Source organism: Hyaloscypha bicolor (assembly GCF_002865645.1).
Source record: "Hyaloscypha bicolor E unplaced genomic scaffold K444scaffold_47, whole genome shotgun sequence".
Lineage (NCBI taxonomy): Eukaryota > Fungi > Ascomycota > Leotiomycetes > Helotiales > Hyaloscyphaceae > Hyaloscypha > Hyaloscypha bicolor.
Genome location: NW_020194549.1, coordinates 331021 through 395647, shown reverse-complemented (window position 1 = coordinate 395647; position 64627 = coordinate 331021). Strand labels below are relative to the sequence as shown.

The 64627-nt window shown below is 45.5% G+C and overlaps 17 protein-coding genes across 17 annotated transcripts; 10 read left to right on the top strand and 7 right to left on the bottom strand.

Annotated features, from left to right (window-relative positions):
• The first annotated feature begins 7126 nt into the window (after nt 1-7126).
• On the top strand, nt 7127-8485 carry K444DRAFT_660852 (uncharacterized protein). Its single transcript, XM_024886511.1, has 2 exons — nt 7127-7504; nt 7590-8485. Exons 1-2 carry the CDS (start codon nt 7170-7172, stop codon nt 8191-8193), a joined length of 939 nt encoding a protein of 312 aa, XP_024740851.1. The 5' UTR covers nt 7127-7169; the 3' UTR covers nt 8194-8485.
• A 208-nt stretch (nt 8486-8693) lies between these two features.
• On the bottom strand, nt 8694-11014 carry K444DRAFT_555904 (HET-domain-containing protein). The gene is made up of 3 exons (XM_024876722.1): nt 10339-11014; nt 9376-10279; nt 8694-9288 (listed from the first exon to the last, which is right to left on the bottom strand). Exons 1-3 carry the CDS (start codon nt 10686-10688, stop codon nt 9115-9117), a joined length of 1428 nt encoding a protein of 475 aa, XP_024740850.1. The 5' UTR covers nt 10689-11014; the 3' UTR covers nt 8694-9114.
• A 3881-nt stretch (nt 11015-14895) lies between these two features.
• Nucleotides 14896-16992, bottom strand: K444DRAFT_521942 (uncharacterized protein; the record flags this gene model as incomplete). The annotated part of the gene is made up of 1 exon (XM_024874164.1): nt 14896-16992. One exon carries the CDS (start codon nt 16990-16992, stop codon nt 14896-14898), a length of 2097 nt encoding a protein of 698 aa, XP_024740849.1.
• Nucleotides 16993-19421: 2429 nt separating this feature from the next.
• On the bottom strand, nt 19422-20044 carry K444DRAFT_626424 (uncharacterized protein; the record flags this gene model as incomplete). Its single annotated transcript, XM_024882647.1, has 2 exons — nt 19422-19865; nt 19955-20044. 2 exons carry the CDS (start codon nt 20042-20044, stop codon nt 19422-19424), a joined length of 534 nt encoding a protein of 177 aa, XP_024740848.1.
• Nucleotides 20045-22786: 2742 nt separating this feature from the next.
• K444DRAFT_609532 (adenosine deaminase) lies at nt 22787-24526 on the top strand. Its single transcript, XM_024879594.1, has one exon. The coding sequence runs from the start codon at nt 23278-23280 to the stop codon at nt 24346-24348; it is 1071 nt and encodes a 356-aa protein (XP_024740847.1). The 5' UTR covers nt 22787-23277; the 3' UTR covers nt 24349-24526.
• A 1446-nt stretch (nt 24527-25972) lies between these two features.
• On the bottom strand, nt 25973-27160 carry K444DRAFT_316704 (uncharacterized protein). The gene has a single exon (XM_024871855.1). It carries the CDS (start codon nt 26853-26855, stop codon nt 26241-26243), a length of 615 nt encoding a protein of 204 aa, XP_024740846.1. The 5' UTR covers nt 26856-27160; the 3' UTR covers nt 25973-26240.
• Nucleotides 26890-28132, top strand: K444DRAFT_316755 (uncharacterized protein). Its single transcript, XM_024871856.1, has 2 exons — nt 26890-27535; nt 27612-28132. The coding sequence occupies exons 1-2, from the start codon at nt 26973-26975 to the stop codon at nt 28051-28053; spliced, it is 1005 nt and encodes a 334-aa protein (XP_024740845.1). The 5' UTR covers nt 26890-26972; the 3' UTR covers nt 28054-28132.
• A 1110-nt stretch (nt 28133-29242) lies between these two features.
• On the top strand, nt 29243-30642 carry K444DRAFT_609527 (mitochondrial carrier). Its single transcript, XM_024879593.1, has 3 exons — nt 29243-29433; nt 29539-29958; nt 30028-30642. The coding sequence occupies exons 1-3, from the start codon at nt 29267-29269 to the stop codon at nt 30410-30412; spliced, it is 972 nt and encodes a 323-aa protein (XP_024740844.1). The 5' UTR covers nt 29243-29266; the 3' UTR covers nt 30413-30642.
• Nucleotides 30643-31181: 539 nt separating this feature from the next.
• K444DRAFT_626420 (uncharacterized protein) lies at nt 31182-31922 on the top strand (the record flags this gene model as incomplete). The annotated part of the gene is made up of 3 exons (XM_024882646.1): nt 31182-31214; nt 31304-31720; nt 31785-31922. 3 exons carry the CDS (start codon nt 31182-31184, stop codon nt 31920-31922), a joined length of 588 nt encoding a protein of 195 aa, XP_024740843.1.
• An 894-nt stretch (nt 31923-32816) lies between these two features.
• Nucleotides 32817-34124, top strand: K444DRAFT_626419 (glutamate decarboxylase; the record flags this gene model as incomplete). Its single annotated transcript, XM_024882645.1, has 2 exons — nt 32817-33412; nt 33461-34124. The coding sequence occupies 2 exons, from the start codon at nt 32817-32819 to the stop codon at nt 34122-34124; spliced, it is 1260 nt and encodes a 419-aa protein (XP_024740842.1).
• A 1777-nt stretch (nt 34125-35901) lies between these two features.
• K444DRAFT_316621 (uncharacterized protein) lies at nt 35902-36514 on the bottom strand. The gene has a single exon (XM_024871854.1). The coding sequence runs from the start codon at nt 36284-36286 to the stop codon at nt 35951-35953; it is 336 nt and encodes a 111-aa protein (XP_024740841.1). The 5' UTR covers nt 36287-36514; the 3' UTR covers nt 35902-35950.
• Nucleotides 36515-38198: 1684 nt separating this feature from the next.
• K444DRAFT_316617 (uncharacterized protein) lies at nt 38199-38872 on the top strand. The gene is made up of 2 exons (XM_024871853.1): nt 38199-38232; nt 38277-38872. Exon 2 carries the CDS (start codon nt 38454-38456, stop codon nt 38808-38810), a length of 357 nt encoding a protein of 118 aa, XP_024740840.1. The 5' UTR covers nt 38199-38232; nt 38277-38453; the 3' UTR covers nt 38811-38872.
• Nucleotides 38873-42047: 3175 nt separating this feature from the next.
• On the top strand, nt 42048-42666 carry K444DRAFT_714829 (uncharacterized protein; the record flags this gene model as incomplete). The annotated part of the gene is made up of 1 exon (XM_024888338.1): nt 42048-42666. A coding segment is annotated over exon 1 (226 nt), but the record flags the coding sequence as incomplete, so codon positions are not given.
• A 3568-nt stretch (nt 42667-46234) lies between these two features.
• On the top strand, nt 46235-46576 carry K444DRAFT_714827 (uncharacterized protein; the record flags this gene model as incomplete). The annotated part of the gene is made up of 1 exon (XM_024888337.1): nt 46235-46576. A coding segment is annotated over one exon (342 nt), but the record flags the coding sequence as incomplete, so codon positions are not given.
• Nucleotides 46577-53497: 6921 nt separating this feature from the next.
• Nucleotides 53498-56229, bottom strand: K444DRAFT_316582 (uncharacterized protein). Its single transcript, XM_024871852.1, has 2 exons — nt 54158-56229; nt 53498-54102 (listed from the first exon to the last, which is right to left on the bottom strand). The coding sequence occupies exons 1-2, from the start codon at nt 55895-55897 to the stop codon at nt 53797-53799; spliced, it is 2046 nt and encodes a 681-aa protein (XP_024740837.1). The 5' UTR covers nt 55898-56229; the 3' UTR covers nt 53498-53796.
• Nucleotides 56230-57245: 1016 nt separating this feature from the next.
• K444DRAFT_626417 (uncharacterized protein) lies at nt 57246-58783 on the top strand (the record flags this gene model as incomplete). The annotated part of the gene is made up of 3 exons (XM_024882644.1): nt 57246-57293; nt 57348-57568; nt 57622-58783. The coding sequence occupies 3 exons, from the start codon at nt 57246-57248 to the stop codon at nt 58781-58783; spliced, it is 1431 nt and encodes a 476-aa protein (XP_024740836.1).
• Nucleotides 58784-59550: 767 nt separating this feature from the next.
• On the bottom strand, nt 59551-61368 carry K444DRAFT_522087 (general amidase-like protein; the record flags this gene model as incomplete). Its single annotated transcript, XM_024874178.1, has 3 exons — nt 59551-59705; nt 59759-60906; nt 61001-61368. The coding sequence occupies 3 exons, from the start codon at nt 61366-61368 to the stop codon at nt 59551-59553; spliced, it is 1671 nt and encodes a 556-aa protein (XP_024740835.1).
• Nucleotides 61369-64627: the final 3259 nt, after the last annotated feature.

The following is a 64627-nucleotide window of genomic DNA, read 5'->3' as shown; positions in this document are numbered from 1 at the left end:
GTAATGCTTTTAAAGTCTTACTAGTAGAAACAGATAAAAAAAAGAAATATTATTCTAATTTCTATTTTACTTCTATTAAGAGCTTCTTAGCTATTTCTATAGCTTTTATTCCTACTATCTCTATAACTAATACCTTTATAGATAATCTTATTTCCCTTTCCCTTATATACTAGATAATAGGTAAAAACTATATTTTAAAGCCTACTAAATAAATAGAGAATATTCAAACATTTATAATTAATAATATATTAAGATATAATACTTATTACTTTTATAGAATTATAATTAATACCGGAGCTTTTAGATTCTTAATTACTAGTTCTAACTAATTCCAAGCTTTATAATAGACTAATAATAGTATTAAACTTAATAAAACTATTAAAGATTAAGTTAATATCTAGTTTAGTATTAGATCTATATTCTCTATTAGATCTATAATAATAAAAATACTAATTAGGTAAGTATAATTATATATTATACTTATAAAAACTCTATTTCTATTTAGTTTAGCTAATATAGATAAACTAGAAATTTATTTTAATAATCTTACTAATTATTTTATTATTTCTAATAAATGTTTTATATTTATAATATAATGTTTTAAATACTTTTTCTTGCTTTAAAATACTATTCTATAAAGCTTTATTTCCGAATTCTTTATATATAACTTCTATTTTCTTATAAAAGTCGAATTATAATATCTATATTACTATTTTAGTTATCTATCTATTAGTAAGCTCTGAAATATACTAGAATAAGCAGGCTATAATATTAATATAGAAGCCCTTAAATATTTTATAAAGTACTATAAGTAATACTAGAAATTCGGATAATTACCGGAATAATTCAAGTTTAACCTAAAAGATAATATTAACTTTAACTATTTTATTATTATTAATATTTTCTATATTTCCGGTAAGTCTATATTTTATATTATTAATGAAGGTACTTGATATCAAGCTAGCTAATAGCTTTAAAATATTAGTATATTATATACTTGGGATACTCTAAAGTAGTATTGAATTAATATCTATTTAGGCCTTTTTAATTAAATCTTAGTAAATACTAGAAAGTAGTTTACTAGTAAGAAATTCACTTAGCTTGCAAATACTATAGAAACTAAGGTTAAAATTGTTCCTATAGAAGCTTATAATTCTATTAGAATTATAGAATACTATTATAACCCGATTTAATATATTTATCTTATTATTATAGCCGAAATTAATAGAATTAATAAGAATATTATATTCTAAATAGCTTTTAAGGCTATTAATAATTCTGCTAGATCTAATAGTATTATTTCAATTCTCTTAGTTTATAGTATTTTATCTCGAATAACCGAATATAATACTTTATTACTAACTATATTATAGTAATTAGTAGTACTTAAGAAAGTAATAGTAGAAATTCAGAAGCTTCAAGCTAGTAGCTATTAATAGAGAGAACTATATACTAGCTTTACTATATAGTAATACTACCTTCTATTTAACCTCTATAAAGCCCTTTTATATAGAAGATATTAAGGTTATTACTAATAACCCTAAACCTGAACCTGAATCTGTTTCGGAATCTTATAATAAAACTAAAAATAATATAGGTATAATTCCTCTTATTATTTCTGCTATTCTACTAAAGTATAATAGAGGATATTCTTATAAGAACCCGGATATTATAATATTTCTATAGAATAATAACCTATATAAGAACTTCTATTAAGTTAAAGTTACTAGCTTTTTAGAAAAGGATATATTTAAGGTTACTTTTAGATCTCAGATACTAAAGGAAATATATATTTTTAATTCCCGGTTTATTAATAAGATTAAGAATAAGAGTATAGAGAGAGAGTTTAAAAAGTCGAGACTAGTTATCTAAACTTATAATAATAGTAAGAAATATATAGTATTAATATAATTATTTAATATTTAATATATTAGCTAGAGAATTATTTTTAGTATTACTACTATAATAATAGATATTATAGAACTATATTTATATAATATCTTATAAGCTTATATTTAATTAATAATCTTATTTAATTATAATTTTTATATTAACCTATTTTATAAGCTTACTAGAGAGCTAAATCTGAATAATAATTCAGTTCTAAAGGTTATAAAACTACTATATAATATACCGGAAGCTAGAAACTACTAGTTTAAGACTTATTATTCTTATTATATTAATAAGCTTTCTATAGAACAGTTAACTTATAACTCTTGCCTTTTTTATAGTAAGTAACTCTTCAGAATTATTAGCCTTTAAACTAATAATATCCTGTTTATTAAAACTAATAATTTTATAAAAGCAGAGTAACTAAAGCTCTATAAGGCTAAGTTCTTAGCTAAAGAGTATAAATACCTTACTTCTGACTATAATCTCAAGTTTAATAGAGATATTATCTATACGGATACTACTAGAATTACTCTTATATAGGAATACTAGTATAAAAGCCTCCGAATTATTTCTATAAAGAATACTATTATTACAAGTAATAAAAACACTATTTACTAAGATCTTTCTATTAAAAACCAATATATTACCTAATATACTAGAGAAGTATATATTATATTAGTCTATTAACTAGAAGCTTTATATAACCTATTAATTACTATTTAAGCTATTAAACTTTCGGAAACTAATATAAAGGTATTTAATAAGTATATTTAATAGTAAATTGAGAATTCTGCTAGAGAACTAAGATTTATAAAGCTAGTAAAGAAGTTCTTATATTTAATCGTTTTTATAGATGCTTTATTTACAAATAATAGAGATCTCTTCTTCTAAATCGGATATATTCTAGTTCTAGTAAATAGAACTAGATATACTAATATTATTTATTAGTTTTCTACTAAATATAAGAGAGTTATTAGAAGTATTCTAGCTTTAGAACTTTATAATATAGCTTACGGGTTTAATATAGGTATTTCAGTTAAATCTATAATTAATAGAATACTAGAAATAGAACTATTACTAGTAGTCTATATGGATTCGAAGTTATTATACGAATATCTTATTAAATTGGGAACTACTCGAGAAAAGTATCTAATAATTAATATAATATATTTTTACTAAATATATAAATAATAAGAGATTATAGAAATTAAATAGATTAAGGGAAAATCGAACCTTACTAATTCTATAATGAAATCGAAGCTAACAAATACCCTTAAGTACTTAATTAATATAAATACTATATAATTGGATATAGAGAAATAGATTAAGTATAAATAAGACAGAAAATAAATATATAGAATAAGAGAATATTATAGAAAGGGAAGTTATATATAAAAGGCTATAGCCTTTAGTATATAACTAAAACCTCAGAAGTAATATAAATATATAAAATGTTTGAGAATCTGGTACTAGGCCGGATTAGGGAATTTGTATGTAATTAGAGAAAGATACTATTTTTTGTGTTTTTTAGAGAGTTTCTAGTATTAGTATAGCTATTTCTTTAGGAGTTATATATATAGATATAGGATATAGGATATAGGTAATGAAATATAGGTAATGAGATATAGGATATAAAATATAGTTATATAACCTTGTATTCTATTAGTAATTTGATTACTAGACTAGACCCCTTTAGGCTTAGTAGATTTAGGAATTATATATTAATACTATAATACTATAATCCTTATTTCTAAATAATAACTTTACTAATTATATATAAATAGCATTTTACGACTTATATAATAATACTATATATTACTAGTAAACTAATAAAAATATACTATTATTAGTTTTTAAATACGATTTCTTTTATATAATTTAGTAATTCGAATTTTAACTTACTAGCTATACTAGATATTTATAGAATAGACTATATTATTATATTATTATAGGAGATTTCGAGTCTAGTATCTTAAAGTATATATATATATATCTTATAAAAAAATAATAGAAATCTTCTAGTAAGCTATTAATTAATTTTTGAGTATTAATTTTATATTTTATAAACTAATTAAGTAGCTATACTTTCTTAGAACTTGATTTTTATTTCTAATATATAATTCTAGATATAATTAATATCTGCTAGTTATTATTTAATATTTACTTTTATAATTAATTATTTCTATTCTAGTATATAGTAAAACAGATCTATATAGATGCTTTATTTAGATAAGTCTTTTTTAATAATTAGATTAAGATATAATTTACTAGATAGTTATAATATAAATTAATATATAAAGTAAAAAATAAGGAAATATATTTTAGTATACTTTAATAATATTATAAGACTAAGAAAAGAATTATAGCTTATATAAAACTAATAAGAGGCTTAATAATTTCTTTTATAGCTAGTATAATATAACTTAAACTTATATTTTATTTATATTTAGTATTTATATTTCTTATAATAATAGCTAAAATATAATTTGAAATATCTTATTTATATTAATTTTTTTTTATATTTTTAAATAATAAAAAAATATAAATTAATAATTTTTTTATTTATATTAAGTTCTTTTTATTTTCTTAATTAATATAAGATTATTACTAATAAATTTAATATTTTATATTATATTATTTATTATAATATAAAAAGAAAAGAATTTAATTTACTAAAATAATATTAAAAAGTATTTTTAAAATTAATCTTATAGAACTTTATTTATTATAGAATTAATTTTATAATAAAGAAAAGTTAAATCTTAAATTTATTTAGTAAATAAGAAATTATATACTATAGTATTAATATTACAGAAATATAGTATTATAGTATAGAAGCTATAGGTATAGAGAATAAAACTATTTGTAAGGCTTAGTAAAAAACATACCTTAAATAAAAATAATAAATATATATTATATCCAAGAAGGCAAGTATATATATAGAATTACGAGATAGTATATAAGAAATAGGGTATTATATAGAAAAACTTACAGAATTAACGATTTTCTAATATAGGAGATTAGGAGGGATTAAATAGTTCTCTCTTTATATAAGCACCTATTCTAGGGTCTGCTCAGAGAGGGTACTTATATATTCTAATCAGAGTTGGCCTCCTGTTATTTCCCCTTTGGGTGTACACCCATATTTTAGGAATGCTACGCGAGCAAAACAGGGATGTTACAGGGATTGGCAGGGGCACACTCCTTTTGTATCTATTTGCCGTGAAAATCGCACTCGTGCGCAAAACGTGAGAGTGGTTTTACTTCCTCTGCAGGAACAAGAATGAGTTTAGAATAATGTCACGAAACCGGGCTCTGGGCTTAGAAAGCAGGTAGAGTGGCTCTTAATCCGAGGATTCTAAACTAAGGAGAGAAGCTCTGAGTACAGGAGCTTTGGTGTTCTAAATACTAGCCCCAGCCGCATGCGTCATCACGGTCACGTGACGCTGAATTTACCAGTGAAGTGTTGAACTAGCTAAAGCAATATAGCTATGGTCACGTGCTTGCAATGTAAACCAAGTAAAACGTACTGAATTGACTGCTGTTCTACAGTGGTAAGTAGCCTGTATATATAGCCCTGAACCCCCTAAGTCACATGCACTAAACCCCTAAACCAGAGAGCCTTATACTGAACCATTCAACCTCAGCTGAACTGATTTAGCCTCACAGGGCATATTATGCCCTGTATCAACCTTACAGGGCATAATCTACTCAGTAATAAGCCTATGGCTTAAGCCCCATTAGTACACAGCCCCTAAGGCTCTGTTCCAGGGCTTACTAAGCCTATTAGGGGCCTCAGGCCCCTAATTTCAACATGAAGCGGTAAAGCGTAACAGTAGTATTTTGGAGAGGTTGCCAATAAGGTAAAGTATATAATATTTCTACTATTTTTTACTATATATATATGCGATATGAAAATCAGAGAATTTCATTTATTAATTATAGTATAAACTCTATATAAACTGTAAAATATTTTTCTTCGATTTTCACCAAAATTCCGAAAATTGGTATTCTAAAAAAAATGACCGTATTGCTGATTTTTGACCGTATCGATGATACGCACTAAACCCGCAGGGACGCAGGGGCTTTAGTGCAAGTCTTGACGCACGATGAAGGCTTTCTTTTTCGGCTATTCTTTAGCTCCCGGTACGTGCACAAAAGGTGGGCAAGACGCACGTCCCTCTGTCCCTTGTAATCGCTTAGGAAGTATATCCTCAAGGATATACGTATGCTTCCTGCACTTAAGGTATACGTATGTATACGCTCCTGTGAGGCGCCGAACGCCGTGCCCCTAGCCTATTAAGGTCCTAATATTAGTAGAGAAATAAGCTTTAGAACTCCCAGAACTAGCGCTCTGTCTAGTTGCTAAAGGATTGTCAGTTTTGCTTGCGGTGCAAAGGGGACTTGATGGGCCATATATATTGGGGATTCTGCGCCGATGTTTGTTGTTCAGACCATGTTTCTGTTCATTCATGCTGGGAATGTGTTTCCGAGAGGTGGTGTGCTAAAGGATGTCATGTTGGATGAGAGTTACATTACTTTGAATCGGTGGGAGGGTAATAAAAGTCAGAATGGGTCGTGGATGATGACCTTGTGGAGGTGTGTTAGAAGCTGATGGTATGAACAGTATGGTTGGTGGGGCCTGAATTGCAGTTCGGAGATGGGGACATTTATTTTGAATGGTTCAAGAAGCTTTTGAACTTCACGGGCCACCCTTGATAACTGAAACCCCTCAATATCTGGAAATTGAAGTCGAACCAATCGCAAATCATGAACGTGATTCCCCACACTGTTCAAGATCGATCTTTCCAGCGACTACTCGGCGTCAAGGGACCCAATTATCTTAAATTGACTCCAAAGATCCTCTTTCTCGGGTTGACTTCATTGAGTCTGGCGTTCACATTCAAATTTTGGTAGAGCTTGATCTCCTGGCGCTTGCCCCAGCGGCTAGATTCTGAATTTAGGGCTTTGAGTGGCTGAGCTGGCCAACAGTTTCGGCAAAGAACCCTCTCTCAGGGCCGAAACTTCCCCCAAAGGGATTAGACTCCGGTGAGGATGCTGTGCCGCCGCAGTTCCGGGGTAGGGGTTTGATCGCCGCAACACCTCGCGTTACGATTGGGCGCCTCGTAACTCTATCTCCCCTCACAACGTGCTCGCATGTAAAATGTGTTTCAAGGATTCAAGCTGTGCCTCCCCTAACATTTCTTCTGCCTTCCAGCATCATCATCTTCTCCTCAATCTGTTTTTGTCAATTAGTAGTAAAGCTTGACTTCAAGATGGCAACACGTGCGGCAGAAACCAAAAGTGGATTAACTACGAGCTGGGTACCTTTAACGACAGCAGGACCAACGTTGTCACCAGAATGTGCATCAGCTATTTATTTGAATCCTCAGAACAATGCTTCAATAGGAGCGTTCGACCCATGGTATGGCCAAAATGTCAACACGGCGCTGAAGTGCCAACCGGATCAACAAACAACATGGTGGGATCAGTCTGATCTCGCAGCTTCTACACTCTGGAATCTAGGGCCCCTGGCATGTCCAAATGGGTATACGACTGCGGCAACACAGAGTATGAATCTTCTAAGTACAATCTTGGCATGCTGTCCAAAGTAAGTTTTAAATTCTACTCAGCGTCATTTGAATGGACTCGAAAGTTTCAAAGCAGAAGCGCCCCACGATTCTAACGAGTGTCAGGGGCTATGGTTACCAAAATGTCATTGCACCAGCACCTGCAGCAAACGAATGTTTCTCAACCCTGACAAATGGCCAAGTCATCACACCCATGAGCTCTTCAGAAGGGTCATGGGCACCAACAACGATGACTATAACTGGGACGGGATCCGTGATCCATGGTGTCCAAATCAACGGCTGGAACTTTGCAAGTTCGTCAACCAAATCAGGTAGTGTAACACAAACGTTTGGATCAGCTGTGAGCGGCACAACAAGTTCGCCCTCCTCCAGTGGCACCGGCGGATCGAATTCAGATGGGGGAAATAATGGGGGACTTAGCAGTGGTGCCAAAGCTGGGATTGGGATCGCGGTTGCCATAGGTGTTATTGGAATTTGCTGTTTCGTGGCTGCTTTTCTTTTCTACCGGAAAAGGAGAAACATTCCCAGCAAGAGACATGAGGATGCCAGCACTCTGTCGGATTATTATGCGCAATCTCCAACGGCTCAATATGGAGGGGTTCCGAAAGTTGAGACGTACAGAGACACCCAACATACAACGCAGCACTATATGGCACTCGCTGAAGTCTCGAGTGAGTCAAGACCCGCGCCTGCTGTGGAGATTGGATAAACGGCTTTCTGTGACCTGTGGTATATAGAAGATTGGTGGACAGAGCTAGAGCATAGGGGATTGTGGTTCAGCAAGCGAGCATTTGTTCTTTTGTGGGGGCAAGGTGCATTGGGTATTTTGCTTGATTAACTGAGCAGTCTTGGAATCGAATTGGCGTTTCCGTCTTATAACTCCCCTCTTCTTGACCAGTGCTTGACGGCACATACCGGAATACCTTTTCTCCGGATTAATCAAGCAGCGTTTCTGGAAGCAATTTCAAGGTTAAAGTATCTCATAGGGACAATGAAGGGTCTGCTTTTGCACTGCTGCGGCTCAGATTTCCTCCACTTTCCACTCATAAGCATCTTTCTTTCCTTTCCGTGTCTAACCAGTTCTGCGCACGAGCCCAATGGCCCTTTTGAAGTGCAAAAGAAAACTGCTCGGGTAGGCATTAGGTTGCTTGGACCTGCTGATTGCCTCAGCTGCAGAAAGTACCAGGCAATTTCCAACAGATTTAGGAAATGCCCAAAGCAATTCGCATTCTTGCTCTTCAACCCGGCACAGCTGACAAAAAATTTGTAGGCCCATCAACTTTACTCTATGAGAAATCTTTCCAATTGTGCATCGGATTTACTCTTTGGACAAGGTCGACATCGGTGCCCCATCGGTTTCAAATCTTCACACAAATGTCCGAGTGCTTCGCCACCCATTACGCCATAGGCATAGCACTCGCCAATAAGACTGTACCGATTTCCTTGCTTTCGAAGTATATGGAGTACGGGGGCGCCAACCAAGATGGCGACAATGTCCCTAGGTGCAGCGTTGACGAAGGTTATGCGGCCAACGTATACAAGAAGGAGGACAAGATTATTGAAATGAAGCTTGATTGTTGTGTTTTTCTATGGAAGCTCCAGCTTCCTTAAAACTCTGGAAATTACATCCCTACTTAAAAGTGGACCACAGAGCGTACGGCCCCTGATTTTCGACAAAGATTGCATCCGGTGAGCGTACTCGGCAGTAGATTCCCATATCTGGTGCGTAAGAGACGGCGTTTTTAAGAAGCTTACTCGTGTTTCTCCGTAATTTCGATGATCGTGTCTCCCACGTCCCAATTAGCTTGAAAGAGATTAAAGTCAGTTTTAGTGTCCATCACTCAGGTTTTTACTTGATGGCCCCAATTATCTAAAGATGGATTTAACTTACCAATTGCCACCATTGATTAAGGGTAGGGAGAATCTTGCCTTCCGATATTGGTGCCTGGACTGGACACAATTCTCCAAGTGACTCAACTACGTCCAGGTTGATTCCAAGACAGCTAAGCTGAAGGTGATCAGTGGAAATATGGAGTCCGCAAGCAACGCTGCCACCAGCGCCATAAGGTTCAAGGTACATATTCGATAATCCTAATGAGGTCAGGCCCGGATCTTGTTGCCAATCAGGAACCCATGAAAGAAGAGAACTCCGAGGACGGTCGTGAGTATTGATTGCTGCCACTGCTGAAAGGACTTTGAGGGATTTCACTCGTGACATAATGGATGAAGCCACATATTTGTAGACAATATCGATAGATTGAGTGTAATCTACCATCACACTCAGCTCATCCTCAGGTGAAAGAAGCCCAATCAGCCCGTAGACTTTGTCCCGAGGATCCGTAGCGCGACTTAACCTGGTATCGTGAAGTTGTTGTAGTAGAGAGGAGCGTTTGAGCGCTATAGGATCAATGGACAAAGTTGGAGGAGGTGCAAATGAGGATCGGAGGTTTTCGACGTTAGCAGCCCACCAAGCTGGAATACAGGCCCATGGAATACATATTGACCCGCAAATAGCAAGGGCATGTTCTGCCAACGCAACCTCTTGCAAAACCCAGATCCGGTTAAACCAAGGACGACTTTCTAGAAAACCGGTGAATATCTTCAGGCCAAGATGCTGAGAAGAGAACCGCTTCGCAAAACATTTCATCACTGTTGTAGTATCGCGGCCGTCGGACTCTCCCAGGTAAATCAATACCCGGTTAGCTCTTCTGTAGATAGTGTCCATCATGGCAACTTGGATCGATTTCTCTCTGTCATCCTTTTGGTTGATACATACAGCGTCGATCCATAACAACCTGCCATTTTTTGTTAGCTATTTGGTGGTTGTAAATAGTGTAGTGCTTGTTAGGAATACCGTATGTTATCATGAAGTCTGAAACGACGCAATAAGGCTGCGACATTAAGAGTGATATCAATTTCACGACCGGAACAAGTGACGGGAAGGCAATCTGTTTGGTCTCCCCATGTGTATGATACGGCCTCGTAGAAAGGTAGGCTTTCAAGTTCTGTCGAAAATGGCACAAGGTCGAAGGCGATAGGATCTTCCCATTGTCCCGGGAAAAGGTGAAGAAGTCGCGAGTCACGATGGGCAATGGGGTGGTATGTAGGTGATCTGACCACCGTCCGACGCAAGTTGTCCTGTTTTGCAGAGACATCCTGCGTGCGTCCTCTGAGAAAGGCCAATATGTCTTTGCGCGATGGCATTTAATATGTCCCAAAAAAGATGAGCACTTCAAAACCCCTAATGATAAGGAGTTGCTTTTGGGTACAGCAGGAATCCGTGAGCACGCCTCCGAGAGTAACCTAGATGTCCTTGTGATGCTTTGTGCCTACAGCAGTCGTGAATGCGCTGATTTCGGTTTAAAGTCGAACGAGGCCATGAGAGATGTTGAGTTTGATTGAAAAGGTGTTTGAATTGGCCGTTCGTATTGGTTGACGGACCTGAAATTGATCTCGGTCACGGAGCCGACAGAAATGGATATCTTGATATCGGCTTCTTCGAAGATTTACTAAAACCGGGCACGAATGGCTCTATACTATTAGGATCATGGAAAACGACTGATAGAAACAGCTTGATTGGAGGTTTAATTGATGGATGTTAACTGTGTTGTCTAGCTAAGGAGAGCTGAAAACTTTGAAACCTTAGTACAGACAGCTGACTAAGCACAGAATGACGTGTTATTAACACACACAGTCGTTTGTCAACGCTCAAGTATGCCTTGCTCATCTATCGTAGTCCCGGAGAGAAATCGAGCAGGTCTAGGAGGATCTACAATAATCCAACCGAATTCAAGTTCGTCGACTTTCAGCCTAAGTAAATATGCTCGGCAGCCAGCTGGTTAGAGATACACGTTTTAATAAGCATTATCTCAATAGTTCTCTATATCTCGTGATCACTAGGGTACCTTAGACTGCTATGACTACTGATCGCGTTTTTGTAGAACTAGTCAGCACACAGCCTCACTTGCTAACTGACTGCCAATAGCACTACAACTACCTCGATGCTTTTACAGAATTACAAACCTGCTTAATTAGGTCATCGGCCGATAACTTCCTGTTTAAGAGAGGACGAAAAGCTCATGAACGGGCAAGCCAAAGAATTAGACTAGGGCAATGCTTCCAATAGCAAACTTGCCGTCACATAGTAACTCGTTCGCGGCTTCGGTAGCTACACATCATCATCGAAATCCTTCTCATTCACTTCCCTGTCTGACTTTCTGAAAATTCGCCCGGCAGATCTGGGGTGAAGTGGGTTTATGAAGCTTTTAGTTCATATCAATGCCCCACGGCTTTTGTACAGTTCGACCCTTTGGAGGATATTAAGATAACCGAGACTAGAAAAGTACATAAACAATACAATGAGCGGCTGCGGGATGAGAACTCAGTGATCAAAGCTTGCTCTAAATCCGAACTGGGATACGCCGCGCTCGGTGGTTTAGAACTAAACTGGATTTGTGCCCACACCAGTAGTGCCCCCGCTTTGGAGCGAGTTCTTCGAATTATACTATCTCGCTATTTTAAATCTTACTCAATCACTATTAAGGGATAGCAGAAATAGTGAACAACAGGAGAAGTCTTTATGTAACTGCCAACTATTTACCCACAAGGTTCGTGTTTAAGAAGAGAGCCTTGATCTTGGAAATGTGCAAGCATCTCCGACTTCTGCTCAAGAGATAACTCCACATTCTCCCACAATCTATCCCGGCAAACAAGTCAAGTTCAAATAAGCCGAACGCAGGAGACAAATACCTACTTCAAAGCTTTCATACAGTGCGGAGCTAGTGCGGCGTCAATGTCGACTTATTTACCGCGGCTAATCCATGTGGGGAAGAAACGTAGTGGAAACCTAAGCAGTGAGCGTTACCTCTTTCCAACCTCATTTGAAACTCTACGATATAGATGAGGAAATAGCTTGTATTAAGAGGACCGGAACCCTTTTTTTCAAATGGTATTCAATTCGAATTTAATTGCAAGTTTTACAAAACCAAAACCATACAAAAGGGCAAGTTGTGTTGCGCTTCCCCTATCCTTCGAAGCGAGACGCTAAATTACGCGAAAAGGGGCTCGATCACTTCTTATACACCGTGGCTTGGACATGGCTACCATCACCCCATCGCCCAAATACTGCAGCTCTCGTAGCACGCTCCCATTACTTTGGGCATTCATTATTTTCATGCATTGATATCTGCTAGCTTCGCGGGAATACTTTCTTTGATCATTCTTCTTGAACTGCCAACCCATCCCCAAGCTTGGGAGAATACGTCTTCCTATTTTTTTGTCTTTCATCGTTGCCTTAAGTCCCATTAGTTGTGTTCTAAATCCTTCACGGGTCAAATTTTCCTGCCCTTCTCGACTCGAATCGCCGAAGACTCGAGTGGATTTCAATTTCCGTAAAGATTCAAGCCGTTGCCGATATTCCAGTCACAACCGCATGATGAGCAAGGACAAGAGGAAAGAAAAGCTCACCATGCTGCGATATTGGATGCTGTTCCTGATTCCTAGAACGTCTTTAGGGGTTTAAGTTTCTTTTTGAACTCTTTGAGCCTCTCTTTGGGCTTTGTTTCAGGGCAGATCCAGTGTAGATTGATGCTACGGCCCCGGGAGAGACGGCGCTGTAGAGCTCTAATGACACAGCAAAACCACGTGCCACCCCAGACCTCTAACCACTCGATCCTCACCAAAGGTGATAATCATAACTACATAAAATATCCAGAGCATTGGAAAGGAATATACTCCTTACCGTAAATCGGTTCAGGAGGCTGTTTGAGGGGCTGGTAGCGGTAGCCGAGCCACCAGAAACGCGCATTCTGAGGGTTTTGCAGGTGGAAGCCGAAGGGGATGAACTCCTTTACTGACTCTTTAAGCCAACTATCGGATTCTTGAAGCTTCAATGAGGGGACATGGGTGGATAACAGTTAGGATGTCGTCAAATCTGACTCAGAGGCACAGAATTCGATTCAAAGTAAAACTTTGCCACCAAAAGGTCTATATGTGTTTGGACGCAAATTCCTTTTTTGCAGCTTCCAAAGCTCCAATAGGAGCATATCAGGACCAAACGAAGTCAAAGCGTGGAGAAGGCATTAAAAACGGAGAAGCACAGTAGATCCGTGATGTAACTTATTCAGTGGAAGATTTGTGCATAGAACATTGGAACTTATGCAACGACAAACTCTAAATAGCTTCGAACATTTTCAAAATGTCTCGACTGTCCCAACCCAGATCAACGACAAGGAACAACAACACGAAATCGTGAGTCGAGTCTTCCCCACAGTATCACGCCTATTTAGCCAGTAGCTCTCTTCCATGCATGCAGCCACCCCATAACAAGCCATAACTATGACACCTGCACGCTCATAACACCGCTAGCACAAATCCTCACCAATGCCAATCTCGGTTTCGGATGAGCGCCTAGAACACCCCCCAGGATCGGACTCGGAAGAAGCAGGAAACCCGATCCCTTCTCACCCCACACCTACTTTGCATGCCGCCTAAACTCGTTTGCCCTGGCCTCTGGTTGCGAACCCCGATTTGATTCCCTCGTATGGTACAGGACAGACAACCAGCACCTCGGATGCAAGTCCGGGGGAGCGTAGCGAATAGATTGCGCAAGCCACTCGATTCAGAAACTGCAATACCACGCTTGCCCCTGTCAATTTGGCGCCCCAACCTCAACATTACCTCAACTTCTCATCAGACTTGACGTTCTTCGTCTGGAACTGCCTCAGCCCGCTTGTTAGAGTAGTGTGCAGAGGCTACCGCACCGCTCCGGAGTGACTTCCATTGCCAAGGCGGAGCTTATTTCTCAACATCAAGGTTTAGAATTCAGGGGAATGGGGCCTTGCCATGCTTTGCCTTGCCTTGCATGACAAGGAGTGTCCCGTTGCCCGGGCAGATGCCGAGAGATCTTGCATATCATTTTGCATTTAAATTTCCTAGACTGTACCATACCCTAACGAGATCCTCCTAACGTGGAAGAAGGGATGAACATGCCTGAAAAGCTTAATTGCTTTGTGGAAAGGGGAAAGACAAGGAATACAGTTGCACTAACACAACCAGCGATGAGTTAAATGACATTTGCCATTATTACAGTACAGCACCAGCCGATCTGGGCACCTGGTTCTGGTTCTGACTGTTGTGAGAACGATATACCACTGTATGTCTACTATCTAAGCGCCAACGCCAGGAATGGTTCGTATACGTGTCTGTTGTTCAACCATGCGAGTGTGGGCCCACTCAATCCAAGACCGGGGCCGAACCGTGATATCCTCCCCTTCCCCTTCTCACAAATGCTTGACTTTTCCCCAATACTACATTATACAAATGCGCATCCCGTTCCTGTTCAGCCGAAGATATACAACCCCCAAGTTTTGTGTAGCCAGGCACCCGGGCTAGAATGTATGGCTCTCCTCGCTCAAATGATATTCGTGATGCTCATCCGCTCGTTGCCTCTATTCCGATCTTGATTTTGGTTCCTCTCGAAACCCATGCCCCCTCCGCTTGAACCAGATCCGTAGCTAGCGTGCACAGGTTGTACGTAACCGCCTTGTTCCCGTGCCAGGACGCCAACCAAGTACTCCACTCGCTCCCAACCTCCCCAGTCTCGAGCCTCCACATCCGTAAGGACGTTCGTGCCCTCCTCCCTCCCACCGCCTAGTAGCGTCGGGCTTGCGCCTATCTTTGCGGCTCCGCTGCTCCCCACTATATTCATGCCTGTCTCGCTGCCTGTCCAAATCCAACTGTTTTCTGGACTGGCTTGTAGGTCCCCGGAGACGTATGCCATCAATTCCTCATCCATTTCCCGCTCCCTGCGATACCCTTTGCTTCCAACCAATCCTCCCGCCCGTCGTTTCTCAATCAATACTCCTAGAAAGAATGCCACATTTCGACCGCATGCCACATTGACGTCCCGAAGAGTAGCGATGCTCGCAGAAGCGCGGATGCAAGTGAGTGCAGCGTCGAAATGGCCACCGAATAGCAGGAATAGAGTGCATCTCCAGATGTGCGTACATGTCATAGCATTCGCGGTAGGACCAAATGGAGGTGTTGATGGATTCGAGGGAGTCGATGATGCCATTGCTCTTGCAACCAAATTCGCCGAGTCAAGTGCTGCTCGAATACACTGCTCCATTGCATTTCCCCTGACTTCCGGTGGACAAGACGTAGTGAGATTGTGACGGTGAAGTATGAGGCGAGCGTTCATGAGATGGCATACGGGAGCTAGTATGCGAGGATCTAGAGGCTCGTGTGCGGTAAGTTGGCAAGATGGAGGAAATGCTGCCATGCAAGAGCTGAAGTGTGTGTCGAAGGTCTGAAGGGTTGAAGGTGAGATCATGAGTGATTTCAATGTCTTGATGAGCTGGGAAACAGAGCGGACAACGTGTATAATAGGCAAGATAAAGTTGGTTAGCGGAGAAACGCCACTAGGGACCATCATCCCCGCATCGTGAATATAGTGGTCATCGATGGCCGCTGGGAGACTAACATCGCAATCAGCGTCTTCGATTAGTAGGGGCCGTCCAAGTTCAAGAGACATATGCCGGTCCCAAACGTAGATTCCCCACCATACTCTGCGCCGCATTTCTCCTTCAATCATGGGCCATGGTCCTGTCTCACAATGTAGACCAATATCTTGGGCTATTCGAACCGCGGAGGCAAGCCACGTCCACGCCGCTGATTTCAGGTTCATCTCCGTAAGAAAAACGCTGGTCAAGATTGCTGCTCTTGCGTGATCAATGACAAATTCATCATTCCACATGTCTATGAGCACCCGGGACGTTTCGATATATTCCTTGCCTTTATTTGGCCTGTGAATACTGGGTTCCGTACTGAACAGAACGCCAACTGCCAAGACAGAAAAGAAGAGGGAGCTCCATACTGGAGGAACACCATGTAGACTTCCCGCTTTGTAGACAGCTTCGTACTCCCCCTCGAACGTGGGCCAGTGCAGAATAGGTATTATCATATGCACTGAAGCGTAGTAGGAGCCAAGAAGATGGTCGGCCATGTGTTTCGGGGGAAGATCCGGACGAGGAGGATTGAAATGTGCTTGCGACCCTATTTGCCGGTACGGTGCAGGCGGTTTGAAGATACCCCGGCCGAAGTTTCGGATATTCGACCGTACCCGTGAGAGTTCCTGGGGAGGGGGCGGTCTCTGCCTCCTCTTGGGATGTGAACCAATTTCTGGTAGTTGTATCTGCATTTGCTGAGGCCCCTCACTATCGATATCCATCTGGCCCTCTCGACCATTTAGCATCGACCGTAGCTGTGAATTCTCCCGTTTGATCTGTGTAATCTGCTTCTCCAAATCCTGTACTTGCTTGATAGATGACATCCGCCGGTTGGTCTCTTTTGTAAATTGACACTTGACATTGCGGCTCGAGCATTCTGAGCAGCTGGTTGTTTCTGTTGCATCGCACTTGACTTTCCGCTCTCTGCAGGCATCGCAGCTCGGATCTTTCCTCCGTTGTCGGTAAGCCCTTTTCTGTGCCGACATATTGGCAGACGACATTTGCCCTCCCGAAGCGCCTGGAGTTCCGCTTGAGGATGTGGACGCCATTGACTCCATCCCCGGAGGTCCAGGAGACGTTGCCGCTGATCCGTAAGTGTTTTGAAATGACGTATGGCCTGGAAGACCGGATGGCATGTTGATATGCTGAGGATGTTGTGCATTCATTGGCCGTGGAGAGGCTCCCATAAGCCCTCCTTCATACGGCCCTGGACGCGGTGAGGTGGCGGACGAGACCGAAGAAGAATCATAAGATGTTGTCGAAGGTATTGGAGACCTCGAGTATGTATTATGTGTTGACCCAGCCATGGTAAAGTCCGGAAGTCGGTTGTTTTATCCAAAATGGAACTAACGGGGTGTATGTGGTCTGAGATAGAGAGAGAAGCGAGACAGGTAATAGCTGAAGAAGTTCAAAGCTCCAGCCTCATTGCAACAATTTTTACACGTGTGCTGGGAAGAGTTGGAGAATGCAATCGAAGTGATCCACGAACGTTCGATGCGGGTGTTTTGTTGGGAGCAGGTGAGGTGGTGTGTGATAACCCGGAAGGATCCAAGGATTGTGTTAGTCAGAAGTAGACTTTTTCTCCGTGAGCAATTCTATGGTATCTCTGATCTGGTAGATCCGTGACACGCCGCCGGGCTGCAGTTTGGTGCAACCTTAGGGCTGCTTAGTTCCGATGCAAGTGTGTTGCGTGGAGGGCTGGATCGCAGGTTCCCCACTCCACACCACTCCCAGAAGTCCGCAAAGGTACCAAATGTCGGCAGCTGGTCCGTACCGTATTGGAGTTGAATCTGTGACAGGGTATTGATCAGCTACGTACGTTCAGAGAGGCGGTCGTCGGCTGAGGGGCCTATACCGGGCGACACAGATAGTGATTGGTGCGGTAAAGATCTATTGGGAAAGAAAATTGCCGACAGAGAGGGCAAAGATGGGGCCAGATATGGGTAGAAATTTAAGTGAGGAAGGGCCTGAAGTGGTGTGGGCTGAAGTAGGAAGGGGGAGGGGGGCGGCCAGGAGCCCCAGCATTGGTCTTCCGCTCTAAGGCTGATTGGGAAATCTGGAGTAATCCAGTGCCAAGTAAGCCAGGCTTGCCAGCACTTGAACCAAAGGCAGAGGGCAGAGAAGCGCAAAATATTTATGAGCAGCCCTGACCAGCTTACCCTCCCTGCTTCCCGGATAACCTTGTTCTGAATACGCAAAAGGCCATGGCAAAGCCGGACCCTTGCGCTGGACTTCCACGACACCCACAACCATTAGCAAGGGATAGGAGGGCACGTCACAGCCAGTGAGGTAAGCCCTTGGGAGAGGGGGGAGGAAGTGGCACCCTCGCCCGATTTCGTTTCTCCGGACCTTCCTGGGAATTCCTTTTCGAACACCAGCGGCACACATGCCCTTTCGTGCCCTACTCTTGATTGCCGGGTCGGAAAGGAAGGAGGAATTCTGTCATACACCGGGACATGATGTGCATTGCGGACAAGCAGGCTGCTCGGTACTGACGAGCCGCCGCCAATGATTCTGGAAAGGAGGGATCGCTCACTCAGATAGATTAAAAACACATACCAGGGAGTTTGTTTGATGGGAGATACACACACTCCCACTGGCCGCTGTTGATCCAGCCTGCAGACTTTTCGGCAGGTGACGTACACTGGCGTCCTGCAGCGTTCACTGCATATGTAGGTCTGGATTGCTGTCTGCTTCCGGCACAGGCTGCCGAATAGCTCGGCCCGTTGAGAGGAACTTCAACGGCCCGGCTGAGGTGGGTTCGACTCGAGGATAGTCTCACAAGGACGACTTGTGAAAAGCCAGTGAGTTGCGAGATGGTGACCGTGGATTCTGGAGAAAGATACTTCGCCGTCCTCGAAGTGAAGTTTTCTGGTATTGTCTCGTCTGCACCTCAGAATATGCAGAGGCACGTGTAGAAGTGTGTGTGGAACTCGTCAGTTTCCTCCACAGCATGTGGGTATAGAACTATATTTGAACGATAATACAGCTGGCCAGCTAGGCTTGACCCAGAGCGGAAGTAATAGCTCCCACGAGGGGGTTTAAATGGCGTTGCCGCTTCTGATCCTGGCTTGCGGAGGAGGTCGCGCTGGTTAAGAGGTGGTACCTGCAACCCTTGCCCCAGCACGTCTTTGCAGTGGTCGCAGCTTGAAGCGATGTCACCAGGGGAGTTCAGAGGATGTCTCGAGGCCCATGTCCCGAACAAGATCAGCAGTGGCAGGCGGCCGAGGACGCATGACAATGTATGCAAGGCTGTGGTGGAGCACGCTCTTTGGCGGAACCCTGGCGCTGGGCTGCTGGCGGAGTGGCAGACCAGACCAGACAGAGTGTGCTATTATTGACCGGGACAAGGACCAGCTGGGATGAGTTTGAGCCTTTTGAGGGCTCGCTGTCTCATCCGATTCTACGCCATGCAGTCCATGAACTGCATTTAGTCTTTTCTGGGTGAAGGGTCGGTCCATGAGGGGCCGCAACAGCCACCAGCCCAATGAGGAAGTCGATGCACCTCCTCTGGCGTTTCATCTTGTTCGATTTGTGCGTCTTCTTTTTGCTTTTTGCCTCCAGCGACGATCCGGAAGGGCAGCGCCGCAGCGCTGGATCGCTGGGACGGTTGGGCTGGCCACTGGAGCAAGGGAGACGGTGGAGAGGGGCCACTACTGGCGAGTGCAGTAGACGTATTCAGAGACTCGGTGCGGAGTGATGTACAGTCCGTCCTGTGCCCTTTTACACTTTTGGGGACCTCGTCACTCGTCACTCGTCGCCGCAGACGGCATCTGGGCTTGTTTCGCAACCAGCCCTGAAGACGTGCTAGTAACTCCTGGCATGTTCCGACGGGATGAGCAGCGGCGGGCTGCACATGTGGGGTGGACGCGGGCTGTGGACGGAAAGTTTAGTTTATCATGCGTGGAGGATTCGTGCCGAATGGCCAAGGGAGAGCAGGAAAGATCCGACAAGGAAGCTAACCGCTTGAACCTTTGCTGGTGCTTGCCCCGGACGATTCGGGAATTCCCTAGCTACGTCCGGCCCAGCATCTCCCTTGGCCAGCGAAAGCATTTGGGCATGTGCGCGCTGGCACCGTTAGAGACGCGGAAAAGGGGTTTACTGTAGGAAGCCTGCAGTCGCATCCAGAACTCTCCCACTAGCAGCCCGCCCATCCGACTGCCGCGAGCCAGTAATAAGGTGCCCTTGGCGGTTTCTCAACGTCCTGAGGTGAAACCTAAAACAAAGTCATTGTACTGTACTACCAGCGTCATTGCAATAAGGTATACTGTGGTTCTGATAGGATAAGTAAGGAATACTGTATTTAATCTTAATTGATGAAGGGCCGAGATGAACCATCTCGTGCTGTCTTATTGCTCCCAATAATCATTAAGAGAAACAAGGAACCGAGGTGCCAGTGTCCAGCAGCAAACTTCGGCCTGAAGCCCGAACACCAACGCGCGGCACACCCTTCCTCAAGAGGTCTGGCGGGGCATTTTGGTCTGAAGTAAAAAAATCTGGGGACGACGCGAAGCCTGCTTACCATTCCAACGATAGCACGTCAGCTAGAAGGATTAAGTTTCCAGTCTAATTGCCGGTTCATTCTTACGACCTTTTAAAAGCATATCCGCCTCGATATGGAGACTCACAACCTGGACGTTCCCTTCAGTCTCGGATGAACCCCTACCGGCAAGCTCCCCCAGATGGCGGCAAATGGCGCATTTGTATCCTGGGAGGAAACGGCGATCTGACTGAAACCAAACAAAAAGAATCAGAGAAAACCGTCACGATAGTCCTGGTTCAGAGTCTATAATACTGTGTTGTGTTTTTATGTCATAATGAATCATTGCTGATTTTACCTTTAACCTTCTAGAAGCGACAACCGCATAAGTGGGCATTCGCAAAGTGAACCCCAGACCCGAACTCTGATGTCAAGGAATGTATCAAGATCGGCAAGCTTCCAGATCTTCAAAGACCTGTTCCATGCCATGTCAAGGTCCTACCGCGGATAAGCCATGCATGTGTTTTGATCGATCTAGTGACCCGAGAAAGTCGAGGACCCTCGCATGGTAAGATGCATCCGCATCAGATAAACTTTTGCTGGGCTCGCCACCTGGACTTGAAAGGGACACCTTAATCTGAACACCCCACCTGAGAACGCCACTCGAGTGAATGGGGCACGAGAAACATGGTCTCGTGCTGATCGTGGACTTGTTTTGTACAGTATGTGATGCATCGATATCGCTGATGGGATTTTTTTTTTGCTTTTGGCCTATGTCCCAAGTTCCTGGGATGGATCTCTTCAACAGGACCCTGGCAGCGTGAGACATGCCGCCTGAGCGGTTCCGCGTGGCGCAAAGTAACTTGATGGGCAGGGTTTGTCCTCTGCACAGAAGTTATTACCGAAGGACCCGCTGGCTCGCCAAAGGAATTTGCTGCTGATCTCTCAAAGGAAACGGCTACTATGGTACTCGGGGTAATATGTCCTGCCAAGACTTCTAGAGGGTTCTTCGACAACCAGGGAAAATGTCCAATAAGATTTCCAGATTTCGTGAATTATTACCTGCTTAAGTTAGGCGGCTCTGTGAAGACTTTGGACGTATTTCCCTGGAGTACGAGTAGAGGTGGGATGTCGTAGATAGGGCTCCTATGGATGGGCCTTTTGGTCCTAGGTGATCCGTTTCTAAGGATGTGATCGACCAGAGATATTTCGGCCAAGAAGAGACTTGCGAGTTTTGGTGTTTGCCCAAGGCCGGAGCTTCTGTCCCATGATGGGTTTCTTCCGCGATAGGTGTCGGCGATAACTCCAGCGATGACTGATGAACGCTTGTCAGTTTTTTTGATGTTTTGACCCTTGCACAGCCTCACCCTTGCTTCTCGCCCGCCATCAACGTCAGAGAAGTTCAGAAGCCGATCCAAGCTCTCAGACCGAGGCGTTATGGAAGTTTGAAGGAAAGCTTCCTGTTGGTACGGCTGACTGCCGAAGGGAGTATCCGAGCTTGAGTTTGGGTTCTTACCCTCGGCGTGACGAACGACAACTGCTCGTACAACTCTTCAAGGGATTTCCCTGCACTTGACAGGCCCTGACAGAAGTCACTCTTAGTACAGTACTGATATTTGCAAAGAATCTCCATGGGCGATCGCGGTCTCCACCTTGTCGATCAAGGTCGATTCAGAACGGCATTCCCGCATGGGAAATCTGAAACGATGTTACTGATCAGTCTGGCCTCGGCCTACGCAGCCGTCGAAGTGGAAAGAAAACACCTGAAAATCCACCTCAAACGGGTAGAGGAAACACTCTTCACGTTAAGTAAGATCAACACTATGATGCGGACAGCTGTGTGACAATAGCACATGACACTTATTGATAGGTCTTCAGTCCCTCCGTCCATAGCTCCATGGCTCGTTCACTATAATATCAAAAAACACCCTGTGCATAAAGCTTCGTAATACGAGGCGCCGAATCTCACTCCGAGATTCGCTTTCGCAAACAGTCGCAAACATCTCCTGCCCTAACCCCTCGCTGCCCTTGCCTTATTTAATAATAAATGCAGCATTGTGTAACGCTGAAACAAACAATCCGATCCGAACTCCTAGCGCATGTAGATCAGATTCGCAAACTTTTCCGAGTGCTCCATCGGAGAGGGCTCGAAGAGGAGATTGATGGTTCGAGAAGACGGCGCATGAAGTGGGCCTCACGTGGCAGCCGGGGAGGTACCGGTGGGTAAGACAAGATCAGGTACGCATCCGAATTGTGAGACATTGTGCTGCTGGCGAGGAGTGCCGACGACAACTGTTTGACAGCGAGAGCGAGGCAGAAGCGGCGTTCAATGCGAGTACGATACAAACCCGAAGAAATGGGGGTGAAGACGTAGAGTAAGTTAAAATCGGAAGGCGCCGTTTTCCAGGGGACCTGTTGGGCGGTGAAGCGTCATCAATTGAGCAGAGAATTCTGCCACGGCAAAACTCCACATTTTTGTATATTTTTGTAATGTCAATCGCCCGGCTGGGGACGGGTGAGGGGTTCATATTAGAGTGAATGGCTGAATCTTTTGGTAGGCTTTCGGTTTGGATTACTTCACGTTCATTATTCCTTTCTTCTCTTTCCTTGAAGTCGGAGACAAGCTTCCACCCGCCCATATAGAACTCTGTATCTTGAACGCTAAACAAGTGAGACAGCTCTCTGCAGCGTGCTTATCAATTAGTTGAAGATACAGCAACCATCTCTCCTCTCTGCTCCTACGAGTCCTTCCCAAAGTCCTCATCTCCAGAACTTCACCCATCGATACACACCCCACCACCTCACGATGTGCAAATCCCCCATCCACCAAGCTCTCCACGCCCTCCCAAAATGTGAGCACCACCTACACATCGAAGGCTCCCTCTCGCCCTCCCTCCTCTTCCGTCTCGCAGAACTCAACAAAGTGCCCCTCCCCAACCCAGACATTGACCCCTCCTTCGCCTCTGTCGCCGCGCTCGAAGAGCGGTATCTGCACTTCACATCCCTCAATGACTTCCTGCACTACTACTTCATCGGCATGTCGGTGCTGATCACTGCTGCCGACTTCGAGTCCCTAGCCTACGAGTACTTCACCCGCGCCCACGCCGACGGTGTTCTCCATGCAGAGATCTTCTTTGACCCACAAGCACACACGCACCGCGGCATTGCATACAAAACCGTTGTGGAAGGCTTGGCTGCTGCGCAAAATCGCGCGGAGAAAGAGTTTGGGCTGACGAGCAAGCTGATTCTGTGTTTCCTGAGACACATGTCGGAAGCCGACGCGGATGTTGCATACCAGGAAGCTGTGGCGCTGGGTCACTTCTCGAATGGCACAGTGGCTGGAATCGGGCTTGATAGCAGTGAAGTCGGCTTTGCGCCGGAGATATTCAGGGAAGTGTATGCTTCTGCCAAAGCCGCCGGCATCAGAAGGACAGCGCATGCGGGTGAGGAGGGAGATTCGACGTATATTTCGAGGGCACTGGATATTTGCCATACGGAGAGAATCGATCACGGGATTAGGTTGGTGGATGATGAGGCGTTGCTAAAGAGAGTTGCGAAAGATAAGACGCTTATCACTATGTGTCCGCTCAGCAACGTTAGACTGAGGTGTGTGAGTAAGGTTGCAGATTTGCCGGTTAGAAAGTTTTTGGATAAGGGAGTGAGGTTTAGTATTAATAGTGATGATCCAGCGTATTTTGGGGGTTATATATTGGATAATTATTGTGCGGTTCAGGAGGCGTTTGGGCTGAGTTTGGGAGAGTGGAAGGGTATTGCTGAGGGGGCGGTCGAGGGGAGTTGGTGTGATGAGGAGAGGAAGAAGGCCTTGTTTTCGAAGGTTAAGGAATGGGCGGAGAAGCACCAAGGTGTTGTCGCTTGAATCGTGATTCAGGAGTGATGTTGAGTGGGAGAACTTCAACGCTAGAGTATTCCCGAGGCGTTGCGGGAGTTTCGTAGATCGGATCGACTTCAACAATCATCACTCAAGATATCAAAGTAGATATGATGTGTGATTATACCCAATAGGTGCCGTTTTCAAATGATTTCAGATCCCTCAGATCCATTCCGTACATTCATCTGTGATTCCTTTCTATCATTGTTCCTTTATCTATCAAATCAAAAATCTTCTTCCATCTGTGGAACTGTTTCCCCTTCGTCAGCATTTCCAATTTTTCCACGGACGGAGCTTCACACGACGTCGACCAATAACCGCTACAACCCCTCTGCCCAACGGCGGCCCCAGCAGCTTGAACCTTCTACTCAGAGAAGACCATCGGCGCAGCGGCGAGATCGCCCGCTCTCTCCCACCGCCAGCAAAGCAGGAGCGCTCATACTCTCGCGCGAGAAAACGACATCCCGGAAATATCAACGGCCTTGGACATTGAAGGACTGGGAATTTGTCGAAACGATTCCAAAGGATATTTACGAGGAGGGGATGAAGGCGGCTATGTTTGAGTGAGTGTGGTTTTGTTCTCAGGGCATTTTCCACAGAGATTTTGGAGGGAGGGGAGTGGGGGTTGAGTAAGTGGGTAATACTGATGTTTTTAATGTCTAGGTTTCAAGACAAATTTAAGTGGACGCCAACTGAAGGACAGCTCAGGATGGGAGGGGAGTGAGGAGGGGTTTCTGATAAGCAGGCGACGGAACTTTTCGACCACGATGGCTGATATGTATGATGGATATCGCAGCTAATAAGCCTTTTCGAGTCCAGAATTAATAGAGGATCTGGAGCTTTTCCCATTGCATTTCAATGTTCTAGCACGTTCTCAAGACATTGAAGTCCAGTCCTTCCTCACGAGTCCTTGAAAATTCAAGCCCTGTTGCCCCTAAATGTCTCACAAGGGAGCAAATTTTGACATTATCCAGGTTGCCGCGCACTTTACAGTTGCTTTACGCTGGTTCTTTGCCCCTTTGTTGCAGCAGCGAAGACCCACACTCGCTTGCTCGCCAACAGCCGCCAGTCCAGACGACACCTCATGGGCTTCAGCTCCGGAGCAACTTTCATTAGACTTAAGCATGGATGGAAGAGGAGACAATTCCGGGTGTTGGAAAGAAGATATCTTCGGTCTCGATAGAGCTCAAATTGAATTCCCCAAGCTGACTTTAGCACAGGTGTTACAAGAAATGGCTCTCCATCAAGGAACAATTGTGCATGCAAGGAATCCAAAAGTGCACTCAACTTTTTATACAGTTCATTTATTCCAATTGCCATATTTTCTTGGGGTACTGGAATAACGTGGGAGGGATTTTCCCCGGGCTGATTGTCAATTTCTGTAGTAAGTGAGTTTAGCCCTCCTATCTTGGGACAACTCCCTCTTCAACCATGGAAACCCTTCTCGTGATCTTGATGTGACCTAACGAAATCATTTTGCACATTCTTTGAGACGTTTGTTGTTCCCATCTTCTCACTGACTTCAAATAATGAGATGACATCCCCTGGGTGCGGTCTCACGTCCTAAGGTCCAGCTAGTGCCTGCTCCCGCCTTTCACCTAATATTCAGATCAAAGCAGTCCCCCAATCAAGCCGCTATCTGGTATCGTGAAGTGAAGCAGTTCCGTTGCTTCTCTCTCGCTGCCATCGCTGCTTTAATAAAGGCATATTGGCGCTACTTCGCTACTTCCAAAGCCGATTGTAGTATTTTGTCCTTCAATCTTGGAAACAACTTCACGAACTTTCACGCTCCAGAACCAGTCCAACCTCCACACAGTGTTCATTAATTCGTGTTCATCTCTTCACATTCTTCATCTCGCGGTGCCTCACTGTGCGGTGCTTCACTTTGTCGCCTTCGCCTCACTAACACTCACTTCGCCATCATCTCCTCGAGCGGGTTCGATATCATGGCAGATCCGCCCCATCCTGATCAGGGGCTGTCTAGTAGTCCTCCCGGTCCGCCTGGTCGTCAAGGGCATGCTCAAACAAATCTTGGGGGTCCTTCGTACCATCAACGCGTCGCTTCCCAGACCCGCAGTCGCCAGCGGTCTCAATGGGTGGTTGCTCGGCCGGGCAATCAGCGCGGGTTCGCTCCAGCTCGTCCGCCAAACGCTGGTAGGGGGTCGCAGATACCTCAGCAGCAGCTTCCCCCGCAACTCCAGCACATGCAAGTTTCTCCGCAGCAGTTTGGTGGGCAGCAATTTCAGGGATTGCCGCAGCAGAACGGGTTCGGCACTCAGCCATCGAACTTTGCTCCGATTCCTCGAACCCAGCAAGCTCTTCACCTCGAACAAGCTCTGCTTGCAAGGCAGTCGCGCGCGTAGAACCTTTGTCAATCGAGTCCACTGGCTCAGTTTCAACAACCACAACAACTTCAATTCACACCTGGTCTCGACTTTCAGTTGAACCAACAACCGAACTTCGGACAACCAGTTCCATTCCCCTCCGGCCGGCATCCATTCGGTCCTCTCCAACAAGCACAACCTCCCTTCGCTCGTTCTCCCCAGCAGAGAGCGCCAGTTGGACTTGGTACACCCCAGCTGAACGCATATGCTCGCCAAGTTTACCAAGACATGAATACACAGTCGCCTACTGAATTCGTCCACAGCAGCAGCCTTTCTCGACCGAATCCGATCTTACAACACCCACAGCCTCGACGCAACTCCTTCTCAGCAACGGCAGGTCACCGACGCCAGTCTTCGATGGGCAGCAACCTTGGTGATTCGTTCACGAAGTACGATACAATGACACCTGCGAGTACCACTCAGCCCTCTTCTCCCCGGAACCCTTCAAGTCTGGGACAACCCACTTCGAACCCTGGCGGAACTGCTTCCAAGTTGAATCCACAGCTTGAAGAGCCGCCAGATGGCGATGAGAAGGCTATTACAGCGGAAACAATCCTCGAGACTAAGCTCTCGCCAGAGGGTGCCGGTCAGGTGGATGAAGACATAGTTCCGCATGAACAAGAGGAACCTGACGATGAACTTGCAGAGAAGATGCGAGCGGATAAATCCCATATCGATGCAGTGCTTGATGGTATATTTGCGGAGTTGAAAGTGCAGCTTAATGACGCAGTCACACTCCAAGGTGGCGAAGATTGGGGAGAAAAGGACTTGGACCGCGGTGTGCCATTCATGTACGTCTCCTGACACAGCCTCGTTTCTCCCGGAACAATCCTTTCGAGCGTTTACTGACTCAGTTTCTGTACAAAGGAAGGCTAGCATATTCAACGACCAAGCTCAGGTTGACGAGTGTGCATCCCTCGGTGGAGACCAAAAGGGACAACGTTTGGTGTTGCTCTCCCATGGCAATCGAATGTTAACGTCAACAAAATATGCAGCACAGGTCCTTCAAGACGACCATCAAAACGTCGATCGTTATAAAATGTATCCGGAAGTACCACCGCCGGACGCTGACAAAGTCTTCTTGATGTACCCCAACATGTTGGGCATGATGAACATGAGAGGTATCCACCGGGATACGGCCGCACTGGACCTCGTCCCGTCCCCCGGATGGTTTGATCAGTACTTTCCCAAGGGTATTGACGCTAAATTGGTAAGTGATACCCCACCGAGGCTTTCCCGAACAAGGATGGCTAATTCGATCAACAACCTAGTGGTACGATCAGATTACAACCCTCGAGCAGAACATTGACCTATGGCTTCCGCTGCCTCTGCTTTCCCTGATGAGTTGGTTCGGCGATACACCTTACGGCATTGCAATCGACTGTCCCAGCGAGGTCCAAGTGGCCACCCTCCCGGGTCGAGAATGCGAGTTTACCAAGGACGAAGCAGTGACGCTCATGAACAGTACTATGGATCGGTATCGCATGGGACTCGACAAGAAGCCACAACGAACTTGGGAGCTTTACCGAAGAATCTTCTTCGCCAAGCACAAGTGGGTTCCGACTGAGGAGCGGATGCAGGTGCTTGATCTGATGTTCCAGATTGACCTCGTCTACTGGATGCAAGGAATGGCCCCACAAGCATTGCATCCTTGGAGCAAGTACAAGCGCAACGAGCTCTGCGTCATGGATGGCCAGCCCCTGTGCCCTCTGAATGACGGACCTTGAGGCAAGACAAATGGGTGGAGCGGTATAATAGGGAGCAGCTGTTTGTATAGATGTCTGAGGTATGACAACACAACAACGATATCCGAGGACCCCAAAGAAAGTGGGGCTCAGGCTGCGGATGGAAAAATTTGCAGCAATACAGCATATAAAAAGTGCTTCTCCATGTCTCCTAGCTTTTCAAAACAATAAAACACAATACAAAATTCGAAAATAATCCAGATTTAATGGTGAAGTAGCATAAACGTAGATTTATAACAATTTAAATAGGAATTCGTGCACGCAGACTTCTGCGGGTGCCAGTTGGGTGGCTGGAGGTGAACTTCCATGGTGGTGAAGCTTGGAAAGAATTTAAGGGGGCTATTTGACAACTGGCCTATCTATAATATACCCTAGAATGCGAGCCCCTTTTATTATAGACAGTTTAGTAATCAGACAGCCCTCTCCAAGCCTCCCCCCTATTTATGAGAAGGAGTGAAGGCTGGAGGTCGGGAAACACAGCGAGGTCAGGACACGTGCAGCCTTTATACGCTAAGAGCTCTCGGCCCCATGTTTGCCGCTGGTGCGTAAATCCGTCAAGTCCGTCAGTGCCCGTTACCCAGCTAACGCCCGAAAAGTCCCGAGCCTCAAAAATTTTGAAAAGTCAAATAATTAACTCTCCAACCCAAGCTTCTCCCCCACAACATCAATCCATCCCATTGAACCTCACCCTCTCGCGAGAAGACCGAGCATCTTCCCCATCTCCACTCTCTACACCTAATACACCTCTCCCCTCACTCCTTCACATACATAATCCCGATGGCATCGGTTCCCTCCACCGGCTCGACGAAGGTCGATGCCGTCGTCCAAAAGGTTGCTGCCAACACCCCCGAGAAGCTCAGCGGCATGGCCCTCTACTCCAGATTCGCCTTGGCTGGCGCCATCTGCTGTTCAGTTACCCACGGCGCCCTCACACCCGTCGATGTGTAAGTCTCTCTGAGGCATTTTGCATGCGCGACACAGAAACCTGTCCCTCGAGGTGGAGCTTGGCGCGATAAGGAACATCTTCACTAACGAACACTTCCACACAGCGTCAAGACAAGAATCCAACTCGACCCCGCCACATACAACAGGGGCCTCTTCGGCGGCATCCGCCAAGTGATCGCAAAGGAGGGTGCGGGTGCTCTCTTGACCGGCTTCGGTCCCACCGCTGCAGGCTATTTCCTCCAAGGCGCGTTCAAGTTCGGAGGCTACGAGCTGTTCAAGCAGCAGTCTATCAACCTCCTTGGATATGAGACTGCCTCCAACAACCGCACGGGCGTCTACCTCGCCTCTGCCGCGTTGGCTGAGTTCTTCGCCGATATTGCGCTCTGCCCGCTGGAGGCTACACGTATCCGTCTCGTCTCCGAGCCGACATATGCTAATGGCCTGATCGGTGGCTTCAGCAAGATGCTGAAGAACGAGGGTGTGGGTGCTTTCTACGCTGGCTTTGGCCCCATCTTGTTCAAGCAGTAAGTTCTGTCCTAATCGAAAGGAGGGATGAGATGAAATGAATTGGATGTTTGCTAATTGGAGAACAGAGTCCCATACACAATGGCCAAGTTCGTCGTCTACGAGAAAGTCGCCGAGTTCGCGTGGCAGCAATTCGACAAGTCGACGTCCTCCGACGCCTTCCAAACCACCGTCAACCTGGGCTCCGGCCTGATCGCCGGTTTCGCCGCCGCCATCGTCTCGCAGCCCGCGGACACCATGCTCTCGAAGATCAACAAGACCAAGGGCCTCCCCGGAGAGGGAACCACATCAAGATTGATCAAGATTGCGAAGGAGCTGGGGCTGAAGGGCAGTTATGCGGGTATTGGCGCGAGATTGTTCATGGTTGGTACACTTACGGCTGGACAGTTTGCGATCTATGGGGATTTGAAGAAGGTGTTTGGTGCTACGGGCGGCGTCGAGATCTCGAAGTAGAGTGGGGGGCTTGAATAGAGGAGAGGATAGATTCCGCGGGCGTGGACTGCTGCTGGATAGAATTTCCGTTTCTGAGGTTCGCTGCATCGTTCGTGGGTTGGTTCATTGTCTGTTGCTTGTTTAGTTTTCTAGAGCATAGATAGACTTAGGGCGTGTCTGCTCCTCTTTATCGGGGAGGCGGGCGGTGTAAAATAGGACCTTTCTCTGCTACCGCTACTCGAATAGATGCCTGGGATAGACTTTATGTCCTTTCGAATTTGTGGGTTGTGAGATTAGTGCTCTTTCTTCACTAACAAATGAGACCTTGCAGACGAGGGAAGTGTTTGCACAAGCAAGACAGTAGTGTGATGCGCCGTCCTATACATCGGCGAAGATAAAGTATTTATTAACGTCTCGCAGACAAAGCAGAACATCATCAAGGCGTAGCTTTTAGTTTTATATGCGATGGGGTTGAGTGTTGTGTTGTGGTGTTTCCCCCCTCGAACTACCGAGTCTTGGGGGGAAAGTGTATGGTTGTGAATGAACACGGATAAGAGTGCTCCAGCGTGAAAAACAACGGGCTGCTTGCTGACGGTTATTTAGTGCTTCACAACAAGAATAGATAGGATGAAAAGTAGGGCTCTTCATCTAATGCTGGCAGTGGATGATGTGTGAATGTACAGGAGGCTGGTGGGACTATGGATTGTGCGACAAGACAAGTGGAGCACTTGCCCTTCAAACGTTGTGTACCTGGAGACTTCGAAGGTGATATTCCATTGTACAGGATTCAATGGATACAATAGGCATACAAAATCCAAATCCTGTAAGCACAGCTCTTGTGTGTCCCAAGCACGCGTGGTGCTACTTACCTTGTGCTTCACTACCCCACACAAGATCTCAATATACTTAAAGTTTAGCTCGCAATCTCTCGAGACGGCGCGAGATAATGCTCCATTTATGGTGTCCATCGGGCAGGCCAAGAACACTCTCCTCGCGCTCGGTGACCCCACACGATCTTATCAGATCTGGCACCCCTTCCTCCCGTCAAGCTTGCCAGAACACTCGTTCCCCCATGCACAAATCCTCAAAACAAACGCTTCCATAGCAGCCCCACCATCACACCGACATCATGCACGCACGAATCACGAAGCTGCAACCTGCAGCGTGTGCCTGGACCGCGGCCGTGCCGGGCCCAAGTTTACCCACACCGATCGTGGCATTCAGGAAAAGAAGAAAATAATGACAGATAGGGGCGTTCAGAAGGAAGTTATGAAAGGCTCGCAAGAGCGCGTTCGTGGGCAGCGAGAGACATGTGGCGAGATGTGTATGGTCGGTGGAGGGGAAGGGTTTGGCTGGAGGGATGCTGAAGTGAGATGATATACGGGGGTCGCAGGTTGCTGTTTGTTTGGGAATGCTGGGCAATCCTGGGGTAAGGCGCCGGGAGGAAGGGCAGGATGTGAGAGGGGCGGATGACGCAGCTGTTGATAGGAGGCGTGAAACGGAGCGAATGCAGAGAACAGCGAGTGAATGAAACTAATGAATCCTTTGACCGGGACATGCGGATGCTGTCCAATTGAACCAGCACACCGTGGAATAAATGCAGTAGTACGTAGTATTTTGCTTCGCTGGGATTCATTGGAGAGACAAGCTTTTGGTGCCAAGATTTGCGACAGCTGCATCCTGGTCTGAAGCTCTGACGAGGGGCGGAGCTTGTTGCCCACAGTAACCCCGCTGCACCCAAACGTAACGAGGTGACGGTGACGGTGACGGTGACGGTGACGGTGAATCTGGCCTTGCTTAAAACCCGCTACTTCCCCCTTTCTTCCTCCAGCTCTTCCGCTCTCACACTCACCCGTCCCTCCACTCCAAAACAAATCATCTTCCAACAGCTACATTGCAACTCCATCACAGCTTCACACACACCCGCAAGTCCCGAACAACACCGCAACCATGGTTCACCTTGCCTCCATCCCCAAAGACCATGAGATCAATCAGCCCCTTGTCAAGGGCATGGAGAAGCTCAACATGGGCGCCAGCTCCGACAGTGACACCTTCACCACCACCGTCTACGGCTCCCGCTTCGCTGCTGAGGATCTGCCAAAGCATGAGATGCCCGAGTGCGAGATGCCCAGGGAGGTTGCGTACCGCATGATCAAGGACGATTTGTCTCTCGACGGCAACCCCATGCTCAAGTAAGACTCCCCCCCCCACGACTTTTCGCCTTCTCAATGGTATCAAAACCAGGAGATTTTGAGATTTTGCCCTTCACGCGGCACAGAAATGGAAGGTGGCAGCTAACACAAGGTGATTTCAGCTTGGCAAGCTTCGTTACTACCTATATGGTAAGATTCCCCCTTTCCACCAATCAGCGGCAAAACAACATCTAACATATCTCTACGAACAGGAGAAGGAAGTCGAAGACCTGATGACCGAATCCTTCTCCAAGAACTTCATCGACTACGAAGAATACCCCCAATCCGCCGACATCCAGAACCGCTGCGTCTCCATGATCGGCAGACTCTTCAATGCCCCCGTCAACGAAGAAGGAGCGGCCGCAGTCGGTACCTCGACTGTCGGATCCTCGGAGGCAATCATGCTGGCTGTGCTGGCCATGAAGAAGCGCTGGCAGAATCAGCGTAAGGATGCTGGCAAGCCATTCGATAAGCCGAATATCGTTATGAGCTCCGCCGTCCAGGTCTGCTGGGAGAAGGCAGCGAGGTACTTCGAGGTTGAGGAGAAGTACGTGTTCTGCACACCGGAGAGATATATCATTGATCCCGTGGAGACCGTCGAGCTTGTTGACGAGAACACGATTGGTATCTGCGTTATTCTGGGCACCACCTATACTGGAGAGTATGAGGATGCCAAGGCAGTCAATGACCTGTTGATCAAGAAGAATATTGATACAGTTATCCATATCGATGCTGCATCTGGAGGATTCGTGGCTCCATTCGTGGTTCCTGACTTGGAGTGGGATTTCAGACTTGAGAAGGTGGTCTCAATCAACACCTCCGGCCACAAGTACGACCCCTTCTCTTTTCTTAACTTCCTTTGACTAACAAGAAACAGGTACGGCCTCGTCTACCCAGGTGTAGGCTGGATCGTCTGGCGCGCCCCCGAATACCTCCCCAAAGAACTTGTCTTCAACATCAACTACTTGGGCGCCGACCAAGCCTCCTTCACCCTCAACTTTTCCAAAGGCGCTTCCCAAGTCATCGGCCAATACTACCAATTGATCCGCCTCGGAAAGCACGGTTACCGCGCCATCATGACGAACCTGACCCGCACCGCGGACTACCTCTCCGACTCCCTCGAGCAGCTCGGCTTCATCATCATGTCCAAGAAGGCCGGCGAAGGTCTGCCCCTCGTAGCCTTCCGCTTCGACCCCAAGTCTGAGAAGCACTACGACGAGTTCGCGCTCGCTCATCAGCTCCGCGGCCGCTCATGGGTTGTGCCCGCCTACACGATGGCTCCTCACACCAAGGACCTCAAGATGCTGAGAGTTGTGGTGCGCGAGGATTTCAGCAAGTCAAGATGCGACCAGTTGCTGTGCGACATCAAATTGTGCGTGCAGGTCCTGGATGAAATGGACAAGGAGAGCATCAAGAAGAACCAGGAGTATATCCATGCGCACTCTACGCACTCTGGCAAGTCGAGACATAATCACCCGCATTATCGGAAGGAGGGCCATAGTCTGCAGGGCAAGACGGGCAAGACGCATGCTGTGTGCTAGATTTTCTCTTTTGCGAGACTTCTAACTACTCTTGGTTTCTGGCTCTTTGTTCTTGGTTCTTGGCGACTGGTGATGCAACGCTGTGGATGCATGGCATACGAATGGATACGAACTATGAATGTATGATGGATGAATGGACGGGTGGGTGGGAAAACGGAATTGGTATCGGAAATACGGGAGGATGGTGGAAAAGTGCGACTTGCATATCCGTTGATTTTTTTTTCCCCGCACACAACGCGTTGAGTTGTAGATAGGACAGGCTAGAAAAACGATCTGCGAGATTTTTTTTTTTCCACAGCAAACCTCCATTTCCCACAACTGTTCTTTTTCTGTGTTCTGTCTGTGATGGGAGTGTGCGTGTGGTGGGGGAAGAGGTGGGGTGGGAGAGTAAGTAAGTGTCTTGCTAGGGAAGGCGAGTACAAGGCGCCGCTGAATTTCTACCGCTTCTCTAAAGGGATTAAATTGCATGTACCAGAGACTTGGGGTACGATGTACTCAAGACCAGCGTCTGGAGTCCTCACTGTCATGAGTCGTCAGCTGTCAATATTCGGCATGAAGGGAAGGTGGGCGAGGAAGAGGGAAGCGAAGTGTTGTGTTATGGGAATGCTATGCCTTTAAGTGGTGGAGTCGTCTGGTCTTGTCTGTCGGGTGGTTGCGCTGAGAGACCGTGGTTTTTGAGGGAGAGGAGAGGAGAAGAGAAGAGTCTGTCTTCTTGGCGCACCGTCCTTTCTTTCTCTTTAGCTGCGGGCTTCGGAGGAGTGGAGGGTGGGTTATACTAGTCGAGGTACTGACTTGTCTCGTAGCTGTTGTGGAATGCCTGTCTGTCTGGCTGTCTGGTAGAAGGGGAAAGTGAGGAGAAGGCAAGCGGCTCACGGGGCTTGAGGTGGGGTATGTAAGAGTGCCTTGACCCCTATTGAAGAGAGCAAGGAACAGTGATTTGCATAAATGGTTGTCTAATTAAAAGAAGCTCTGAGGGAGCCTCTGGATCTAGCTAAATAAAGGGGGTGCTGAGTAAGCTAAGCTAAGCTCCCTAGTACCCGTACCCGTACGACAACCCCGTTGTTACATTTTGTTCTGTGAAAGGAGCAGATCGGGAAGAAGATCGAGGAGAAAGGGGAATACCTCTTTGGAGAGACTAGGAGCAAGTGAGGTTGGAATCTGGTCACCTCGAGCTTGTGTATGCTTTTACGGAATAGGATGTACTTGATATCCGGAGCACAATAATAAGGTGTTAAACCTCATTACTTTCTCTGTCGATTTCTATTTGTTGTCAATATTCAACTCGCTGTCATTATCTTGCGGCAAAGGGGGGGGACTATAAGTCGAGGTAGTGTTAGTGGCTGAGATATCGTCTCATTTTTCAAAGGTGGGGTGTGTTCATTTTTAGCATTGCAGTGGATTGTTTTAAGAGATTCTGGTACATTCTAGAGAGGAGTGTTTCTTCGTGGAAGAAGCCTTTTACCTAGTTGTTGGCTTTGAAGGAAGAGTTGTGGGTGGTGTTTTGTACCCAGAAAACGGCATAAAGTGACGAAAATACAAGGCATTTGAGCTGCAAGTCCACTACAGGGCCATTTTCTACTACAATTACCTGCTAAAACTCCCTATATCTTTTAGCCATTGCCCTCAAAGGACGCTATAAGCCACAGGCAAAAGTACCACACCTTTTCAAGGCGTATCCCATGTACTTATAAGAGAGGCATCGCTAAGGAGCCCTATAGCAGCTACCCTTGCAGCGTCCGAGAGCCGCAGTTGCTCTGCCAGCTGCGATACCCATCCACTTGGGGTCCTCACGGTTCATTCTGGAATCTCTAAACGCAGCCTCGACCTCAACTTCTCGCCCACCTCAAGGAGTCAAACGAGCTACACTTGAAAGATACCAAGTTAGTGAGAGTAAACCAGCGCACCTCGAGCTCCATAGTCTCGAATCTCTTCCCAACCGATCCTCCCCCAAACCAGCAAGAGAATAAACAAACAGACAACAAAAGATGTGCGAATGGGGAAACCCCACTACTATTGCCCATGCCCACCAACCTATCGCAGAACCTACGAATGCGAAGAGAACAAATCAAAGGTATCATGCAAGGATAAGGAGCCCGGTATGCCAAAGTACGACCCCACGTATAGATGGCATTTCGACTACGAATGCAGGAAGTGCGATCCATTCCACCCCGATAACCAACGTACAGTTTAATGAAAACCGGGAGGGATGAGGAATAGGAATTGAGAAATGGTGGGAAACGGTGTGGGATTTAGTTGCTCTGAGGTACTTGTGTTGATGAATCTAGTTGTGCTCTGGGATTCACAACAGGAGAAATGCAAAGATCATTAGAACAACGGACAAGCAGTTTTCTAATACGATGTTCAATCGATTTTGCAATGTACTTGAGACATCAGCAGGCTGGGCAATAAGCCAGTCAGTCAGTCATCAGCTAAGGATATTTCCTAGCTGATTGGCTTATGACGTCCCTGCTGGTTGATTAGCTATACTTAATACATAATCTCTTACGTGAAAAAGTCGAGTTAGTATAATATTATAAGAATAGGTCCTAATGTAATTCTATTTACTACTATAAGGTAACCTATCTTTCCTCTAGCCATATAAAGGTACTCCTTTATAATTAGGGCTTATGATTATTTATACTTAGCCCTTTTCACGTGAGGGCCCGTTGGGGGGGAGGCGGAATTTAAGGGGCTTAAGGAGGAAAGAGCCTAAAATTTAGGCATTTAGCCCCCAAGCCCCCTATATTCTTGCTTACAAGTTAATATCTATGAGCTTATTAGCGATTTATAAGCTAGGGAAATCCTAGCTGACTGGCTATAAGATTTGTAACTATTAACTGACTGGTTTATTGACCACCCTGGGCATCAGGTGCGAGTAGAAGATATTAACGTGATTGTTTTTGCAGCGGCAAAAGGAGGATTTCATTGGTCACGACTTACAGTATGCACATCACTCAGTTTTCTCTAGGATCAGAATCATACGTTGGCTAAGAAGACATGGCTCTCATTCAGGATGTGCATAAACCTCCGAGATGGCTTCCTCCTGAAGGCGGGCTCTTCCTTCCCACAAAACTTCAGTGACCTCGAGCTTACTCCAACTCATACCTGAGATCAATATTTCATCACCAAAAGTTTCACTCAGATTGGCGACCTATCTCTACCCGCGTCGCTACCTTCAAGCCAGACCGCGCAGCCAACCCCCCTCTCTGGAACCTTGTGCGAATGGGAAGTTTGGGTATATCGATGCACGCACAACATCCACCATAGGTTCGGTCCCTGCAGCAACTCTGGCTGCAAAGAGCCACGAGAAGTTGAATACAAACCATTGTATTTCATTCGACATAAAACGAAGTGTAAGCGATGTGCGCACGCCAGCCAACAATCCAAGCTAGACAGGATGACAGGATGACAGTAGGGATGTATAAAATTGTAGAATAATAATTATATAATAATGCCAATTGGCGTAATTATATAATGACGATCTCGCCATTATTATATTATACGAAATCAAGTATAATTTACGTATAAGTTAGGCATAAATTAAGCAAAGTTGGGCGTCTCCGTCCGTTTAGGGTAGGGGCACCCAGTACCCTTTCTCCCTTACGAGCAAGCCTTTCCATAATGGATTAGCGTATAATAATAATGTAATAACGCATTTTTCTCCATTACTTCTTTATATTGAGCTACGTTCGGACCACCCTTAACCGGTTGGCTCCCGGAACTCCTGGAAAAAAACTGGTCACGTGAGGAACACCAGAATCGCCCCCTTCTAGGGAATCGCGCATCAGAATGCGATTACGTCTAAATCCTTAGAGCTTAGCTTAGGATTATAGAGAGAATACTCGAGTACCTTTCTCTATATTTTAGTAGTTCTGAGATGCAAGGGGCTTTTATTATAATTTTTTAAAGCTCGGGGGAAAATCTAAAGCTAGCGGTTCCGTAGAAGGCGCTAAGAAAAGAAATCCTGACCTTATATTACTTTTCTCTCTTTCTTCTCTTTATTACTATGGATCCTCCCCGCTTTTGTACTTCCTATAGGCAAAACCGGCCTGCTTCTGACTTTATTACAGAGCGGGCTAAGCCATATAAAACTTGCTCTCACTATCAAGTTTATATCCTTCCCCTTTTCTGGCTTAATTAACTAGTTAATAGGCCCGAAATACTACTAATTATATCCAGCGGCGCCCTGCCTTGCAAGAACTCGATCCGAATGCCCTCCCTACCTCCCGGTAATAACGACGGTCAATTACGGACGTCTCTGCGGACGAGCCAGCCCTACGGCGCCAGTAACGGATCCGTTAACCGTCCGTCGCGGCCCCAGTTCATATTATGGAGGACCCTCCTGCCGACCTACCTACTATACGGCCTCCTGCCTTCCTCTCCCGCTTCCGGCCAGCTCCCGTACATACGACTAGTCCACTTACGGGTTACTATATAGCTTGCGGAGCCCTTTATTTTGGCTATACGGACGATCGCTTTGAGGCCTGTTATAAGAAGGGCGACGTAATACTTCCTCTAATCCGCAAGCCTCCTCTATATCTCTCTTACCTCTTTACGGGCAATAACCCGCTCTGTCGGGCCTTCCGGACGAATATCCGGGCATATAATTATGCTTTTGCCTTTACGTTAATTAGCTATAAGAAGAACACCCGGATTGACTTCTCCCGTGAGATCCAGTGCTTTTAGATCCATGGCGAGCTCTTCCACTTCCAAGGCCCGCTATAGCCTGCTTTATACGCCAAACCCTTCTTTGCATAGCTCTTCTTTTATAATCCGCTCTTTATAACTAATATACGGGCTACTAACTTCCCTTACTTAGATCATATAGTTCTTTTATAGCTTACGGATATGCTTACGGATTATAATCCGTTTATTACGGTCTATAAGATAGCCCGCAAGCGTCTTGCGAGCTAGTAAACCGATTTCCGGATCTTACTTAACCTGCAAATACGCTTAATTCTTGAGTCAGGCGCTAATCGTTATTGTGAGAATCTCCTAACGAGTAACGAGATTATAGCCCTTATCCCGGACGAGTATACGGATGCAAGCCGCCGTAATCTGGTACTTACGGTCCGCGAGGCAGGCCGCGAGCGTCCGCAAATACATATGGTTAATATTATATACGTAGCGTATATGCCGCTCTACTATGTCTTGCTCTTCCCGTACGGCGACCCGGGCTAGTACTACGGTTTGCAGTTATAGGACCGTAATGGGACCCGTTAGTAGATACGGCTAGAGTAGCGGGTCTTTTACTAGTACTACCTCCACGTTCGTCCGGCCTTCTCCCCGCTCTTTTACGCTAGCTGCCTCTTTTAGTAGTACGTCATTAATACGTATATTACCTGCGAGACTACCTTGCTCGACTGGCTCCGCTCACACTAGCAGAATATCCGTGCGGACATATATATAGGACTTGCGGATACTCTAATCCGCGAGAACGTCCGTACGGGCAATATTAGCCGTCGCTTTATCCTCCTGTCAAGCTTTACGGGCAGTAATCGCTTTATGCAGTAGCTCTTTCAAGACTTAATAGCTATTATATAATACTTTGGTAAGCCAAGCTTCTTTATTACCTTTACGGCTAACCCGCGCTAGCCTGAGATTATAGATTATCTCTTAAACGGGTAGCAAGCCATTAATCGTCCGGATCTCCTTTACTAGGTCTTTATATTAAAGGTAAGGAAGCTACTTACGGACCTAAAGAATTACCTTTTCGGACTATATACAGGCCATGTATATATAATTAAGTACTAGAAGCGTGGCCTCCTGTATATATACCTGCTCTTATTCCTTAGGAGGAAAGCCGTCTTCTTAACCCCCGATTTAGTTAACGAAGTTGTTTATACCGAGCTCCCAGACCCGTTATAGGATCCTATAGGCGAACTTATAACTATAGTAACTAGTTAGATATCTTACGGACCATATAGCCTTAAAGATAATCCGAAAGCCCCATATATGGTCCGTAAGACGCCTATAGCCCCGCTCGCATACCAGAAGAGGTTTCCTAAGGCATTTGCGGCTATAATAATTATCCGCGAGAATAAGTATCCCGAGTACCGGCGCCGGGATAACGGCCGTACGTTTACGGTCCGTAAACCAGGCTTTCCAGGCCAGGAAGTTATCCGTAATAACCGCTAGGTCATTCCATATAACCCGTACCTCCTCCAGAAGTTCCGCTCCTATATTAACGTCGAGATTTATACTTCCGTATAAGTAATCAAGTATATCTATAAGTATGTCTATAAAGGAACGGACCATATGACTATTATAGTCTCAGGAACGGACGATAAGATTACCTAATACCTTTAAGCTCGGTACATGGGCCCTACGGAGGCTTTCTGGCGCCTGTTTGAGTACCTAACGTACCAGGAGTTCCCCCCGGTCTAGCACTTGGCAATCTACTTCCCTGGGCAGTATACGGTCTGCTTTACGGACGACCTCTTGCCCGAGCAAATCGCGGACCGGGCCGCAAATGCCCGTTTAACCTTAATGGCTTTCTTTGAGTATAATGCGATATATAAGGACGGCCGCTAGTACCTCTACCACGAGTTCCCATAGCACTTTATATGGGTTACCAAGACCCGGATATAGAAGCGCCGCGAGCGAGGGTATAGTATTGGCCGTATTTACTACTATAGCCCAGTTTCGGGCAAGCGGTTCTACTTATGGCTCTTACTAACGGTCATATACGGTCCGCGGTCCTTTAACGAGCTCTACTTAGTTAAGGGCATCCGTTATCCTACATACTATACTGCCTGTATTACCTGCGGCTTGGCAGAGAATAATTAGGAGTAGTTCTAGTACTTTAACGAGGCTATTTTATTAATGGCCGGCCATGGTTTACGGATACTCTTTCTTATAGGCATCCGCCAGTAGCTAATTACGGATAAGCAAGTAATCTGGGACCAGTATAAGAAGCATTTCTGCGACGACTTGGCCCGCAAGCTAGCTCACGACCCGTTAATTAATTTCCCGCTGCCCTTGGTTAATCCTTACTATAATTACGGCCTCTTTTTACTTAGTCTCGGCCTTACGGATCTCTAGCGGACGCTTATGGATATTGCCCTGCCTGAGAATACCTTTGACTAGACCATAAGCCACCGTATGGCTAATCTACGGGTCAATCATATTTATAAGACGTCGCTGGCGACCGTAATGCAAGCCTAGCTAAACGTGAACTAGCGCTCTTGCTTCCAGATAATTATGGCGGTAATTACGGACGATTCGCAGACTGCCTACTTCTACTTATAAGGCCCGGGCGGGACCGGTAAGACGTTCCTTTATAAGACCCTCTATTACTATTATCGTGGCCAGGGTAAGGTAGTCCTGTGCGTGGCGTTAACGGGTATCGCGGCTCTCCTTCTCCCGGACAGACGCACGTCTCACTCCCAGTTCCGGATCCCGCTCGAGCTCGATAAGTCATCTATAAGTACGATTACTAAGACGAGCCGGCTCGGGGCTCTCTTGCGATCTATAGACCTAATTATCTGGGACGAGGTGCCCATATAGCACAAGTACTACTTTGAGGTAGTGCACTGGCTAATAGTCGATTTACGGTCGGTCGCGGACGACGTTCTCTTTGGAGGGGTGCCCGTAATTCTCGGGGGGAACTTTGCCCAGATCTTACTAGTAGTCCCACATAGTTCGCGGGCCGATACGGTACGGGCCTGCCTATAGCAGACGTGGATCTGGCTACGGCTCCGTTAGCTATCGTTACGGATTAATATGCGGGTCCATAATAACCTGTCCGAGCAGGATTTTGTGGACTGGATTAGTCATCTGCCGTACGACCCGTCCTTAAATAGGCAGATTATGCTCCCGCCTTTTGTTCCGTATACCTAGTTAGTTACGGACCTGATTAATTACGTCTACCCGCGAGAGCGACTCTTGCGGGCCCCGTACGACTACCGGGCTTTTAGCGGACGGGCAATCCTATTAACCCTGAATAATACGGTCCGCGAGCTTAACCAAATAATCCTGGATATGCTCCCTGGCCAGAAACGGACGTATTTCGCAGTAGATTTAGCTAATATAAACGAGGCAGATCCTGAGATCGCAGAATTACCACTAGAGGTCTTGCAAAGTATCTATTTACTAGGTCTACCCCTTTCCAAGCTATGACTTAAGATCGGTACACCCGTAATACTCTTGCGGAATCTCTATCTGCAGGAAGGGCTTTATAACGGATCGCGGATATCGATTTATAGCTTTGGGAGGTTCTCGATTCGCGTACGGTTACTAGGTAGCGACTTTGACGGCCAATTACGGACGATTTCACGGATCAAGCTCTAGTCAACGGATTAGTAACTGTCTTTTATGCTCTCCCGTAAGCAGTTTCCACTTGCTTTATCCTTTGTAATGACTATTAATAAGTTACAGGGCCAGTTATTTGAGGCAGTGGGGGTAGATTTACGGTCACCGGTCTTTTCTCACGGCCAGTTCTATGTGGCAGCTTTACGGGTGACCTCACAAGTAGGGCTTTGTATTCTTTTATCTCCTGATATAAACCGTACGAGTAATATAGTATACCCAGAAATATTACAAGGTCTTGCTTAGCTTTTGACTTACTTACGGGTGACTTTGCATACTTACGGGCTATTCTCCTTCTTATACCGTCCGTAAAGGCCTTTACCAAGTCACATACCCCCTTTAATTCCAACCCCACTCGGGACGAGTTTAGGGCCGCTTCGCTAAAATTATTAATTAGCGGCCCTACGCAAGCTCCGGGGCCAATTAATAATTTTGCCCTAAACTCGTCCTCCTCTCTTATATTAACGCTATTTTCCGGAGAAAACGGACGCTATCACGTGATAGGGTCTGTGCGGGAACACCAAAACTTCTAGCTCCTCCCACAAGCTTCACTGGCTCCGCAAGCTCTATAGGCTCACTTCCATAAGCTTTACAGGCTCCCTTTTATAGACTTTCCAATGGACACCCTTCCTTTAAATCGGCTACGCTGCTCTGGGTGCAAGTCCTTTCGCCTAATTACAAGCTTCCCTTTTCACGAGGACGGATATCGACTTTATACTTGCGAAATCTGCCTTGCACGAAAGCACGACTAATACCGTGAGGCTACGGGCAAGTTTATACAAGAAAGGTATGACTGGCGGGTCTTACGGGTGAAGAGAGCAAAGCTACGGGCACAAATGCGTAGGATATGGGATCCTATAGACTTGGAGGAGGCACGAACAAAAGCAAAAGTATAATGGCAGGCTTGGGACGAGGAAAGGAAGCTCCAAGCTCGATTACAAGAAGACGAATGGCAGTGGCATAAGGAGGAGAAGTAGTAGGAGAGAGAGCAAGAGAGGCAATGGGAGGAGAACGATCCGGTAAGAGCTTGCGAAGAGCTAAGGAATAGGGCTAATATATGGCAGTTTACGGACGAGTATAAGAGGGGGGAGCAAGAGTACGAGCACGAGTACAAGCAAGAGCTATGGGAAACGTGTTACTGGCTTACGGCTAGCCAATATTTGGAGATATAAAGGGAGGAGGGGCTTGCGGATAAAGAAGAAGGACTTACGGACAAAGAAGAGAGACCTGCGGACAAAGAAGAGAGACCTGCGGACGAAGAAGAGGGAGCTACGGATAAAGAAGAGGGACCTGCGAACGAAGAGGTATCTGTGAATTAATTTACGGACGAAGAAATGCCTGCGGGCCAGCTTGCGGACGAGCCTATAGCCCGTAAGTAGGAAAACCTGTCCGTAAATACTTATTAATCCTTCTTCTTAGAATACTGCTCCAGTTATAATCAAAAACGACCTTCTTCTGAATTTGGACGCTTCTTTATATGCTCTATATATCAAAAACGGAAAGAAAAGTCAAATCGTCGACGTGGGATTCAAAGAAAGGAGCAAGCAAGGATATCGAGACTTGAGAATAAGCCTACTAGAGATGAGCTTCAGAGGTATATATAAGCCCGTAGTAAGGAATCGGGCGAGCAAGAGCTTAGGGAGGCAAGGGCAAGGAAATACTACGGGCATCTTATAAAAGATAATAGAAAACAGTCTTTAGAAGTTAATAATTATTTAAATATAAGCCTTTAAAAATTACAGGTTTTTATATACTTATATAAGAGAGCTTGCAAGAAGGAGAGAGCTTTGCGAGTAGAAGTAAGGCTTGGAAGAGCCTATAAGTAGGAGAGAGCTCTATAAGTAGAAGCCTTGCAAGTAAGAGTAAAGTTTAGGAGGGCTTATAAGAGAAAAGGGGAAGCTTTGCAAGTAGAAGTAAGACTTAAAAGGGCTTGCGAGAGAGAAGGGAAAGCTCTACAAGTGAGAGTGAGGCTTGGAAGGGTCTATAGGAGGAAAGGGAAGGCTTTATATATAGGAGTAAGGCTTAAAAGGGTCCGTAAAAAAAAAGGGAGGGCTTTGCGGATAAGAGTAAGGCTTGAAAGGAAGTTACGGGTAAGAGTACGAGTAATAAGAGGCCTATAAGTAAAAAAGAAGAGCTTTATGGATAAAAATAAGGCTTAAAAAAGCCCGTAAAAGAGCCGGAAATACTTTATAGCTCCGGTAAATAGCCTATAAAGTAATACTATTTCTTTTATAATTAAAAAAAGCCTCTTATAAACTTTGGCCAGTTCTTTATATATAATATATACCGAGAACGAAATAAGAAAGTAAATTAGACCTAATATATAAGATAAAAGACTAAATATTTTAATAAAAGCTTTTAAATATTAATTAATATAAATATAAATAATATAAATATTTTTATTTATAAAATAAGCTTTAAATAACTTTAAATATAACTAGCCTTAATTTTATTTAAATTAAATTATTTAATATATTAATAAATAATATATAAATAAATTAAATAATAATTTTAACTTTTTATATAAGAAAATTAGTATTTTATTTTTTATAATTTTATATTTATATATTAATTAAAATTAAAATATAAATTAACTTTAAATATTAATTATTAAAATAAATAAAAAGATTATATAAATATAATTTAAATCTTATATAAAACTTAATAAACTTTTATTTTATTAATAATTTATATATATTTAAATTAATATTTTAGTTTTTATTAAAAGTACTTATATTATTAAAATTTAATAATTAAAAATATTATGATTTTTTTATATAATTTAAAACTTAAATTCTTTTAATAAATTATAAAATAATATTTTAAATTTAAATTTATTATAATTTAGATTTTATTAAATATTTTAATAATAATTAAAAAGAAATTATATATAAAATATAAATTAAAAGAATAGTTTTAACTTATTTATAAATAATTATATATATTTATAAGCTATTTTCTTTCTTATATAATTTATTAAAAGCTTTTAATAAGTTTATTACTAAGAAGTATTATTTAAAGCTACTCGGGACGAGTTTAGGGCAAAATTATTACTAGCCCCGGAGCTTGCGTAAGGCTGCTAGCAATAATTTTAGCGAAGCGGCCCTAAACTCGTCTATATAATACTATCGGACGGTCGGACCACCTAGTTAAAAAACTGGTCACGTGAGAAATACCAAAACTTGAGCCCAAGCCCCCTATATATTACTCGCTCCAGGAATACCAAAGCTCTCTGCCGCTTCCCATGCGTCCCTTGGCCTTTTATTTAGCCTATAATCATATAAACATGAATTCTTCCCTATTATACTTTTATACCGGTTATAGATAATACTTTCCACGTAGCGGATTTCCCCTAAATCTTAAGGGAGATCCGTATAAGACATGTTTGCAATACAAGGTCTTTTTATTCTCGCGTGCCCGGACTTACGTACTTGGTTACTGATCTTCTTTAGGCCAAACGGGCTGCGAGGCGCCTTCCTCTTATAGATATTAATCCGAATACCCCTTAATAGACCCGTACCGGACCTATACGGCCTCCTGCAAACGAGGATAACCCTCGGCCTCGAAAACGGATCCGTCGAACCTATAATAAGCTAGATACGGCCCGTAGCTAGCTAGTAGAGGCTGCTTTACTACTACTATCTCTTCCTCCTCCTCCTCCTTCTTCTCCCGTCTTACCTATTGGCTTTCGTTTACGGTTCCGGGATTGGCCCGCTTATGATCTTGGCCCGATAAATATTAAGTGCGAGGATTATAGTATAAGGCACTGGATATTGGAGGCAATTACGGGCACGAATCAGAAATTTGAGCTCTATTATAAGAAAGGAGACATAGTAGTGGATAAGTTACGGGCGCCTCCGTCCTTTTTACGGGCGCTTCTCGAAGGGGATAATTCGCGAGCCCATAGCTTTCGTCAAAATATAAGGGTATATAACTCTGTACTTGCTTTTACGTCCGTAAGCTATACCAAAGACATATGTACTAACCTCTCTTGCGGTCTTTACTGCTTTCAGATCTATAGGGAGCTATTTTATTACCAGGGACCCTTAGAGCCAGGCTCGCAGCAGGTTCCGGCCTTTGCCCAGTTATTTTTTTACGATTCAGACTATGTAACTAATCTCCGGTTATGGCACTGCCCGTAACTCGATTAAGCTATTCTCCGCGGCCTTTACGAGATACTTGCGGATTATGGTAATTCCTTTATACGGATCTATAAGATAGCCCGGGAGCAATTAGCTAGCCAAACGGGTTACTTTCGGATCCTTCTTAGCCCGTAAATACGCCTAATCCTCTAGTCTGGGGCAGACCGTTACCGCGAGAACCTTCCCATAGCTACGGAGCTAGCAGGAATCCTCCCAGACGAGTTTACGGACGAGAGTCAACGTAATATTCTCCTTGCGGTCCGCGAGCCTGGCTATTAAGGTCCGTAACTTTACTAGGTAGCTATTACTTACGTAGTATATATGCCACTTTACTACGTACTTCTCTTTTCATATGGCGAATACGGGTAGTACTATGGAATGACCTTGCGGGATGCCCGTTATACCCGTTAACGGATCCGTTTGGAGCAGTGGCCCTTTTACCGGTTCCGTTTATATGCCCGTAATCGCGAGGCATTATCTCTCTTTTATGCTTGCCGGCTCTTTTAGTAATATATTATGGATGCTTTTATTACCTATAAGACTATATCCCTTAATTGGCTCCGTTCGTACTAAGACAAGATCCGTATGGACATATATAATGGTTTAACGAATACTCTTATTCGTAAGGATATCTTAGCGGCTAATCTAGGTCGGCGGTTTGTTCTTTTATCCTCCTTTATAGGCAGAGATCGGTTTATATAATAGCTTTTTCAAGATTTAATAGCTATTATTCATTATTTTGGAAAGCTTACCTTTTTTATTATCTTTATAGCTAATCTATAATAGCCAGAGATTATCCAGGAGCTATGCGGCTTATAACCTATGGACCGGCCAGATCTAATTACTCGCGTATTTTGACTCAAGATTTAAGAGCTTCTTGCGGATCTCAAGAATAGCCTTTTCGGACCATATGCGGGCCACGTTTATATGATTAAGTACTAGAAGCAAGGGCTTTCGTATTTATACTTGCTCTTATTCTTATAAGTGTCCGCAAAGTTTAATACGCCTGAGCATATAAACGAGGTCATATATACTAAGCTACCGGATCCGTTATGGGACCCTACGGGCGAGCTTCTGGCCTTAGTTACGGGTAATATGTCTTACGGTCCATATAGGGAGAATTATATACGGGCCCTATATATGGTCCGTAGAGAAGCTCATAGCCCGTTAGCATGCTCTAAGAGGTTCCCAAAGGCTTTTGCGGACCGTACCGTAATCTACGAGAATAGCTATCCTGAGTACCGCCGCCGGAATAACGGGCAGATGTTTACGGTCCGCAAACCTGGCGCTTGGGACTAGCAAGTCATCCGTAATAACCGCTAGGTTATTCCGTATAACCCGTATCTTCTCTAGAAGTTCCGCTTATATATTAATATAGAAGTATATACCTTAGTTCAAGTAATTAAGTATATTTACAAGTACGTATATAAAGGAGCGGACCGTATAATAGTTATAATTATGGCTACGGATAACGAGATTACCCGGTATATATACGCCCGTTACGTGAGTCCGTATAAGGCTATTTGGCGGCTATTCGAATTTCCTATATACTAGGAATTCCCTCCTATTTAGTATCTTGCGGTTTATCTTGAGGGGGAGTAAATAGTCTACTTTCCGGATAATATCTCTCCTATAGCCCTAGCCGCAAAGACCGCAAATGCCCGTTTGACCTTAATAGCTTTCTTTGAATATAATACTACGTATGAGGACGGCCGGTAGTACTTATACTCGGAGTTTCCGGCCCACTTTACGTGGGTTCTAAAAACTCATATATAGAAGCGCCGCTAGCGGGGCAATAATAACCGGATTGGCCATATGTATTACTATAGCCCTATTTCGGGCAAGCGGTACTACTTACGGCTCTTACTTATAGTTATTCGCGGCCTGCGGTCCTTTGCGGATCTATATTTAATTAAGGGCATCCGTTACCTAACGTACCAGGCTACCTGTATTACCCGTGGCTTGGCAGAGAATAACTAGGAGTAGTACTAGTGTTTTAATAAGGCTATCCTATTTATACCTGCGGGTGGTTTACGGACATTATTCTTAACTAGCCTCCGCTAGTAACTAATTACGGACCCGTTAGTAATCTGGAACCGGTATAAGCACTACTTCTATAATAATCTCTGGCACTAGCTCACCCATAATAGTGGTTTCCTACTTCCGCTTCTTAACCCGCACTATAATTATGGCCTCTTCTTGCTCGCGTATGGGCTTACGGACCAGTAGTAGTCACTTGCGGACTACGGGCTCTCGTCTTTTGTCTGGGATTAGACTAGTAGGCACTATTTCTTATTCGTATTATATACTCTCGAGAACCAGGCATTACTTGCGGTTATAATACGAGCCTAGCTTAATCCTGATTAGTAATCGTGCTTTACGGAGATTATTACGGCTATTGAATTAGATCCGCAAATAGCCCACTTCTACTTGCAAGGGCCAGGAGGTATAGGTAAGACATTCTTATATAAGGCGCTTTACTATTACTTTTATAGGCAAGGGCGAATAGTTCTTTACGTGATATCTACGGGTATTACGGCTCTCTTACTACTAAACGGACATACGTCTCACTCCTAGTTCAAGATTCTAATTAAGCTTTACGAATCGTCCGTAAGTTCTATTACAAAGCAGAGTGCCCTTGGACAGATTCTCTAGTCTACGGATCTCATTATCTGGGACAAGGTACTAATATAGTATAAGTACTGCTTTGAGGTTATTCATTAGCTCTTGGTAGATTTATGGTCCGTAGCGGATAATATTCTCTTTAGAGGAATACCCGTAATTCTCGGTAGGAACTTTGCCCAGATCCTTCTAGTTATACCATACGGTTTACAGGCAGATATTATTACTACGTGCCTTTAATAATCATTTATTTGGCCACGGCTCAAGTAGCTCTACTTACGGACTAATATACGGGTCTGCGAGGGCGAGAATAGCCAGGAGTTTATCCACTAGATTAGTGAATTGCCTAATAACCCAGACCCGAATAGAATAGTAGTAATTCCGGACTATATGAACTAGCTAGTATTAATTACGGATCTGATTAGCCACGTTTACCCCCCAGATCTTCTCTCCCGGGCCACTACGGATCCGTTAACTTTCCGCGGGCGGTACCTCTTGACCATATTAAATACCATGATCTCGGAGCTTAATGCCCATATCCTTAGATATTTACCAGGCTAATTACGGACGTACTAATTAGTAGATTCCCTGGATACGGACGAGTCTTCGGGTAATAACTTATATGAGCTACCCGTAGAGCAGCTACAAAGTATTAATCTCCCTTCCTTGCTACTATCTCAGCTTACTCTCAAGATCGGGGCTCCGGTACTACTCTTACGGAACCTATATCCGCAAGAGGGTTTATATAATAGGACCCGGATAGTAGTTATAAGCTTATGGGCATATTATATTAAGGCCCGCTTGCTTGGAGGGGATTTTGACGGCTAGTTACGGGTGATTCTACAGATCAAGCTATCCGCTACAGATACTAGCCTGGGGATTACCCTTTCCCGGAAGTAGTTCCCGGTCCGTTTGTACTTTATAATGACTATTAATAAGTCACAAGGTCAGTCCTTTTACACCGTTAGTTTGGACCTACGGACGCCCGTATTTACTTACGGGCAGTTTTACGTAAGGGTTTCCCGTATATTATCCGTAGAAGGCTTAAGTATCCTTCTACTATGCGAGAACCTGTCTAGAATACTTAATATAACTTATCCTGAGGTCTTAGCCAATTTACTTTAGTACTTTATCTCTTGCGGGTGCCTTACAGGTACCAGGTGGCCTTACGGGTCGGTTTGAGGGGTTTGGGGGTCCGTAACTATCCGTAACTACCTATAAGTGTCCGTATCTGTCCGTAAGTAACTTACGATTATTATTTCGAATGTTTTAGGGCTCAAACGGACCGAGAATACCATGCCATTGGGTATTAAAAGTACACACCTCTCCTAGGTAACCCTTTATGGGATTTACAACTTCTCACTCTACTCACCCTCCTCCCTCTCTTCCTCCCTCTCCTCCTCCCTCTCCTCCTCCCTCTCCTCCTCCCTCTCCTCCTCCTCCTCCTCTCTCTCCTCCTCCTCCGTCTCCGGCACCGAGTAATTCGTCCCTTCCTCCTCCTCTAGTACCTCCGCCTCCTCTTTATAAAGAGCCGCTAGCTCCCCATAAAGCTCAGCGAAACGGCGTGCCCTCTGAGAGGGAGTAAGTGGGCGGCGGCGGCGAGGGGCGGCGGGGCGGCGGGCTATTTACATATTAGTTACAATCCGTAATAATCCATAGCGGATATATATATACGAAGATAATCTGCCGGGAGTGACCCGGTCACCTATATGACTACCGGGAGCGACCCGGCAAAGCGGATGTGGGTTGGCAGTAGCAGGGGCAGGAGCTAGAGCTAGAGCTGGAGGGGGAGGGGGAGCGGCGGCGGTGCCTGTAAGTACCCGTTAGGTTAGTTACGGTCCGTAAAAGATTAGTAAACAGGTATAAAAAGCACTTACGGAAAGAATAACGGGCACCCTTACTACCATAATGGCAGTTAGTATAGCTTCCTCCAAACTAACTAGCCACGACCATATACACCGTCCATACACCCGACCCGCCAGTATAATGTGTGCACCCGGCGGCATGAACTTGACTAATGAATTGGCCAAGCTCAGCCTCCAGGTTGGCAGGCCGGGCGGGGTTGGTGGTGCGGCCGGGCCGCAAAACAGGCACCCGCAGCGGAGCCAGCAAAGAGAGCGCCGTCATGGCGCGGGTTGGGCGGGCGGGCAGGGCAGGCAGGGCAGGCAGGGCAGGTGCTGGTGCTGGTGCTGGTGCTGGTACTGGTGCTGGTGCTGCTGCTGCTGGTGCTGGTACTGTTGCTGCTGGTGCTGGTGGTGGTGGTGGTGGTGGTGGTGCTGAAGCTGGAGCTGCAGCTGGGGCTGGTGCTGGTGCTGCTGAAGCAGCGGGAGCAGATGGGAGAGAAGACATTCTACGGACCGTAAGGAGCGTTACAGGCCAGGGGCAGGCCCGTAGCGGGTATGGGGTTGACTTACGTGTGTGTATGTGTGTTTATTAAAGGAAAGAAGCTTTGGAATTCGAAATTAAAACCTACCTTATTTAGCTTACCTGGAAAATTTTTAGCCTTCAAAAAGTGAATTTTCAAAGTGAATTTAAAGTCAGTAAAGCTGATATCCCTTAAATAAGTGCCTGAGGCATCCAATTAATCTCGAATCGAGATCAGGGCAAAATTAAAGACTGGCCCCGAAGCTTGCGTAGGGCCGCCAGGCTTTAATTTTAGCGAAGCGGCCCAGATCTCGTTATATTACATTATTATATAACGACCGTCCAAATTACGTAATTCTTACATCCCTAGATGACAGTAGGACACCAGTTGATTGAGTTGGGAAATGGCATCTGGGAGGAACTCGTGGTAGAGGATGGAAGAGAGAGGTGGGAGAGGTTGTGAATTAATATGGGTCAGGTTCGTCGTGCTCTGGGTAAAAGCCTCTACGCCGCAGAGTACTCGTGGATCTGAACTTTGCCTGATTTAAGGTTCCTATCCCTGAATTTCAAAGTATGAATCTGCTCAAATTTGTGATTGTGATTGTATGGCGGTGATTTAGGAAGGCTTGAGGTTCCTATATCGCCGACAAAAAAATTGAAAATGCGAACCACGAAAACCTCACTGCTAACTCTCTACTTCTTGCCTCTGAAAAATATCTCTCTCCCTTCCTCAATGCTTAAAACCAGTGACAATTTGACAGTGGCTTGATTTCTCACAAGCCCTGCCAGCCCGAAGTTGCAGACACAAAACTATGCTGTTCATCCGAGACGCTGCAATTAAAAAGGGGCTCGCTTAGGCCCCTATTACCAACCGAGCCCTCTCTCCCTAGAGTCCCTCAATACTCCCCTGCAGATCCCGTACCCGCACCTTCAACGCATGACAATGTTTCCGACTCCTTTCAATCCCCTTTCGCCTCCCTGTCAAACACTCTAGATTTCCAGATAGCGCAGCTGACCTGAAGTCAGGAATTTCGTCCAGGAATCGGTCAAGTTGGTAGCGGTGCGTGACTGGCGGGGGGCAATAGACTCTGGGAAGTTGTGCATTGGACGTCTGACTGTGGTTTGGGAAGGGCAACGAGGGGTTCTCGGTATACTGTTGGAGGGGTGGAGTCTGGTCATGCGCTGACCGAGGCGACAATTGCTGAGGTAAAGGTAACGAGAGTTGGGAAGAAAGTTGACCAGACGAATTAGAGAGGGAATTCGACCCCGTGTGTGAGTTGTGCAAGGTACTGTCACGATTATTCCTTTGCTGTTCAAGCCTCCTTGATCTCGAGGTCTTCGGCTTGTTTTGGCGCTGGTTTGCATTCCGGTTCTTCTGGTTCGTACAGTCGGGTGATTGAAAATGACTGCCGCAGTATACAAAGGCGTTTTCGTTGGCATTCTCCAAGTAGGAGATGCTCGGGCTCGTCGACGCCCTCGGGTAGTTTGCCATATCATGTTGGACGAATTCATTTGCACAGGGGATGCAAACACTGGAAAAGTATAAATTGGAAAGCCACTTAATGGCAGGGAGAGCAACATACTAGATCGCCAATTGGTGCCGGCAAAATGGTATTGCAACTTTTCGAGGAGGCATCACGTGGAACCTCGCTTTGTCAGCGGTAAATCGTTTGAGTGGGCTAGCAGAACGGGTCGGCGCAACAGGGTGTGATAATCACACCGTTTGAATTTCGAGAAGATCAAAATGTCAGGATACGGAGCTGAATAGTAAGACACAGTCTCGCTTTAAGTCGTGATGTTTAGTTGCGAGTCTTGCGACCCGCACACGAACGGGGGGTTTTCGCACGCCCCCGGTTCCCGATCGGGGTGATCGCCATCCCGATACCTCTGGCCGCAACAATTATGGGTCTATTCTTGTCAACGATGATTTGAGTACCTCGCTATGAGCAAGTCTCTGAATCCATGAATAGAGCGATACGATTTGCCAAGGCAATAGCAGTCGCATTCCAAATTCCCTAGTTGTCACAATCGAATTCTATTTCCAAAAAGCAATTACAGCTCTCTAAAAACATACCCCTTCCTACCTCCGCTGGGTTCGTGAAGGCGATTTGGCCAAGTATTTTACATAGTAACTTCTATGGCACGGACCAGCCAGACTATGTAAAAAATTTAGCCACATCGCTTTCACGAACTCCCTATGGGGGAAGGTCCAAACCGGTAATCCTGGAGTGTCGTTAAAGCGTCGATTTTGCCAAGAGCTTGCTCACTGAAATTACCACGCCCAACCTGTCTTTATCATTGCCTGCGGCAAGTAGCAGCTTTCTGACATCGTCGATACCACGTTTAGAGACTGACTTCAAGACCCGATACATGGGTACTCCAGGATACCATCTAACGACTGTCGAAACTATCCTGGACTTTTCGAGACTCGGAGAGTTGATGGAGAGCTGGAGTTCGCTCTCTGATATGGTCTCACCGCTTACCATGATCGGAGGGAGGACTTTACCTGTATTCTCACAGATTTCTGGCACCGCGCGGAGCTTTAAATGCATCAGTATCCTTCTTGCCCATTTTGTTTCCGGTTTTTCTACTCACCTCATAATTGATCCAGTAATCAGAACAAGAAGTACATGATGGTGATAATGAAGTAGTCAACCACATTGCTTGAGTAGCATTTTGGTCACCGCTCCATTCCTCATAAACGTTGCTTCTCCACAACCCTTTCGCTGGATGGCTCACCAGCAACTGCCGTATCTCGTAGTGTCCATTGGCCATTGCGTAAGCCACGGGTGTCAGCCCCGACCAGCTCGCCATGAAGGGGTCTGCGCCTCGGTGTAGCAGGAGTTTGACAACTTCTAAATGGCCCCATTTCGCAGCCAAGCAAAGCGGAGTTTGTTGCCCTGGCCCGGACGAAACATTGGGGTCCGCGCCCATATCCAGTTCCAATTCTGCAAGCTTGCTAAATCCAAATTCAGCGCTGACTGCTAAAGCAATATTCACAACGTTGGGAGATTCGAAATTGTGCTGTTCAAAATCGAGCTGTAAATTCTCCGCGCCTGAGAATTTTTCAAATGCGCTTTTTGTGGAGTTCTCCATCCCCGGTCCTAGTCCGTGCTTCCTGGAAATCTTGAGACTATTCTCCAAAGTATCATGTAGGAGCCCAGCAAGGTATGTGCTGCGTCGCTCAGCACGCTTGTAATGAAACATCCAGTGAATGCGAGCATAAGGTACAAAATCTAAGGTAGTCGTACTCTCAGTCGATGCGTACTTTTCGCTTGCCAAACCCAAGCTTTGCAGAAGATCTTGCGTTGGAATAAGCTTGAGACAGGTATGAGCGATCATCTCGTTTGCCTCGTCTGAGAGCGCTTCCCATTTCTCACTCAGGTGGGACTCGAAATACTCACGCACGCTAAGGTGAGCGAACCGTATTTGATTCCCACTGTTGATCAGAAGTCCGGCGGAGATTGTGCTGATATCTTCCTCCTTGATCTCGACACCAGTCTGTTTGTATAGCGCGAGAAGCTCGTGCAACTCCAAGGGACGAGCCGCGAATGTTACCCATCGCAACATCGACAGCGCAGCTTCCTTGTTAGAGTTCTCAATTCCCGCCAGCATTCCACCATAGATTCCGCCAAGTTCGATGTCACTGAAATCGCTCAATCTAACAAGAAGGTCCTTGAAATCCGCCCTGCTGTTCGAGGCACCAGGTCCAGCTTGCTGCAATATCAAACGTAAGAGCAAGAAAGACCCCGATGCTGAGTTTAATACTCGTTCCTCCAGATCCTTGATATCTCGTGAAGGGTGAGTAAACACAAGTTTGTGCAGGCTGTCCTGAACGTATAGGCTCATGTCATTCCGAGTCAGCGGGTGAGAGTCCAAATCAACTCGTAGAGCGCCCTTTGGGAGTCTGGCCCCGAAGAATGTTGATCGTGATGAGATGAAGCATTTAATTTGATGATTCGGATCGTGGCGGCTTGCTTGATCGATGAGTTCGAGCACAAGCTCCCGCTCTGACGGGCTGTCAGATACTTCATCTAAGCCATCCAGAAGTAGGTATAGAGTCTCATGACTTCGCAATTTGTGTCTGATCTTCGAAAATAGCCAGGCTATACTTGTGAGAGAGAGTGAACTTCCAGCAGCAATAACGTCGTTTAGTAGAGGCAAAACCTCGGCGAAAGAGTTTCGAACGGGCTTCCGAAATAGAAGTTGCCCCAACATGGAGCAAAGTATGGCTTTTGCAGTACTGACACCGCGGTAGTACCCATTTGCAAAGTAATACACAACGAGCTCCCCGGCCCGCCGGGTCTTCTCGAGATCACGAATGACTGTGGACATCAAGACTGACTTTCCAGCTCCTGGGCGCCCACATAGCCAGAGGAAAGAACCTGGTTGAGTAAGCCACTGGTTATAACGTTCGTGGTCCAGGAACCAACGGCCAGTTCCCTCGAACGATTCGCTACTCCTTGATATTAAAGTCCTAGTAGAACGACAATTGCCCCAGACACTGTTAGGGTGTTTATGATGTTTCTGGCATCTATCTGGAGTGCTGGGGATGGGACGTCCACCGGGACAATCCTCCCTTGAAGAAGCTTGCAAATTTCCAAGTACACATAGACCACAGGACGGAGCGGGAAACGGATCTCCATGAAGTTCGAAATCCGTCCAATGTTTCTTGCTCAGAACCTCTGTTGGACTACTGGGGCTACTTGATTGAAATATATCCCAGAAGCCGCGAACAACTTCGTCAATAGAGTAGGCACGAGTGGAGCAATCGGAGCCAGCAGTTGCGTACATTGAACTTGTCTGAGGTAGATTTAAACTCGAATCATCTTTACAGATCGAATCGAGGTATGAGAGGTGGTATAGTGATTCTATGACCGGCCTGGAGTAATGAACCCAATTAGCAAAAGAATTCAGTTAGAGCATTTTCATTACCTATCAATCCCAAGATCCATTCCGGAATCGCACGACACCAAGTCCCAATCTACCGTACAGTTCTGCCACTCATACTCTTCCGTCTGGCCAAAAGTCATGGCTGCGTAGTGTTGGATACTGAAGTTTTAGCCTGCTGAGTCTTGCTTAGTACATTTGGTGATGATCGATATCAATAACTTTGGAAATTGGAGGCTCACGGAAGCGATCATGGTCCATGCCGTCTCAAACGTGCTCTCACCGAGTCTCACCGAGTGTAAGATATAGGGAAGCCTCGCAGGCAGCCTGGCTTCCAAGATTAGAAGAGTCCGTCACAGCCTTGCTGCAGGTTGATTCCCTTGCGTCAGAACCCTGCAAGTTCGCAACCGCTCGCAGCCCGCTCGCACTGAGATCGCACCCGATCGCAATGCGCCATCGCACCCGTGGGGGTATGCATCCGCTCCCCGAACCAACTGCGGCCTCCCGTCTGCCTAGAACGAGGCGACCATAGAGCCTCGTCGATTGCGTATTATTTGGCGGGCGAAGTGATTTCATAATGTCTTCATCCATGTTTTCATCTTGGAAAACGCACCATTTTCGAACATTGAGGTCGAGTCCAATTCGAATCCGAGCAAGGTCTAACCGGCGCAGACAACGACCAGGTTGACAAGAGCTTCATTGATTTCGTGCCGATAATGCATTAATTAGGGCTGCGCCAGCCTGGTCAAAATCTTTGGCTTCGGCCACGGGAACGACCTGAAATGCAATCGCGATGCCTGGGGTTCCGATGTGCCCGGTGTGCAGAGGCAGCAAGCAGAAAGTAGGCCATTTCTCTGTCCCAAGGCTTGAAGGCCTAGTTAAGTAACACTCTCAGTGTGTGCCAGTAAATCGCACTTGGATTACGGGTGGACGACAAGACAAGTGTGAAAGATGCACGCAGTTCAATCATGAATGCGGGCCACACGAATACCCTCCTCCACGTTCTCGAGCTCCTAGACGACCTGGCAGCAGGGTCGATGCTACTCCTGCTTCTGTTCCACAACAAATCGAAGTTCCGAAAGATATGCCAGAGCTCAAGCAGGAGCTACGGAGAAGGTCAGCATAGTGCCCCTCAATTCGGTGATCGAATATCGCTGATTGATTCGTAGGTTGAGAGTTTTAGAAATGCAAGTCGAGGCGACGATGAAGTTACAAGTCGCTTTAGATTATTCGATTCCGGGTTTACACCGAGACGAAAACATAAATGCCGAATTATTCTCTTCCAGGAATGCGAACGTGCGTATTCTTACATTGATGCCGGCTCAGGCTGAGGTTTTGGCAGACCGTTTGGCGGGCTGCGGGGAAACCGAGATTGCAGAGGCAGCCTACAATCGTATTTTGAATGCTTATCGCGAGTTCTGGAAGCTGGACATCAAGGCATTTCATGAGACTAAGAGCCTATTGAAAAAATTGGCCGACATGCTTTGGAGCACAGGGGAGCACATCCGTGCTGAGAGTCTCGTATGGGAGGCTCTCAGTTTGCGCGATGTTCCAGGACAGGCCCTGCCATCCGACTTGGACTTACTGAAAAGTCTAGCCAGATCACTTCCGAGAACGTGCAGTGACATTTCGAAGTCCATCCAATCCACAGTGGATGGTTTTATTCCGTCTCACCTCGTATCACCGTTACCTCCGTTGCAGTGTATGATGCAGAGTCCTTTCGCATCCACAGTATCAGGCAGCCCATTTCACAAAGGAATTTTTCCAGGAACGAGCATAACGCAGGATGTACCACCAATTCTAGGTGGAATTGACACGGTCATGGATTTCCTTCGTGTTCTACCTGTCGAGGCCCTTGAAGCGAGGGATATCTATGGCCAATCACCGTTCTATATGGCATCGTCTCTCAGAATGGAAGGACTCGGTCGTGGTATTTTGCGCAGACTAGGAGAGACCTCAGGCCAATGTACGCAGTATCATCTGAATAATCGAGACCTGAGCGGCCAGACGGTCCTCGGTGCATCGATACTTGGAGGTTGCTCTTTGCAATATATCAGATTTCTGATAGAATGCGGTTCTCATGTCGACCCTAAGCCGTTGATGCCACTGCCTTTTACCCCTCTTCAAGCGGCGGCCATGTCTGGCTCGCTGGATATTGTTTGCCTTCTGTTGGACAACGGCGCTGAAGTGGATCGTGTTTACCTTCAAAATAAGACCCCACTTGCACTGGCTGAGGAAGCTGGGCATGTTGAAGTTGTACAGCGGTTGAGCAACGCCACCATTGGCCATTCGAGTTCCCCAACATTTGATCTAAGCTGGAGTCCCGGCTGACTCTCCGATCTATTTTGGAGATGAAACAACACAAAATATACGCCTGTTCCACAAACTTCTCGAACACCGAGTTATCGAGGCAATGGTAGCAGGATCCGCTTTGTCGCAACAGATCCAATCTCGCCTGATATGCAGTTGTTGACCATTAAGAGGCAATCGCTGCTGGGAGGTTTCAGAAATCCGCAGTGGGTAGCGAGGAAGCTGCAAAATGATTCGTAAGCTTCGAGAAGAATAAAGAAAGCGATTGTGGCCTAGCAACATGCGATGATTGACTGAGGAGGCAGCGGTTGATAGCGAGGACGACGGCTGATTGAGCAGGCGAGGTTTGGCGGGGTCGGTCGCGAGGCGAGGGCAGATTGTGAATGGACGGACAATGCGAGATTGATGAAGTTTGGTGATGTGATGTGAAGTGTAAGGTGTGAGAGAAAACCAGAGCCTTGAGCGGTGGCACCTTCCACTACCTGACTGAGGACGTGCGAGTCAATAGGTGTACATTGTTCGTACGTGCACTGTATAGTATCAGATTGAACATAGCATCTTCAAGTCACACACATGTACTGGGCTCTTGGGTTTCTCATATCTGCACATCAGTGACCAAAATACAGAGTTATCTTCGGGACGGAAGACTTATCGTGGTCACGCACGCCTTGCCGTCGACTCTCGTCCAAACACACTCACGTTCCGAATCACTCATCGAGTCTGGAACACTTCAGGGGACTGAAAAGTGACAAGACTAATGCCATAAATCATCTACACTATTTTCTCCCTCAAAGCTTCGCTCTTCCGATGGACTTCATTTGAAGGATACTATCGATGAGTGACATGGCTTGATATAATCGTCTTTCCTGCAGTTTGGGCGCCACGACTTGAACAGATAATGTGGTATTAAGGTAGATCCTCCTATCGACGGTCTTTTCGTCCCCTGCACACAATTAGCTCTCCCACAGGGCTTTAATCTGCAAAGACATCACCTACACAACTCTCTGTTAATCTTATCCCAGCTGCCTAAAGGCTTACTGTTACTCAACACACAGTTCAAATCCTCCTCACTGAAGTCCCTAACAGGTAACGTGCCCGCTGGGTAGTCCAACAGTACAAAACTACTTGTGTAACTAACACCATTCCAACGATCGATGGGCGGTACGGGATGCGGTGCAACAGGGCAGATAAATGCATCGATTTGCCTTCCCGTCCTCGGATCTCGCCATACCTTCAGCATCTCTGTCTCAAGCTCCACCTTCTGCGCATGGATATCGACGAGTCTGTCAAGAGAAATGGGTGTTCCGCGGCGCAGGCGTGTGCTGAGCCAGGTAGTCAGGGGTTCTTTGGTAGCCTCCAGGAGATCGAACATGTGGTTTCCACCGTCAATGCCAAAGAATTTGTTTGCTAGTGACTGGCACTTTTTGAAGGCAGGGGCATCGATTTCGATGACTTCGAGACCGGAATTGCGGAGAGATTTTACTGTCTCATCCAGTGCCTTGCTAACTGGTGGGAGAGGTGTGATCACGCCGTCCTGTCTGATGACTCCGAGCAATGGCTGCCTCTCGATTGAGCCTTGCTCTGACCATAATCCATATGCAAGACTTGGATCTCGTTCCCATGGCCTGGCGTCGGAGACAGTTTTCAGAAACAGTTCGCAATCCCTCAAGCTCACAGCGATGGGGCCCGCGCTGGCGGGCAAACCAATGTTGCTTGCTCCCTTCCTACTCCCATTCTCCTGCCCCACGTAAGGAATTCTCTCCGCGCTTGGCTTAATCCCGTACAGTCCGCCACACATAGCAGGAATCCGAATACTACCTCCAACATCGGTACCGACTCCCAAAACACTCCCTCTCATCGCCACCAACGCGCCCTCGCCACCTGAGCTTCCACCAGCAGTCGCCAACTTATTCCTCGGATTCAGCACTCTTCCAAAAACGTTGTTATCCGAGTCCAGGGCCATAAGCGTTTGGGGGATATTCGTTTTGCAATACAGCACTGCCCCTTGTTCTAGAAGAATATCGACAAGTAAAGCATTCTCCTTTGCAGGTTTCCCTGTCAAACTTGCAATCCCAATGGACGAATCAAAGCCAACGACATTGAAAGAATCTTTCAGTGATACTGGCACGCCATGTAATGGACCTCTGGATAATGGATGAGTTAGCAATAGCTAGTCACAACTTGTTTGGGAGTCAGTGAAGACAGTTGAAAATGGACATAGTCACCCCAAATACTTACAAGGTCTTTCCTGTTCTTTCATATTCTTTATCTAGGAGCCTTGCTCGCTCAATTGCCTTGTCGAAGAAGATTTCTGTCAAGCAATTGCAAACTTGTTGTGCTATAGCAGCCCGTTTGCAGAACGCAATTGTGACTTCCTCTGCTGTGAGCTGGTGAGATCGAATAGCATCTGCCAATGATGTGGCATCGTAGTTTTCGGTTATGAAGAGTTCATGAGAGTCCAGGATACCACTAGTTCCAGGAATGAAACGGACGTCGAGGGTGGAAGTTAACGGAGGCGTTTTGAGGAGCCAGGCGGAGGGAATCCTGGACTGTCGTTGTGCCTGTTTTCGTAGTGCAATGGCTTGCCAAGGCGCATCGGTGGCCATGATGTAGTATGTTTAAGTTTCTAGCCTTTGGGTTGGGAGATGGATCACATTTTGAAATGATGTTGAACCTTGTGGAAGCTAGTGCGGGGCTGAGAGCTTGAGCTTCAAGGGGACCTCGGCTATATATATTTATTCGGCTTAGTGTAACCGAGATCCAAGGTCAATGCACACCCACACTGAATGCACACCCCCCCAAAAATTATCCCACCATCTTCAAAATTCGATAAAATGGTGAGCGAACAAGATATTGAGAAAGCGATTGATGCGCTGAATGCGCAATTGATACCCAATTATAGCCAGGTTGCTAGGGATTTTGGTATTGAACGTACCACCCTTATGCGAAGGTATAAAGGGATATGTGCCTCCAGACAAGAAGTAACCTCTCTACACCATAAACTTCTTACCAATACGCAAGAAGAGGCTCTCATTAATCAAATCAATAAGCTTACAGTGCGTGGGCTTCCTCCAACCTCACAGATTATCAAAAACCTCGCAGAGGAGATTATTGGAGGCGATGTGAACAAGAACTGGACGGCTGGTTTCGTCCAATGCCACTCCATACGTCTCAAGAGCCTTTATTTGCGGAATATCGATAATCTGCGAATGAAATCGGAATATGGGCCCCATATTCAGTTCTTTTTTAATTTGGTAATATTTAATTTTAGTATTTTATCCATTTCTTGCTTACTTTATGGATAAAATGGCTAATGTTCCCCCCCCCCCACTTAGTTAATTAAAGCGATCGAGAATTACAATATTACAGCAGAAAACGTATATAATTGGGACGAGAAGGGTTTTTTGATTGGAATTATACATATGATAAAGCGTATAATAACGAAACAAGCATATAATAGTGGGAAAATCACAGTAGCAAAGCAAGATGGCTCGCGAGAGTTTATTAGCTTGCTTGCCTCTATTTGTACGGATGGTACGAAGATTCCACTAGCTCTTATTTACAAAGGAGTCTCTGGAGACCTTCAGGATAGCTGGTTAGACGATTTAAAAGAGAGAGAACATGCCTGGTTTACGTCTAGTACGAATGGATGGTCATCTAATACCCTTGGTATGGCATATCTTACCCAGGTTTTTGATCCCGCTACTCGTACGAAAGCAGGACATGGGAGGAGGCTTTTGATCGTAGATAGGCATTCTAGCCACGTTAATATGAAGTTTATACGGACATACGATCGCCTTAAAATTCTGCTTCTTATTTTACCTCCGCATTCGACACACCGTCTTTAACCTCTTGACATGGGCTGCTTTTTACCACTTTCTACTTGTTATTCTACCGAGATTAATAGGCTTTTGGATACTAGTAAGGGCATTTCTTCTTTAATAAAAAGGACATTTTGGTCTGTTTTTAAGCCTGCTTGGGACAAAAGTATGTCTGAATCGAATATTTTATCCGCTTGGAAGAAGACGGGTATATGGCCATACTAACCATTAATTATCCTTTTAGCTATCGCCCCATTAAGGCCACAAACTCCTCCTGAAGCTCCTCTCAACGCAATTGCGACTTCTTATACTATAAAACGTATGCGGCAATTCTCGAAAATCTATGCAAAGAACCCATCCAAAGCGGCCTTTCGCAAGCTCACCAAAGCGAACGAATCAAATGCAGCAAAGGCTTCCATTGCAGAGCACCGCGCAGAGGGTTTGAAAGAAGCTTTATAGCTTGAAAAGAAGAAGAGACGTCGAGGGAAAAAGCTCAATTTGACAGGAGAGCCTGCAGGAAAGGCCCAGTTCTTTGGAACAGCTGAAGTACTAGCTGCAATAGCATTTGAGGAGACGAAGGCTGCGAAGGCAGAACAAGAAAAATTGGATAAGCAGAAGGCAAAGGAGGATGCAAAGATTACTAAAGCGATAAAAGATGCCTTGGAAAAGCAGGAGAAGGAGGTAGAGAAGGTAAGGAAGGCGAAGCAAAAAGAGATTGACGATGGAGTAAAGAGGGAGAAGTATAAAATGGAGGTTTTGGAGAGAGCAGCAGCAAGAAAGGCAGCTACGGCAGCTAGAAATGCTGCTAAGAAAGCCAAACCGTCCCGTATAGTAATATTGAGGGTAGGGTCTTCGATTTTATCGAATTTAGGGGCTCAGGAAGCGGTAATCGTGGAAGAGGACGATTCTGAAGCTATAGGGGTGGTGCAGACTTCCCGATCAGGAAGGGAGATTATTTTACCTCAACGTCTTAGAAAATAAAAAATCCTGGTTAGCCAACTTAATGCGCCTAGTTCAATTACTCTATATCTTTAATTTTAGACCGATTAATAGTGTGGTTATTTAATAATTAATTAATTAAGTCCGAGGTGGGCTGAAAATTTGGGGTGTGCATTCGCTTGGGGTGTGCATTGACCTTGGAAATCGGTTACAACTCGCCTGGAACTGCTTTCCGACCGAGACGGACCGAGGCGGACGCGTCGCGTCCCCTTGCAAAAACTATTTCACATCTTCGAACTTTACCAAATATCAACAATACCTCCTGCCTCAATGGAGACTCAATTACGCAACAACACAGTCCTACAGTACTTCCCTCGATTCAAGAGGTTTCCAATCGAAATCCGATGCATGATATGGGGTTGCGCAGTTCACCTATGCCACTCTCAATTCATCCAAGTCTCCATTTCCGACCCTCAACTCCTCGAGGTGGACGCCTACCCCTCAAATGCTACCTGGAAACATCTCTTCTTCTCTACACATCCAAATGTACCTTCACTTCTACACGCCTGCCGCGAGTCCCGTCAAGCAGCAACTATTTCCACGCGGGTTGTTTTAGTCGGAGGCTGGTGAGAGGACAAGAGCAAAGGTGGGTACGGGACTTAAACAGCAAGTCACATGGAGAGTGACTACGTTTGGGACGTTGTGTCCTAGGAGACGCACCGAAGAGCTAGGTCGTGTTTGTCTTAGAGATGTAATCCATGAAACTTCCAACGGTTTCACTTACTCTTGCAAGCTTATAAAGAAACGCCGTATTCCTCCTTCGCTTGAGCAAGAAGCCCTTATGTTAGGTATGCGCGCGGAAGCCACGAAACGTTTAGCTACAGAAACGTCCGCATACCGAGAAACAGCACGGAACTTAATTGGTGGTTGTAGCAGCCAGGCCAGAGGTCATTGATATCGGAAACGGGTGTAGAAAGTATTGAAGTAAGTGGCTAGAAAGTGTCAGCCACCCCAGGAACGTCAACGGACCCTTTAACCCGGGTAAGGCAGTGTAACGGTAGGTAGACTTAAAAGCAAAAGGGTCGGTAACACATTTCTGAAAAAC

Coding starts and splice junctions, on each gene's coding strand:
- K444DRAFT_660852 (XM_024886511.1), top strand. CDS start 7,170: ATGGCAACACGTGCGGCAGAAACCAAAAGTGGATTAACTACGAGCTGG. Junction 7,505..7,589: donor ATCTTGGCATGCTGTCCAAA/GTAAGTTTTAAA, acceptor AACGAGTGTCAG/GGGCTATGGTTACCAAAATG.
- K444DRAFT_555904 (XM_024876722.1), bottom strand. CDS start 10,688: ATGCCATCGCGCAAAGACATATTGGCCTTTCTCAGAGGACGCACGCAG. Junction 10,280..10,338: donor AGACTTCATGATAACATACG/GTATTCCTAACA, acceptor AAAAAATGGCAG/GTTGTTATGGATCGACGCTG. Junction 9,289..9,375: donor TTAATCAATGGTGGCAATTG/GTAAGTTAAATC, acceptor ATCTCTTTCAAG/CTAATTGGGACGTGGGAGAC.
- K444DRAFT_609532 (XM_024879594.1), top strand. CDS start 23,278: ATGTGCAAATCCCCCATCCACCAAGCTCTCCACGCCCTCCCAAAATGT.
- K444DRAFT_316704 (XM_024871855.1), bottom strand. CDS start 26,855: ATGCCGGCCGGAGGGGAATGGAACTGGTTGTCCGAAGTTCGGTTGTTG.
- K444DRAFT_316755 (XM_024871856.1), top strand. CDS start 26,973: ATGAATACACAGTCGCCTACTGAATTCGTCCACAGCAGCAGCCTTTCT. Junction 27,536..27,611: donor GACCGCGGTGTGCCATTCAT/GTACGTCTCCTG, acceptor TTCTGTACAAAG/GAAGGCTAGCATATTCAACG.
- K444DRAFT_609527 (XM_024879593.1), top strand. CDS start 29,267: ATGGCATCGGTTCCCTCCACCGGCTCGACGAAGGTCGATGCCGTCGTC. Junction 29,434..29,538: donor GCCCTCACACCCGTCGATGT/GTAAGTCTCTCT, acceptor ACTTCCACACAG/CGTCAAGACAAGAATCCAAC. Junction 29,959..30,027: donor GGCCCCATCTTGTTCAAGCA/GTAAGTTCTGTC, acceptor ATTGGAGAACAG/AGTCCCATACACAATGGCCA.
- K444DRAFT_316621 (XM_024871854.1), bottom strand. CDS start 36,286: ATGGATCGCACTTCCTGCATTCGTAGTCGAAATGCCATCTATACGTGG.
- K444DRAFT_316617 (XM_024871853.1), top strand. CDS start 38,454: ATGGAGGACCCTCCTGCCGACCTACCTACTATACGGCCTCCTGCCTTC.
- K444DRAFT_316582 (XM_024871852.1), bottom strand. CDS start 55,897: ATGTCCACAGTCATTCGTGATCTCGAGAAGACCCGGCGGGCCGGGGAG. Junction 54,103..54,157: donor ATTACTGGATCAATTATGAG/GTGAGTAGAAAA, acceptor ATGCATTTAAAG/CTCCGCGCGGTGCCAGAAAT.